The sequence below is a fragment of the Scyliorhinus canicula genome, chromosome 27 (genome assembly GCF_902713615.1).
Source record: "Scyliorhinus canicula chromosome 27, sScyCan1.1, whole genome shotgun sequence".
NCBI lineage: Eukaryota > Metazoa > Chordata > Chondrichthyes > Carcharhiniformes > Scyliorhinidae > Scyliorhinus > Scyliorhinus canicula.
In genome coordinates this window covers 3,389,159-3,460,322 of record NC_052172.1, presented here as the reverse complement: position 1 = coordinate 3,460,322, position 71,164 = coordinate 3,389,159, and the positions used below count along the sequence as shown (strand labels likewise).

Here is a 71,164-nt window from a genome sequence, read left to right as displayed (position 1 = left end):
TCGGCCCCTCGAGCCTGCTTCGCCATTTAAGAAGATCACGGGTGATCCGATAGTAACTTCAAATCTGCATCCTGCCCCGGCAACCTATCACCCCCTTGTTTAGCAAGAACCTATCCAACTCGGCCTTAGAAATATTCAAAGACTCTGCTTCCACCGCCTTTCGAGAAAGTAAGTTCCAGAGACTCGCCACCCTCTGAGAGAAAACATTTCTTCGTTTTAAACAGTGGCCCCGAGTTCTAGATTCTCCGACAAGAGGAAAATTCCTCTCCGCACCCACCCTGTCGATACCCCCTCAGGATCTTGTATGTCTCAATCAAAACATACAGGAGAGAAACAGTTCCCACGAAAGCAGCAGATTCAAGGCAAATGACAAAAGAACCGCAGGCAACAGGAAGAAGATCTCTTAGGCGGCGAATGTTTAGGATCTGGAAGAGCTCCTGAGAGCGTTGGCGGAGGTTGATTCGACAGGTGTTTGATGATAATCTGAAGAATTTGCCAGGGCCCAGGGAAAAGGAAAGGACTGAGCGGCTCTTACAAGGGCCAGCACAGAGCTGAAATGGCCTCCTCCTGTACCTCTATGGTTCTGTAAAACCACAAATCAAATGTAGGGGCTGTTTAGCACACTGGGCTAAATCGCTGGCTTTGAAAGCAGGCCAGCAGCACGGTTCGATTCCTGTAACAGCCTCCCCGAACAGGCGCCGGAATGTGGCGGCTAGGGGCTTTTCACAGTAACTTCATTTGAAGCCTACTCGTGACAATAAGCGATTTTCATTCATTCATTTAATTTGGAGGGGATGTGTGGGGTGGAATGGGGTTGTATTTGCTGACACCTTGTGGCCGATGGGTGTAAATGTCTCCTTTCTTGATCAGGCTGCACGTCCGCTGGGGAACCACAAGAGTGCGTAAAGTTTCACCGGTTACTGATAAATGTCCTCTTTTAGAGGACGAATCCTCCTCGTGTTAAACCACGCTTGGGGTACTGTGCTCAAGTTTTAGACTCGATGTTATGACGGGGATGCAGTGGCAGTATAGAGGGTGCATCATGAGATGTGCAAAGTTGGTTCCAGAAGTGAGAGGCAGGGAGGGAGACTCAGAAACAAAGGGCGAGCGGTGACCAGAGAGAAGTGGGGCTTTGGCAGGGGAAAACGCAGACACAGCATTTTCCCCGAAGCACAAGGCTCACTGACAAACCAAATCGGGAATCCAGGAGAACGGCCTTTGCTGGTTAGAGAGTGTGGAATTCGCTATATCACGGGGAGTGAGCCAGGCGAATATTACTGGAGCAGTTAAGGTAAAACGGGAATAGGTAAGTTAGGGGGGGTGGGGAGCACCCCCTCCCGCGGGCTCCCCGGCGATGCGGGGAGGCGCCAATGGGAAACCCCGGTGACACACGGCCTGGAGAATGGGGAACCCCCGCCCAGTGTCGCCAACCTGATCATCCGAAGACCCGGACATTTTAGAACAATCGCCACATAAAGACAAAATACCGCAGATGGTGGGGAAGTGAAATGAAGACAGAAAGTGCCGGATAAACTCCAGCGGGTCTGGAAGCGTTGCGTGGGGAGAGGAACAAGAGTTAGCGTTCCGGATCTAAACGATCGTTCTTTAACCGGTTCAGCCAGATTTTGGCTGCTTTTGTTTCGCGCGCCAATTTCAGTTGGGTGAAGTAAAATAAAACCCATCTGGACACTATGGAGCGGGACTGCAATGGCTCGGTACGATGCCTGACCAGTTGTCGCTTGTGCGCCAGTCAACACCTGCTTTCTGAGCGACCCTTGACCCCCTCCCTCCCGCCGACCCGGCTTGACCCCAACCAACCCCGGCCCGAACTGCCCAATCCGAAATCCGGCATAGCCCCTGTCCCGGCGCTGCCGGTTTTGGGAGCCTGTACCTGCGCATCCCGTTTAGATGGAGGTTGAGAGGCCGTAGATTTAGAACTGAGATGAGGAGGAACTACTTCTCGTAGAGGGTGGTGAATTTGTGGAACTCGCTGCCCCATAGTGCGGTGGAATTGAGTCATTAAATGGTTTCAAGAGGGAGATAGATATTTCTGATAAACAACGGTTTAAAGGGATACGGGGAACAGGCGGGGTGGTGGATTTGAGACCAGGAAGAGATCAGCCATGATCTGACTGAATGGCTGAGCAGGCTCGAAGGGCTGAATTGCCGATGTCTGCTCCAAATTCCGATGTTCCTATGTTTACTCTTGACCCATCTTGTGTTTCTTTACTTGTCCCATTACCACCCCCTCGTGCCTTCCACCATCAACTCTCTTGCCGTTTCATCTCTCCTGTCTTCTGTACACCTATCCCCCCCCCCCCTCCACTGCTGTCCCTTCCTCCCATTCCCCACTTACCCAGCCCCAGAACATTCAAAAAGAATGGATTCAAAGATGGACGTGAAGATAACTACCTTGCAGGGCTGTGGAAACACTTTCTCTGCACTCGATCTGTCAACACCCTTCATCATTTTGAACGCATGTTAAATCTCCTGACGCTGGTTGGCCGGCCTCCCTCATACCCGCAGGGGCAGCAGGGTAGTAGGGGCAGCAGGGTAGCATGGTGGTTAGCATAAATGCTTCACAGCTCCAGGGTCCCATGTTCGATTCCCGGCTGGGTCACTGTCTGTGTGGAGTCTGCACATCCTCCCCGTGTGTGCGTGGGTTTCCTTCGGGTGCTCCGGTTTCCTCCCACAGTCCAAAGATGTGCGGGTTAGGTGGATTGGCCATGCTAAATTGCCCGTAGTGTCCTTAAAAAGTAAGGTTGTTGGGTTACGGGTATAGGGTGGATACGTGGGTTTGAGTAGGGTGATCATTGCTCGGCACAACATCTGTGCTGTACTGTTCTATGTATCTATATAGAGCCGTAGAAAAGTTACAGCACAGAAGGAGGCCATTCAGCCCATCTTGTCCATGCCAGCTCCAGGACAAGGACACCCATGTGCCCTTTCTAACCCCACCTTCCCACACCAGTCCATAGCCCTGGAGCTTACAGCACTTAAGGTGCAGATCCAGGTACTTTTTAAAGAGTTTAGGGTCTCTGCCTCCATCACCAACTCGAACAACGAATTCCAGACTCTCACTACCCTCCGCGTAAAAAAGTTCTTCCTCATGTCCCTTCTACACCTTCTGCCACTTATCTTCAATCTATGTCCCCTGGTTCTAGAATTCTCCACCACGTGAAACAATTTTATCCTGTCCACTCTATCTCTTCCCCTCATAATATTGTACACCTCAATTAAATCACCCCTCAGTCTTCTTTGTTCCAAGGAAAATAACCCCAACCTTTCCAATCTCTCCTCGGAGACACACTTTTCCGGGCCCTGGCAACATCCTTGTAAACCTCCTCTGCTCTCTCTCCGGAGCAATAACATCCTTCCTGCAATGTGGGGACCAGAACCAAACACAATACTCCTGTTGTGGATTCACCAGTGTTTTATACAATTCCAACATTATATCCTTACTTTTATATTCTATACCTCTGCCAATGAAGGAGAGCATTCCATCTGCTTCCTCAACAACCTTGTCTGTCTGAACTGCTGCCTTTAGGGACCAGTGTACCTGTACACCAAGATCTTTCACTTCATCTACCATCTCAGTATATCACTGAAGTTTTTCATCCCTGATTCTCTTCCCCCCCCCCCCCCCCGACAGAATGGGAGGGTAATCCACAACCGCCCCTACAGGATGGGAGGGTAATCCACAGCCCCCACCCCCACCTACAGAATGGGAGGGTAATCCACAGCCCCCACCCCCACCTACAGAATGGGAGGGTAATCCACAGCCCCCCCCCCGACAGAATGGGAGGGTAATCCACAGCAACCCCCCCCAACAGAATGAGAGGGTAATCCATAACCGCCCCCCCCCTACAGAATGGGAGGGTAATCCACAACTGCCCCTACAGGATGGGAGGGTTACCCACAGTGCCACCTACAGGATGGGAGAGTTTCCCATATCCCCCCCGCCCTACAGGATGGGAAGGTTACCCACAGTGCCACCTACAGGACGGGAAGGTTACCCACAGTGACACCTACAGGATGGGAGGGTTACCCACAGTGCCACCTACAGGATGGGAAGGTTACCCACAGTCCCACCTACAGGATGGGAAGGTTACCCACAGTGCCACTTACAGGATGGGAGGGTTACCCACAGTGCCACCTACAGGATGGGAGGATTACCCACAGTTCCACCTACAGGATGGGAAGGTTACCCACAGTGCCACCTACAGGATGGGAGGGTTACCCACAGTGACACCTACAGGATGGGAAGGTTACCCACAGTCCCACTTACAGGATGGGAGGGTTACCCACAGTGCCACCTACAGGATGGGAGAGTTTCCCATATCCCCCCCGCCCTACAGGATGGGAAGGTTACCCACAGTGCCACCTACAGGATGGGAGGGTTACCCACAGTGACACCTACAGGATGGGAGGGTTACCCACAGTGACACCTACAGGATGGGAAGGTTACCCACAGTGACACCTACAGGATGGGAGGGTTACCCACAGTGCCACCTACAGGATGGGAGGGTTACCCACAGTGCCACCTACAGGATGGGAGGATTACCCACAGTGACACCTACAGGATGGGAGGGTTACCCACAGTGCCACCTACAGGATGGGAGGGTTACCCACAGTGACACCTACAGGATGGGAGGGTTACCCACAGTGACACCTACAGGATGGGAAGGTTACCCACAGTGACACCTACAGGATGGGAGGGTTACCCACAGTGCCACCTACAGGATGGGAGGGTTACCCACAGTCCCACCTACAGGATGGGAGGGTTACCCACAATGCGACCTACAGGATGATAGGGTTAGTCACACCCACCCTCCGTACAGACTGGAAGGGTTACCATCAGTCCCTCCTACATGTTCGGACGGTTACCTTAAGCTCCCCCTACATGTTGGACGAAGGTACTTGGAACTGTACCTTAAGTTGCTGTAAGCTACAGGGCTATGGACCAGGTGCAGGAAGGTGGGATTAGAAAGGGCACCTGGGTGTCCTCGGCTTGGCATGGACGAGATGGGCCGAATGGCCTCCTTCTGTGCTGTAACGTTTCTATCATTCTATCAGGAAGTGGAACAGTTACCTGGACACTTTACTCCAGGAGGCGGTCGCGCCCCTCCCTCAGTCCCCTTCTGACAGGAGAGTGTGACCTGCGGGTGAGGCAGGTGAGGGGATAGAAGTGTCAGAGTGGAGGAGTCACCGCCCTCACAATTGCTCAATAGGTTTGAGAGTCTAGAATCCAGAGCAGATGGAAGTGGGAGCTGGAGGGTGGGTGAGTAAAGAAGATGAGTAAGTTGGTGGGGAGGGGGAGTTAATAGGAATGTAATGGTAGTAGAGGACAGTATAGTCAGGAAGATAGACAAAGTTCTCTGGGATTGAGAGCGTGAGTCCAGGAGGCTACGTTACTGGCCTAGTGTCAGAATCTGGGAACTGGCAGTGGGAGGAGGCAGATCCAGTTGTGGTGGTCCGAGTGGGCACCAACAACATAGAACTCATGCAGGGGTAAACCAGGTGTAAGTTCTAAACCGCGACCAGGGCCGTATTGATGTCAGGCTCACCCCAAACCAGGTGCTGTAACCAGAAAACCGACAGAAGGTGGAAGTGAAATCGCAAGTTACTAACCTCTGGGAGGGACGCAAGCAGGTTGTCCAGCTTTGGGCAGGATTGAAAACAGTTTCGGGTCATCTGGGTGTTGGCCATTGCTAAGAGAACGAAGGTGCTCCTGGGAGCGTCTTTGTTGTTTTATAAGATTTCCCCCATTCCGCGAGGGAGGGGCGTGCTACGATGATGGAGGGAACGAAAACCGTGGAATTATACACGGACTCCAAAAAGTCCAGAGTTTACCTTTTTTTATAAATGGGCACGAAACCGCGAGGGTGGTGGAGATGTAGTTCGTCTCTGACAGGAATGGCCGCAGGGGGGGGGTTTCCAAGTGACAATGGAACATCTCCCTCCCTTTCTATTGAAGGTATTTCTAAAAGCTTCCAAAGACTGAATACCACCTGCGGTAAAGACAAAGGGACACACGGGCCATCTCATCACAAAGACCCTGGGTAATTGCCCAGATGGATAAGTATATTCAAGTTTCCTCTAAACGATACACAGGCTAAAAGCCTACTTGCCTATCTGCCTCCCTGTGTCTGCCCTGTCATTGACTGTCTCCTGCTTTAGTTGATTCTTTCAATTAACCAGATAAACTAAATCAACAACTGTGTGATACATTGAAAATGCGGCTCCTTCAAGGGTTCTGTGAAGAGACACCCATAAGAGAGGCACCCAACAGAGACATAATGGAGACTCCCATAAGAAACCCCATCACAGAGACCCCCCCCCCCACATCAGGTACCAACCCCATAAGAGAGACCCCCATGATAGACCCCTCCTTAACAGAGGCCCCCACAGAGTCCCCCACATAGGGCAGCACGGTAGCATGGTGGTTAGCATAAATGCTTCACAGCTCCAGGGTCCCAGGTTCGATTCCCGGCTGGGTCACTGTCTGTGCGGAGTCTGCACGTTCTCCCCGTGTGTGCGTGGGTCTCCTCCGGGTGCTCCGGTTTCCTCCCACAGTCCAAAGATGTGCGGGTTAGGTGGATTGGCCATGCTAAATTGCCCTTGGTGTCCTAATAAGTAAGGTTAAGGGGGGTGTTATTGGGTTACGGGTATAGGGTGGATACGTGGGTTTGAGTAGGGTGATCATTGCTCGGCACAACATCGAGGGCCGAAGGGCCTGTTCTGTGCTGTACTATGTTCTATAAGTGAGATCACCCTCTTATGTGGGGGAAGTCCCTCTTAAGAGAGATCCTTGTCTGGAAGTCTCCATTAGAGACCCCTGCCTGCAAGACCCCACCCCCCCCCTGCACCATTAGAGAGATCCCCAGCAGGAAGCTGGAAGTTCAGACAAAGACAGTGAAAAAAGAATCACTGCGCTAATACTCACCTGTGTAATATACCCGCTGTGTAATAAACCCCTCAGATCTTTGATCTGCAAGGCTTTCAGTCATTCATTTCTCTGCGAAATTGCTTTAATTAGGCTGTGATTGACAGCTTCCACACACAACCAGCTGACTGGATTGTTTCATCTCATTTCCCTTCACGCTTGAGTGGATCTCAAGCTGCGAAACCAACATATATAAACATTCTAAACTTCCAGCTATGATTTGACCTCTGTGCATTATTCCATTGGCGTGGGGCGCGAACCTCGATGCCGCGGGAGACCGGATCAGCGGAATGGGATCGGCACCGCTGTGACCGAGGCTGGATTCTCCCAGAGTTCCCGATGCCGCCGAGATTCCAGCCTCAGATCTCTCCTCGCTCCCACTGGTTCCACCGGGTCGGAGAATCGCCGGGGTCCGAATTCTACGGCACCAGATAATCGCTGGGGGTGGGAATCGCGCTGTGCCTGTCGGCGCCCCCCCCCCCCCCACCCCCAACCCCTCCCCCCCCCCCGCGATTCTCCGGCCCGTGACGGGACCTGTCATGCTGGTCCCGCCGGCGTGGATCAAACCACCTACCTTATCTGCGGGGACCAGTCGGCAGCCTCCGGGGTCCTTGGGGGGGGGGGGGGCGACCCGGGGGGTGCCCCCATGGTGGCCTGGCCCGTGATCGGGGCCCACTGATCGGCGGGCGGGCCTGTGCCATGGGGGCACTCTTTTCCTTCCGCCTTCGCCATGGTCTTCACCATGGCGGAGGCGGAAGTGGCCCCATCCACTGCGCATGCGCAGTGATGAAGTCAGCAGCCGCTGATGCTCCGGCGCATGCGCGCACTTCCGCCAGCCAGCGAAGTCCCTTCGGCCCCGGCTGGCATGGCGCCAAAGGCTGTTCCCACCAGCCGGCGGGGCGCCAACCACTCCGGCGCTGGCCTAGCCCCTCAATGTTAGGGCTTGACCCCTAAAGGTACGGAGACTGCCGCGCCTTTGGGGCGGCCAAACGCCGGAGTGGTTCACGCCACCCCATCACGCCGGGACCCCCCCGCCCCGCCGGGTAGGGCAGAATCCCGGCCCAGGCCTTCCTTCTCTCACACTCGATCCCAGCTGCCTTCAATTCCTTTGAAGCCCATTGGAAACTCGAGGAACGGCAAATCATCTTTCAATTAGATGCTTTTCGGGGCGCAACCTTGAGTTCAACAACATCAGACCGTAATCGCTGCCCTCGTTCTCAAACCTGTCTCCCAAAACTCTTCCATTTCTGATTAAACTCACCACCTTGAATCGTTAACCCTGTCTCTCTGTCTCTCTCTCCGCAGATGCTGCCTGACCGGCTGAGTATTTCCAGCATTATATGTTTTTATTGCAAAGGGGGAGGGGTTACAGGTATTTTATACAGCACCTTGAAAGTAATAACGTTTTCTGAATTTCCCTGTGTCCAAATATGTAATAAAGCTTGGTCAGCGAGGAATATCTTGAAGGAACAGAGGGAGGTACCGAGATGGAATGGGTTAGGGAGGGTTTTCCAGAGCTTAGACCCATGGCTGCCAGTGGAGCGATTAATTGGCAACGTTCAAAAGGGCCACCCCAGTGGGGTGAAGAGGTCGTGTAGGCTTCATAGAATTTACAGTGCAGAAGGAGGCCATTTGGCCCATCGAGTCTGCACCGGCCCTTACAAAGAGCAACCCACTCAAGCCCATGTATCCCCGCAACCCAGCAACCCCCACTTAACCTTTTTGGACACTAAGGGGCAATTTAGCATGGCCAATCCACCTAACCCGCATATCTTTGGACTGTGGGAGGAAACCAGAGCACCCGGAGGAAACCCACGCACACACGGGGAGGACGTGCAGACTCCGCACAGACAGTGATCCAGTGGGGAATCGAACCTGGGACCCTGGAGCTGTGAAGCAATTGTGCTAACCACTATGCTACCGTGCCATGTGGGATTGAAGGAGATTGCAGAGAGAGAGGGGGGGGAAGGCAATGGAGGGATTTGAAAACAAAGATGAGACTTTTAAAATCAGGAGATTGCTTAAGCCGGACCCAAGCAGAATTTAGAGAGAGTGGAGAAGCTGAGATGGTGGCCTCTGGGGTGTGAGGGTGAAAACTAATTCTGTGTTTCCAGATGATGCTACTGAGGAGAAGATGAGAATTAGGAGCATGATTAGATCCTTGGGGGATACCAGGATACCAGGGGTAAGGGTGTGGGGGTGGGAAGGGTGATCAGATCAGACACGGCCTCAACGACAGGATGGGAGAGCCACCCATTGCTTCCCCCTACAGGATGGGAGGGTTAGCTACAGCCTCCCCCTACAGTGTGGGAGGGTAACTCATTGCTTCCACCACAGGATGGGAGGATTAGTCACAGTCTCCCCCTACAGGATGGGAGGGTTACTCATCACCTCCTCCTACAGGATGGGAGGGTTACTCATCACCTCCTCCTACAGGATGGGAGGGTTACTCATCACCTCCCCCTACAGGATGGGAGAGTTACTCATCACCTCCCCCTACAGGATGGGAGGGTTACTCGTCACCTCCCCCTACAATGTGAGAGGATTACTCATTGCCTCCTCCCACAGAATGGGAGGGTTACTCATTGACTCCCCCTACAGTGTGGGAGGGTAATGCACAGCCTTTCCCTACAGGTTGGAAGATTTACCCAAAGCCTCCCCCAGCAGGATGGAAGGGTGACCAACAGCCCCACCTACAACATGGGATGGTTACCCACAGCTCCATCTACAGTTTGGGAGGGTTACCCACAGCCCCACCTACAACATGGGAGGGCTACTCACAGCCCCACCTACAGCATGGGAAGGTTACCCACAGCTCCACCTACAGCTTGGGAGGGTTACCCACAGCTCCACCTACAGCATGGGAAGGTTACCCACAGCTCCACCTACAGCATGGGAAGGTTACCCACGGCTCCACCTACAGCATGGGAAGGTTACCCACAGCTCCACCTACAGCATTGGAAGGTTACCCACAGCTCCACCTACAGCATTGGAAGGTTACCCACAGCTCCACCTACAGCATTGGAAGGTTACCCACAGCTCCACCTACAGCATGGGAGGGTTACTCACAGCCCGACCTACAGCATGGGAGGGTTACTCACAGCCCCACCTACAGGTTGGGAGAGGTACCACAAGATGGGTGGGTTATTCACACCAGCAGCAACCTGGTCAATTGTTCTGCTTCTATTTTTCATTTTCTGCATCTGCTTTTGTGGCGTTGATTACAATTCAAAGATGTTGTTACGGCGCTTCATGAGTATCCACTGCCTCCCCTGTCGAAGCGCACAGTGGCTTCATTGTCCCCACTCGCCTGGGCTGCAGTCGGGGTCTCCGACACCCCGCTATCCCCCTCCGTCCCACCTCGCTGCATCTGCCGCGGCTGTTACCCCAGTCTCACCCCGCTGTGTCTGTGTGGTCGCTCCCTCTGATACCCCCTCCCCTCCCCCTCCCCTCACTGTAGGCTCGGCTGTTGCTTCTCCTGTCTGTCGTTGGAAGTTTGTGTAATGCAGCTTCCTGTCTGCACAGATCGCGCGGCCACCTCAGCCCCTGCAGCTCTTCCTCCTCGGTGGCCTCAAGGTTTGAGCAATTCCAACCGACATCGGTAGTTCCCCTTATCCATCCATCCCCGCCCTCACGCTCCCAAACCTAGTTGGGCAGTCCATTAGCCATTGTCTTCAGTCTGTTCCATATTCGTCTCTCTCACAGATTCTGCAGCTCGTGTTGTGCTCATTCAAACTTTGATGTCTGATATTCAGCCCATGCCAGTTAACCCACAAATGGTGCTCGCAGCTGAGCCAGTCCGATCAGGCTTCCCCGGGAACTAATGTGCTGCAAAAACAAGAGTGCAACAGGAATGCCGATTGGAGCCCTGGAGTCAATTTCTTTCAGCGTGACAAATCCCTTCTTCCAGCATTAAGAGCAGCAGGGTAGCATGGTGGTTAGCATAAATGCTTCACAGCTCCAGGGTCCCAGGTTCGGTTCCCGGCTGGGTCACTGTCTGTGTGGAGTCTGCACGTCCTCCTCGTGTGTGCGTGGGTTTCCTCCGGGTGCTCCGGTTTCCTCCCACAGTCCAAAGATGTGCGGGTTAGGTGGATTGGCCATGCTAAATTGCCCGCAGTGTCCTTAATAAGTAAGGGTAAGGGGGGGAGGGGTTGTTGGGTTACGGGTATAGGGTGGATACGTGGGTTTGAATAGGGTGATCATTGCTCGGCACAACATCGAGGGCCGAAGGGCCTGTTCTGTGCTGTACTGTTCTATGTTCTATGTTCTATTAAGTGAGCTCAAAGGCTGTGGGGACTCAATAAGATTTGAAATGGAATTGCACATTCTCCCCATGTCTGCGTGGGTTCCCCACAACACAAAACGATGTGCGGGGTAGGTGCATTGGCCATGCTAAATTGCCCCTTAATTGGAAAAAAAATAATTGGGTATTCTAAATTTTAAAAAAAAGATTTGCTGTGGAAATATTCAAATGTAGATCGCTCACATTTCATTGTGAATCATGTTATGATCACTCTTTCCTTTTCCGATTGTAATCCCATTTGGAATAGATCTCGGGGTTGCCCCGAGGCCCCAGGGGGAGCTGTAGCTCAGTGGGCTTTTGAATTACATCTCGAGCCAAGAAACCCAGATCAAATTCCGGGCCGACACTCCAGTGCAGTACTGAAGGAGTGCGGCACTGTCTCAGGTACTATCTTTCGGTCAAACCAAGGCCTCAGTCTGCCCTCTGCAGTTGGCACAAAAGATCCCATGGCACTATTTCAAAGAGGAAGGAGGTAGTTCGAAAATAGTTGTCCTTCCACCAGATCGCTAAAGGGATTGGCTGCTCCATGTGGGAGCTTCCTGTGAGCAGATTGGCTGCCGTGTTTCCGAGATAACAACAGTGACTACACTTCAAAATTACTTCTGAGGCCAGGCTTTGATCGCAGCCAACACTGGAGGGTTGAATCATACAGCGTCGTGTCCACTTGTTGAATTAGATTAGTCCCGCTTCCAACTCTTCCTCCGCAAAGTCAGGGTTTGTCCATTTGAGTATTCATCGAATCCCCTTTTGAATATTATTCCGAAATCTGTTTCCACCGGCCTTTCAAGCATATTCCAGATCGTTACAACTGGTTGCGTTGATTAAAAAAAAACAATTCTCCACTTCTCCACAAACCACCAGTGATTCAGATTACGGCGCACTGGAATGACAGCCTCACCTTCTGGATTTGCGTACATTTGGATTCCATTTCCAAAGAAATCCCAGGAACCGAGATCCAGGTCTTCCCAGCCTTTGTCCGATCACCGGCAGGTTTTTGTCTGTCGGCCCAGGCCGGAGCTGAGAGAGAGACGGAGTGCGCGATTCAGGACGTTGAACCTCTGTCAGAACCGGGAAAGGGCCATCCCATCAAAGGGAACATCTTCAAGGTAGACATTCCTGAAAGAGAAGCGGAACGGGTTAAGCACTAACCGAGAAGTAGAGGATTGGAGATAAGAATAATAATCGCTTTTGGTCACAAGTAGGCTTCAATGAAGTTACTGTGAAAAGCCCCTAGTCGCCGCATTCCGGCGCCTGTTCGGGGAGGCCGGTACGGGAATTGAACCCGCGCTGCTGCCTTGTTCTGCATTACAAACCAAATACTGGACTAAATAGCTGGTTTGTTCTGCATTACAAGCCAGCTATTTAGCCCAGTGTGCTAAACCAGCCCCTAAATGCCAGAAATCTGAAACAAAAATAGAAAATGCTAGCAATAGCCAGCAGGTTGTGGTAACCTCTGCAGATCGATACAGCCCGATAGGTTGCTGAGTATTTCCCTTACTGACTTCACTTCTGTGTCAGTAAATATCTCTTTATACTCTTATGGGTAAACCAATAAAACAACTAAACTAATCAATTTATAGCACCTTAAAGCGGCAGTATCTCTTTATATATGCTCAAGTAACCATCCAAACAATGCCCTCCACCCTATATGTACTGAACTCCATTCGATACAATTAATAAATTCCAATATTTTTACAACTAACAGCACAAGATGGGAAATAGCTAGTCAGCCGGCTGTTTTACCCTCTGCATGAATCACTCTGAGCTCCATTTTTCACCCATCTGAGATTTACAATTCCCTCACACATCGAAGAAAGATAAACTGGAATGTTTTCTTTACAAGGAACAAAGAAAGGTACAGCACAGGAACAGGCCCTTCGGCCCTCCAAGCCTGTGCTGACCATGCTGCCCATCAACCTAAAACCTTCTACACTTCCGGGGTCCGTATCCCTCTATTCCCATCCTATTCATGTATTTGTCAAAACGCCTCTTAAATGACCCTGCTTCTACCACCTCCTCAGGCAGCGAGTTCCAGGCACCCACTACCCTCTGTGTTAAAAACTTATCTCGTACATCTCCTCTAAACATTGCCCCTCGCACCTTAAACTTATGTCCCCCGTCATTGACTCTTCTTCCCTGGGAAAAAGCTTCTGACTATCCACCCTGTCTATGCCCCTACAAATTTTGTAGACCTCTATCAGGTCGCCCCTCAACCTCCGTCGTTCCAGGAAGCAAAGTACTGTACACACCCCTGTCAGCATCAACGGAGCCGAGGTGGAGATGGTTAGCAGTTTCAAATTCCTAGGGGTGCACATCACCAAAAATCTGTCCTGGTCCACTCACGTCGACGCTATCACCAAGAAAGCACAACAGCGCCTATACTTCCTCAGGAAACTAAGGAAATTCGGCATGTCCACATTAACCCTTACCAACTTTTACAGATGCACTATAGAAAGCATCCTATCGGGCTGCATCACAGCCTGGTATTGCAACTGCTCGGCTCAGGACCGCAAGGAACTTCAGAGAGTCGTGAATACCGCCCAGTCCATCACACGAACCTGCCTCCCATCCATTGACTCCATCTACACCTCCCGCTGCCGGGGGAAAGCGGGCAGCATAATCAAGGATCCCTCCCACCCGGCTTACTCACTTTTCCAACTTCTTTCATCGGGCAGGAGGTACAGAAGTCTGAGAACACGCACGAACAGACTCAAAAACAGCTTCTTCCCCACTGTCACCAGACTCCTAAATGACCCTCTTATTGACTGACCTCATTAACACCCTGTATGCTTCATCCGATGCCAATGCTTATGTAGTTACATTGTATATCTTGTGTTGCCCTAATATGTATTCTTATGTATTTTCTTGAATTTTGTTTAATTCCCTTTTCTTCCATGTACTTAATGATCTGTTGAGCTGCTCGCAGAAAAATACTTTTCACTGTACCTCGGTACACGTGACAATAAACCAATCCAATCCAATCCAATCCAGTGAGAACAAACCGAGTTTATCCAACCTCTCCTCATAGCTAATGCCCTCCATACCAGGCAACACCCCGGTAAACCACTTCTGTGCCCTCTCCAAAGCCTCCACATCCTTCTGGTAGTGTGGCAACCAGAATTGAACACTACATTCCAAGTGTGGCCTAACTAAGGTTCTTTCCAGCTGCAGCATGACTTTCCAATTTTTTATACTCAATGCCCCGGCCAATGAAGGCAAGCATGCCGTATGCCTGCTTGACGACCTTCTCCACCTGTGTTGTCCCTTTCAGTGACCTGTGGGCCTGTACACCCAGATCCCTCTGCCTGTCAATACTCTTAAAGGTTTTGCCATTTACTGTATATTTCCCCACATGTATTAGACCTTCCAAAATGCATCACCTCACATTTGTCTGGATTTGGTGAGAAACTAGAGGATGTCGAGGGACAAAGGGAACTGGGCAGCCATGAACATAAAAGGTTGATTCACCGAAACAAAGATTTATCGACCCGGTTAATGGAACTTTGGTCTTTCGGACCAGGGCGCTGGATTCCAAGGGAATGAAGATTAGGCTTCAGATGTTCAGACCCCTGGTCAGATCCCATTTGGAATATCTCATTCAGCTCAGGGCATGGCCCCTCACTTTTTGTATTGAAATGAAAACAGAAGGTTCTGGAAAGATTCAACAGGCCTGGCAGCATCAGGCAGAGAGAGAGAGAGGGAGAGACAGAGTTGATATTTTGAGTCCAGAGCTGAGGAGAGGTGAGGATGTGACGGGTGTTGTGCCATTGAAACAGGAGTAGGCCTCAGGTGGAACTAAGGGGAAGTTCAGGGAGAGGCAGTCGGGAACTCAAACCCACCAAACGTTGCTGAGGCCTGTCCTTCCGGCAGCAGCCACGGCCTCCCCAGTGGCGCTGTTGAGCGCATGAGCTCTGATGGGCCAGCAGCTCTCAGTGGCTGTGACCTTCGATCCCGGGGCTTTGATACCTGGGGAAGACCCTGCCCCTGGCCGTCGCATTGCCTGGTTGCCTTGTGTCTCAGTGGATTTTCCTGAAAAGAGGCCTGTCGCCGACTCTCCAGGCAACAAGATTCCGCCCTTTATCTTTGAGGGGATGTATTTGGCCCGAACCCTCTTTAACTCATCGTTGACTGCGCCCCCCCCCCCCCCCCCCCCCCATTGCTCCAACACCTACTTTTCCTTTACCGTAACCTCACCAATTACCTTAAATTTGATGGCCTCTCAACATCGCATCCCTACAGTGCAGAAGGAGGCCATTCGGCCCATTGAGTCCGCGCTGACCCCCAATGTTTTCCAGCATTTAGCACAACCTCCTTCCTTTTGTGTTCTGAACATTTCTTAATAATTCCGCTGGTGAGTGCGCCCAGAACGAGGGGGGCACTGTTTTAAAATGAAGGGTCTCCCTTTCAGGACAGAGAGGAGGAGAATTGTTCTCTCTCAGAGGCTCGTGCGACTTTGGGACTCCCTGCCACAGGAGGAGGTGGGGGTCGGGGTGGAGGTGGAGACGCTGTGCCTCAAAGGCGGGGTGTCTCTACATTCGGCGTACCTTCCAGGTGTCAGCCCATTCCACGTCCTGAAGTCTGTAATTGCCCCCGTCCATGTTCAATACATCCTCAAATCTGCGGTGCGTGCAGACGAGGTAATTGTGTCTCGTCTGCCCAAATCCAGGTTCATCGAAAATAGCAGCGGTCCCAACACTGACCCCTGGAAATGCTTTTACTGGCCCTACTGTTCACCACAAACCTCTGCTTTCATCCCTGTGACCAATCAGCCATCCAACGCTGATCCTTCACTCCATAGGCTTCAGTTTTACTCGTTGGCCTGTTCTGTGGTACTATAACCAGCCCCTACGCGCAGCACCGTCTTCATCAACCCCCTCCATTACTGCCTTGAAGGGGTATTGAGGGAGGATGTACAAGGGAAATCCTTTACCTGTATCTCAAGCGACCGTTAGATCCCTCCTGCGTCCAAATAAACCGTTGCATGTCTGGTCAGGGTCCCCAGCTGTAAAATTGGATGAACCTGAATCAACCAGTACCATCTTGAGACTCAGACCAAGGAAATCGGCCCCTCAGATTATCGGCAACAAATATGGTGTCACTTGGATGTCCTCAGACCCTCGTATTCCCAACACCTCCCCCCTCCCAGCCATGACCCCCCCCCCCCCCCCCCACCATCCTGCACTCTGCCCTTCTCCTGACGGCCACTCATCTGAGGGCCAATGAGGTATCAGTGGCAGCCCAATCACCAATCACCACCTCCCCCCCCCCCCCCACCCCTGTCTCAGGAGCAGCAGCAGTGAGGCCCGGGTCCAGGCTCGAAGCCTAACCTAGGCCTTCTGCAGTAAGTGGCTGTCGAAAAGACCAACGATGGGCTTAGAGCAGGGGTGGGCAAACTACGGCCCGCCAAAGGTCATTATGCGGCCCACCAAGGTCAAGTCATAAAAAAATTTTTTTAAAATGTTTTTTTAATTTTTTTTATTTAAAAAAAAGGTTAATGGGGGGGGGGGGGGGGGGGGGGGCTGTTGGGTTACTGGTATAGGGTGGATACGTTGACTTGGTAGGGTGATCATTGCTCGGCACAACATCGAGGGCCGAAGGGCCTGTTCTGTGCTGTACTGTTCTATGTTCTATATGAGGCGCCCAGAATCATAACCGGGTGAAGCGCCATTTTTGAAAAGTAGAGATAAAGAGGGCTAAAGGCAGGATGCCGCCGGGGGAAGCGCTGAGGTATATGCCGCACGCTAATTGGTTACAACCGGGACTATTAATTTACTATGCGGCCCTTTAAAATTGTGAATTTCTGAATGTGGCCCTTGCACGGAAAAGTTTGCCCACCCCTGGCTTAGAGAGTTTATTTCTCATCCTTTCCAGGGATGTGGGCCTCGCTAGGCTAGGCCCAGCGTTTGCTGCCCATCCCTCATTGAGAAGGCCGGTGGTGAGCTGCCCTTCTTGAACCACGGCAGTCCCTATGGTGTAGGTACACCCACTGTGCTGTTAGGGAGGGAGTTCCAGGATTAAATTATGGAACCAGGTTGGACTGTCGGCTTTGTATTCCCTTGAAAATAAAGATTCAATTGAGGTGATTTAAAACATGAAAAGGATTTGAAGGGGGGGGGACCTATTCCTCGAGTAGATGAGTCCAAAACTGGGCAGCACGGTAGCATAGTGGTTAGCACAGTTGCTTCTCAGCTCCAGCATCCCAGGTTCGAGTCCCGGCCTTGGGTGACTGTCTGTGCGGGGTCTGCACGTTCTTCCCGTGTGTGCGTGGGTTTCCTTCGGGTGCTCCGGTTTCCTCCCACAGTCCAAAGATGTGCGGGTTAGGTGGATTGGCCATGCTAAATTGTCCTTAGTGTCCAAAAACAATGTTAAGTGGGGGTTACTGGGTTACGGGGATAGGGTAGATACGTGGGCCCCAGTAGGGTGCTCTTTGTAAGGGCTGGTGCAGACTCGATGGGCCGAATAGCCTCCTTCTGTACTGTACATTCTATGATCCTAGGAAAACAAAGGGGTATAATCTTAAAACTGGAGTTAGACCATTCAGAATTGATGCCAGGAAACATTTCTTCACACAAAGAGTAATGGAAACCACAAGCTCGCTTCTCCGGAGATTTCAAGATTCAGATCAGTAGTTTTCTTTGCCGCTTGGGGACTTGGAACCTGGGGATGCAAATGAAGCTAAGATACAGATCATCCGGGACTTAAAGTGAGTGGGGGAATAGACTCGAGGGGCTGAATGGGCTCTTCCTCTTCCTCATTGGTGAACGGAGATGTGTGGGACTTGTGAATAGAGTGGGCGCGCTGAGAGGGAATGAGGAAGGGGAAGTGATGGAGGTTGAAGGGAAGTGTGTGTGATGTGGATCGAGAGAGGAATTGGTGGCTGTGTGATGTTAGAGTGTGGTGTGAGTCATGGATGTGGTGTGAGAAATGGCGGTAATGCGAGACTGAGAGGTTCCGACGTGCTGGTGCAATTGTATCCCTACAGTGCAGAAGGAGGCCATTCGGCCCATCGATTCTGCACCGACCCTCCGAAAGAGCATCCTACCCAGGTCCACTCCCCCCCGCCCTATCCCCATAATTCCATAACCTAACCTGCACATCCCTGGACACGAAGGGGCAATTTAGTATGGCCAATCCACCTAACCTGCACATCTTTGGACTGTGGGAGGAAACCGGAGCACTCGGAGGAAACCCACGCACACACGGGGAGAAGGTGCAAACTCCACACAGACAGGTACCCGAGGCCGGAATCAAACCCGGGTCCCTAACGCTGTGTGGCAACGGTGCTAACCACTGTGTCGCCCATGCCACCTTACAGTGACTATAAGACTATTCGGCTATTTGGACGTTGGAGCGGAAGTAGGCCATTCAGCCCATCGAGTCTGCTCTGCCACTCAGTGAAATCATGACTGATGTGATAATCCTCAACTCCACTTTCCCGCCTTAACCCATAGCTCTTCCTCAGCCTTGAACATACTTAACGACCCGGCCTCTACAGCCCTCTGCCGTAAAGAATTCCACAGATTCACTACCCTCTGAGGGAAGAAATTCCTCCTCATCCCTGTCTGAAATGGGCGCCCCTCCTCACTCCGAGATGACGCCCTCTGGTCCTAGACTCTCCCACAAGTGAAGAATGAGTTGGAGGGGGATTCTACATAGAGTGGCAGGGTTGGTGAAAGGGATTTTGTCACGAGAGAGACAGAGCGATGAAGAACTGGACTTGCCCTTGTTGCTCCTGTGGGATGGTTGAAGCAGGCCCTGGGGGCTTAGCCCTGCCAGCACAGAGTCCACCTAAGCTAAGGCCACTGACCATCCTCACTCAGCCTGTTTGCCACCTCTGTCGGTGGCCTTGATAATGGTCTCTGGCGAGGGGGAGGGGGAAGAGTCACAGCTGCCTCCATCCCTCCCGACCTTCCTCATTGCAAACGTTCAAAGGTGAAAAGGCCCGAGGATGTGAACTCACTTCAAATTGTGCCTTGGAAAATGTGTTGGGAAAGGCGTGCAGCTGGTGGCCGGCAGTCTGATTTCTGGCCCAGTCTGGGGCGGGGGCTGTGCGCCCCCGGGAATTAGACTTTCCAAGATTCCCATCTCCGAAGTGTCCGGTCGTTGGGATTCCCAGGGGCACGGGGTGGTTACAATGGCCAATCTCGTTGACAAACGGCGGGAATATAGAATCCCACCGCCAGAGGAAGGCTCCCCGCCAAGAAACACACGGCTGGGGAACCGGACAATCCAACCCAATCGACCTTCGCGACCCACGCCGGCCGACCTTCGCGACCCACGCCGGCCGATCTTCGCGACCCACGCTGGCCGACCTTCGCGACCCACGCCGGCCGACCTTCGCGACCCACGCCGGCCGATCTTCGCGACCCACGCCGGCCGACCTTCGCGACCCACGCCGGCCGATCTTCGCGACCCACGCCGGCCGACCTTCGCGGCCCACGCCGGTCGACCTTCACGACTCACACCGGCCGATCTTCGCGACCCACGCCGGTCGATCTTCACGACCCACGCCGGCCGACCTTCGTGACCCACCATTTTTTCTTAACTTGTTTGCTGCTGACAAAATGCAGGAAGTGGTTTGGGGCTCCTTTGGCCCTCGTACTCGCTCCTCCAATGGAATCTGTTGGATGAAGGTGAAGCTTTCCAGTGTTGGAAAGTATGGAGTCTCCATCTGACCAAAGTTAAGCTCCACGGTACAATTGTGCCACAGAACATGCGGAAATAAGGCTCTGTCAGCGAGACTGTCTTTTCCCAATCTTAAATGTGACGCCCAGATCCTGACCATTCTCGGAATAAGAGACTTTCACTTCATCAGCATCAAAGTTCAGAAAGCAACCAATCACATCATTCTCCGCGAACTTTTTGCAGCTTTTAACAATGCCGGTGGGAGCGGCATTCAAAAGGGCTGCGAGCGTATTTTAAAAATGCAGCCGCACTGCGCATGCGTGCCTGCTCATCAGTGCGCATACGCAAAACTCTGCGCATGCGCACCGATAAACGGGCACGCATGCGCAGTGCGGCCGCATTTTTTTTATATGCGCGCAGCCTTTTTGAAGGCCGCAGCAGCCGGCATTGTTAGCCGGCTGTTGCACGCGGATTTGCTCCGCGACCCTCCCGCGACCCATGGTTATACCTCACTGGGCCCTCCCTCTCTCTCTCTCTCTGTGTGTCGGTCGGTTCCTGACCGGCCGGCCTTTTATACAACATGGTTATCAGCCCCGCAGTTAGCGGGGGAGCCTCTGCCGGGCCTCTGTGTTCCATTACGGAGGGAGGGAAGCGCCGATTGGAATGGGCCCAATCTGTGTGGGCACTGACCAAAACAAAAGCAGGCCTTCAGAGAAGGCCCCAAAATACCGAGGGGAGAGTTTTAAACCCCCAATGAGTTAAAATGGGACATTTTTGAAGGAAAAAGACAGACGTTTACAAGTCAGACAGGGCCTTAATTTTGACATCTGATCTGATACTGTACTGCAGCACCGGCCTTGCTATTTGTGTTGTGCTGAGGCCTTCAAGTGGGCTTTGAACCCAGAACCTTGTGATTCGAAGAGCAGACTGCCTACCAACTGAGCCTCAGCTGGATCTTTTATGAATAGATCTTTCAAAGAGCCAGTGCAGGCAGGTTTAACAGATTCAGTCAGTTGATAGACATATGGATGAAAATGGAATAGTGTAGGTCAGATAGGCTTCAGATGGCTTCACAGGTCGGCGCAACATCGAGGGCCGAAGGGCCCGTACTGCGCTGTAATGGTCTATGTTCTATGTTCTAAGTCCCTGGGCTCGTCCTTTAACAGATTGCTTGCAAATTGGGTCAGCCTGCCTTCGTTCACACTGTTAGATTTATTTTTGGCTGTTCAGCGTGTACCTTTCAGATTGATGCACAGTTTGTTCCCTGGCACGAGAGGCCTTGTCGAACCTTTGGCCATATGATGTACAGAGCGATTCTGTCTTTCAGCCGGGGTTTCTTGGGTGGACACCAAACCCACTGTTCCGAACAAGGGGGAGGGAAAGGGGAAGGGGAGGGGATTCTCCGCCACCGCGCACACACACCCCCGCGACCCCCCCCTCCCCCCAAGAGCGATGGAAACTGGACCATTGAATATATTCAAGGCTGGGTGAGACAGAGTTTTGATTGACAAAGGGGAATCGAGCTCTATGGGAGAGGGGCGGGGGAGGAGGAAGGGCAGGCAGGAAAGCGGGATCGAGGCCACAAATTAAATCAGCCGTGATCGAGGGTGGCCCGGTGGCACGGCGGTTAGCACTGTTGCCTTGCTGCACCAGGGTCCCAGGTTCGATTCCGGCGTTGGGTCACTGTCTGTGCGGAGTTTGCACTTTCTCCCCGTGTGTGCGTGGGTTTCCTCCGGGTGCTCCGGTTTCCTCCCGCAGTCCAAAGATGTGCAGGTTGGGTGGATGGGCCGTGATAAGTTGCCCTTAGTGTCCAGGTCGGGGGGATGGGCCAAGGTAGCATCGGTCAGCTTTTTTCAAACTTTTTTTCCCGGGACCCATTTTTACCAACCAGCTGACCTTCGTGACCCACGCCGGCCGACCTTTGTGACCCACGCCGGCTGACCTTCATGACCCACGCCGGCCGACCTTTGTGACCCACGCCGGCTGACCTTCACGACCCACGCCAGCCAACCTTTGTGACCCACGCCGGCCGACCTTCACGACCCACGCCAGCTGACCTTCGTGACCCACGCCGGCCGACCTTTGTGACCCACGCCGGCTGACCTTCACGACCCACGCCGGCCGACCTTTGTGACCCACGCCGGCCGACCTTTGTGACCCACGCCGGCTGACCTTCACGACCCACGCCGGCCGACCTTTGTGACCCACGCCGGCCGACCTTCACGACCCACGCCGGCCGATCTTGGCGACCCACCCGCGACCCGCGCAACCCTGAGCTTGAAAAGGACTGGCCTCTTTCGGAGGGTCTGTGCAGATGGGCCGAATGGCCTCCTTCTGCACTGTCAGGATTCCATGAGGGGCCAGATGGAGTACCCCTTTGAGTTGTTGTGCTCTCCCCCATAACCTGCACAACATTTATCCCCTCAGTTAACTTTGCAAATTAAACAAAAAACCCCCACACACGCATATGACCTGGTCATCATCACAGTGCAGTGTGTGGGATCTCACTGTGCGAGCATTAGCTGGCAGGTTGAGACAGTCACTGCACGCCTCGAAAGTGTTGCAAATCGCCTGCCAGGCACTTTGGGCTTTGTCCAGGGCGATGCGGAAAGTTCTGGTACAAATGCAAGTGCTGGTTCCTCCCTTTGACATGAAGGTTTTCGGCTGCAGGGTGGGGGGGTGGGGGGGTGGGGATGACTGGGTGGAGGAGGGGGGGGGGGGCGGGATTGTTGGCAGCCGAGAGTCACGTGATGTCGCTGTCAGCCTTTTGTAACTTGAGCTAGCCGCACACTCACGGGACCGAGAGTTCGTCCTGTGGCAGAAGAGTGTGGGGCAGAAAGACAGAAGGAAAGAGGGAGAGAGAGGCAGGCTGTGAATCAAGCAGGCCTGACTGGGAAAAACACAGGCACACGCACCCGTACACACACTCAACACTCACAGGAAAAACTCCAAGCCACAAGGTTCAGCTTGATCCCGGCATCCGTGAGTAATGGATTTGTTTGCTGTCTCTCTCTCTCTCCCTCTATCTCTCTCTCTCTCTACCCACAGAAGGCTGTGTTGCCGTGGGAATATTTCCGGGATTCTGTAGCCAGGAATTCATTCATTAGTCCCGAAGTTGTGTCCCTTTTCCAGTGCAGGTAGACCCCTCCTATTCCCCCCCCCCCCCCCCCCCAACCCCGCATTGGGCCGATGGTGCCACATCAAAGGACTGATCTTACCAAGTCATTACGGTCTGGAACGTATTGCTGAAGGGGTTGGGAGTCAGATCCCGTAGCAGAGGGGAAAATTTCGATATATAGTTCAAAAACTAATGGGTGGGAGGGGGGGGGGGGGAACTGATTGGGTCAGTATTTCAAAGGGACGACATTGGCAAATGGGCCGAATGGCTTCGTTCGGGGCTGGATTATTACCCTCTGATTCTGGGGGCTGGGTCCCCCCTACAAACCCGTCTGTGACTGGCACTCAAAGCCTTCAATCCGCGCCGGGCAGAGTTAAACTCTCTCTACAGTGAAATGAAATGAAATAAAAATCGCTTATTGTCTGTCACGAGTAGGGCTTCAATGAAGTTACTGTGAAAAGCCCCTAGTCGCCTACATTCCGGCGCCTGTCCGGGGAGGCTGGTACGGGAATCGAACCGTGCTGCTGGCCTGCCTGGGTCTGCTTTAAAAAACAGCGATTTAGCCTGGTGAGCTAAACCAGTGGTGGGCAGTCAGGCGGCCCTCCCCCCATGAGTCTGCCTTGCCTCGGTTCGCACACCAGCGGCAATGTACCAGCCAACGTTTGTCCCCGAGAGCGGGTCAGCGTCTTTGGGAGTGTTGGCCGAAGCACTGGGCGTAGGTTCCACAGCGTGGCGAAGGACGGTCACGCGGGAACTATTACAAATTGGACTGATACAGTTCCGGGCGGTGAAACCACGTCCCAGCAGGCTTTGCAGGAGCGACGGTGGGAGTGAATCCAATCGCAAATCACACACGTCCACCTCAAAGAGGGGGCATCTGCGGGTGGAGTTCTGACTCACAGCGGGGGGGGGGGGGAGAGGGTGATGAATTGGACAGTGTCTCTGCCACCTTGTCAGAGGCCCCGTCACGTGACAACAGTCGGCCACAACCGGCATCGAGCCTTGGCCATCATCATCCCGACTTGGAAATATACCAGCCGTTCCTTCACTGTCCCTGGGTCAAAATCCTGGCACTCCCTCTCTCACAGCACTGCGGGTGTACCTACGCCAAGTGGAGGGCGGCGTCTCGAGAAGGCGGCTCACCACCACCTTCTGACGGGCGATTAGGGATGGGGCAGAAAATGCTGGGCATGGCCCAGCGACGCCCACATCCCATGAAGGAATTTTTAAATAAAGAGCTAACAGCAGTCAGCTCCTCTGAGGAGTTTCCCTTTGAGTTGTGGATGAGATATTAAACCGAGGCCTGATCTATCTTGACGTATGACATCCCATTGCACTCTGTGAAGGAGAGCAGGCAACATTCCCCCCAGTGCCCTGGCCAAGATAGACAGATTTTTAATTGGTTTTAAGGGAAACTAGGATTAAGGTGATAAAGTGGGAAAGTGGAGTTGAGGGTTATCGCATCAGATCGGCCTTGATGTCATTGAATTGCGGAGCAGACTCGATGGGCCGAATAGCCTACTTCCGCTCCTACGTCTTATGGGCCTGAAACATTGGGGCGCCCCGTAAATGTGAAAGGTGCCATGAGAATTCAGGTCAATTTGCCCCCGGCCTATTAATCAGGTCCATTATCTGCAGGGAGGGTGACTGGCGCTCAAACACAGGGAGGGACGGTTAGTGTTGGCCAGCTGAGCAGAGGATATTTGGCGTCCCTGCTAAAGCTCCATTCACTCCCAGCGTCATCCCAGCCGCCAACCAGGCCCGGGAGCTCCCCTGAATCGGCAGACACCTCCAAGACCCCGTCCGAGAGCCAGCACACCTGGCGATAGCTTCTCCAGCCGCCTGCTCGGAGGCCAATGTGCTGAAGGCCCCGTACTTCAGGCCTTTAGAGGGAGGGCAGAAAGAGGCCATTTGGCCTGTCATTTCTGTGCCAGCTCCCCCCCCCCCCCCCCCGCCCCTCCCCTGCCCCTCCCCCTGCCTTTCCCACACAGCTCCTGCAAGTGTTTTGCTGTGCAGATTTATACAAGGAGCATATTGTCAGGGGGAAGCCGTCGGAAACGGAGGGTGCGTTTAATGATGCCCTTGGTGAAATCTCTCTCCGGGTGGGGCGGCAAAGGTTCCCTCCGATCATACTTCAGTGGTTTAGTCAGCTGTGTGATGGAAACTCGCAGCAACTTGTTGGCGGTTTGGAGGGGGGGGGGGGGGTAGAGTTTCTATAAGAGAGCCGATGCGTTTTGCTAAACGTTTGCACAGTCGACTCAAGTTCGCAGTCGACTCAAGTTCCTCTTTTTCAATCGGAACCGCAGCGAGATAATTTACTGATGGTGCGGGCGGGGTGGGGGGGGGGGGGGGGAGTGGAGCAATATCCCTGTCCTCGGAGTGGCGGGGGGGGGGGGGGGGGGGCTGGGGGTGGTGGTGGGGGAAGCGGGGGCTGGTAGCTGCCCCCAGGGTCAATAACACAATAACATGTCCATTTGTCTTGAAGCTGAGGGTGGGAACAGTCCCAGCTGGTAGATGTGTCAGCCCTGGGGTTTGAGCAACTCTTTCAGAGCTGGAGGCGAGTTTCATTTTTAATCGGGTTTACGGCACATATCTCGCCTGAAGTCCCCCGATTGCGATTTCCCAATAAGCTTCCCCTTCCAACGGCACAGGCCACGGACCGAACCCGCCGCTGGCTCCTGCGGGATGGGTGGGGGGGGGGGGGGGGGCACTGTTTCCTGCGATGTTCCATGGGGATGATTGGGAGTGGGGTCACAAAATGGCCGCCGGTGATCACAGGTCGCTTCACGGTAACCATGGTAACGGGAGGGGGGGAGGGAACTGAGAAATATCGAGGGCAGTTACTAGAATAACCATGAAGGAGGAACAATGACTAATAAACACCCAAATTGTGCAAGAGGAAGGAAAATTAAATATGATTTCTATCATCGCCAGTCGTTCCAGTCACTGCCGGGCCTGACACGTCACTGAAGGCCTCAAACCGGCGAACTCCTCTCCCTCCAGAGCTCGCCCACAAAGCCACCAAAGTCAGTCAGACAGACAAAGCCGGCAGCCCCTGTGAACTTCACAGGCCGGATCCAAGACTGGCGGCACAGTGGTTAGCGCTGCTGCCTCACAGCACCAGGGACCTGGGTTCGATTCCGGCTCCGGGTGACCGTCTGTGCAGAGTCTGCACCTTCTCCCCGTGTCTGCCTGGGTTTCCTCTGGGTGCTCCGGTTTCCTCCCACAGTCCAAAGATGCGCAGGTTATGCGGATTGGCCGCGCTAAATTGCCCCTTGGCGTCCAAAGATGTGCAGGTTGGGTAGGGTTACGGGGATAGGGTAGGGGGAGTGGGTGCTCTTTCCGAGGGTCGGTGCAGACTCTAGCGGCCAAATGGCCTCCTCCTGCAGCACAGGGATTCTAAGACCTATTCTTGGCCATCGCAGTGCAGATTCATGAGGGGGTTCTCTGTTTTCTGCTCCAGTCACCTTGTCAGCCCCACACCAGGTTGGGGGGGAGGAAGGGGGGGGACTTCAAACATCAGGGCCACGGGACTAAAGTAGAGTCAGACACGGAAGAGCTTCGCTCCTTCAAACAATCGAGTTGCGGCCTCTCGCACTCTATATACTCGGGAAAGGCGGAATCATTCGGCTGCTAAAAAATGTACAACACTCTCCCATTCAATGTTTCCCCCCTCCCCCAACCCGGGGCATGCTTCCCCCAGTTATTGAGGCCCCTTGGCCTGTGAGAAATCAAGGCCCATGGCCAGACAGAAGATATGGGCAAGTGTGCCACACAATGCCCAGAGATGGTGGTCGCTCAGAAGACTGGGACTAGACTCATGGAGTCATCAGTCCGCCTACATACGTTTGACTTGCAAATGGGACCGAGCTCTGAATTCTTTTGGATTCCATTCAATATGAAATCCAGCTTCCCCATCGTGATCATTCCTTCGTTCTGCTCAAATCACTCCGTTCTCAGTTTTCAGCCAGGGATTGATCACTGAGAGGGAAGGGCTGCACTGTCAGGGGTGCTGCCCCACGGGTGAGCTACTGAAACAAGGCCTCTTTTGGGCGATTCCATGGCTGATATTTCGAAGGAGAACTGGCGAGGTCTGACCCGATTACTGTCTGCTATTTTTCCCCTCGACTAAAGTCAGATGAAAACGGAAGACCCCAGAAATGCTCAGGAGGTCAGGCTGCATTCGTGGAGAGAGAGAGAGAGAGAGAGAGATAGAAACAGAATCAACCCTTCATGTCTTTGACCTTAGACCAGATCTGGGAAAGGTTTGAGATGCGATGGGTTTTGAGCAAGGGGGATGGGTGGGACAAGGACAAAAGGAAGGCCTGTGATAGGGTGGAAGAGGGGAGAGGTTGAATGACGGAAGAGTTGGCCTCTCCAGGGACAAAGGGAATGGGGACGGGGCAAGGAGAGAAATGAAGGGACTGCTTTGCGGGTCACCTCCGTTCAGTCCAGGAACACGACCGCGGATCCTCCACTTGGGGCTGACATCTCTGCCCTCGGCCTGCTGAGAAGAGGTGCTGTCTGAATGAACTAAACAGAAACAAAGAAAGAGAAGGAAACAAAATGGAGGATAGAGTTTCTGGCCTGAAATTGTTGAACTCAATGTTGAGTCCTGAAGGCTGCAGAGTGGCTCGTTGGAAGATGGGTTGCTGTGTCCGCAGCTCACGTTCAGCCTGACTGGAAGAGGGCAGTAGGCCGAGGGCAGGGATGCCAGCGCGGGGGCAAAGGAGGAGAATTAAAATGGCCGCCCTCTGGACGTTCGAGGCCGTGCTTGTGGACCGAGCAGAGTTTTATTGCTCTGTTTGACATACAGTCACAGCTATGTGCCGCTCCATTGTACAATCATAAATATGGGGCGGGATTTTCCATTGGCTGACGCCGGGATCGGGAAACGCGATTGGGCGGAGAATCGGTTTTGACGCCAAACCCCCCCCCCCCCCCCCCGGCCAGGTGCCCTCTGGCCCCAGCCGACCCATCAGCGGGATGGGTGCGCTCCAGCTCACCCAGTGTCATCCTGTTGGCTGGGATGACTGTATGTGGGGGGTGGGGTGGTGGGGGTGGTGGTGGTGGGGGGGGGGGGGGGGGGGGGGGTGGTGTAATGTGTAATGTGCCAGGAATAGGGGAGAGAAACATGAAGCTCCAACTGATACATCAGAAGGTAACTCGACAGAGCGAGAGTGCTCAATGAGTTGGGGAACAGGTTTATGGGTGTGTATTCAGGCTGCAGGGTGTCTGTGCAATGGTGTGTGAGCTTGTCAGTCTCCAGAGTGTCAATCGCGGACCCGGCGAATACTGCACCGTGGCGTCGGTGCTAGCACCTCCCCGGTCGCTGAATCGCTCCAGGTGCGGCACCAGTTTTGCTGTCGTGGAAGTCCGCGAATCCTGCCCCAGCGTCAACACTTAGTCTCAGGAACGGACAATCCCAGTGCCCAGTTTAGTTGCCATTGCACCATCTCAGCCCTCCCCCACTCAAAGTAGAGACCCTTTGCTTCTGTCAGTTCAAAGTCAGCAAGAACTAGTGTGGAAGAGTGGGATTCTCTCTCAAGCGCCCACCCATTTTCCCTTTTCGAATCATTAATCACCTTCCCTGCCAGGGTCTCCGCTGTGTGAAAATATTCTTCCTCACATTCTCCCTGGATCTTTCATCCATAACCTTAAATCTGTGCCCATTGTACTATCAGCCAGTGGCCTTGCCACCTTATCAAAACCTGCCATTATCTCGGACACCTCTATTAGGTCTCCCCTCAACCTCCTACCAAGGTGAGGAAGCCAAGCTGATCTGACAATGGAAATTGGACAGTCGCTCGAGAGAATTAAAGCTGCGGGGGGGGGGGGGGGGGGGGGGGGGAAGGAGGGGGGTGGGCGGGGGATTGGTCAATTGCATGCAGTTTGGCAGCCACGGCCCTTGGAAGTAAAGGGCCCGCAGAGACACAGTTTGGGAGACGGAGGCAGGGGAACGTTTGGGAGGCGCAACGGGTTCAGGTCTTCACTCCTATACAAATTAATCGGATCAGCGGTCCCCCGCTGAGTCAATGAGAGGTTCATCGCTGTCCTAACTCCACAATGTTCCTGTCTGCAGGTGTACGGCTGGGTTCCCAGCCAGGCTCGGGGGAGAGAAACATGAAGCTCCAACTGATACATCAGAAGGTAACTCGACAGAGCGAGAGTGCTCAATGAGTTGGGGAACAGGTTTATGGGTGTGTATTCAGACTGTAGGGTGTCTGTGCAATGGTGTCTGAGTTAGTGTGTGTCAATGACTGAGTGAATGAGTGTGAGTGACTGAGTGAATGAGTGTGAATGACTGAATGAGTGTTTGTGCATCTCTGTGTGAGTGTGTGTGTGTGTGTTTAGGTTTTATGATGTGGAGATGCCGGCGTTGGACTGGGGTGAGCACAGTAAGAAGTCTTACAACACCAGGTTAAAGTCCAACATGTTTGTTTCACCTCAGGTTCCACACCTGAGGAAGGAGCAGTGCTCCGAAAGCTAGTGTTTGAAACAAACGTGTTGGACTTTAACCTGGTGACTTCTTACTTTATATTTTATGTCTGTGTGTGTGTGAGAGTGGGTCAGTGGGTGACTCATGAGTGTGTGTATGTGGCTGATTGTGTGTATGTGTGAAAGTAAGTTTGAATGTTTGAGTGTGTGAGTGAGTTTGAGTGTGTGTGAGTGTGTGTGTGAGGGGATGAGTGTATGTGTGAAAGTGAGTGTATGAGTTTGAGTGTGTGAGTGTCCGAGGTGGCCTGGCCCGCGATTGGGACCCACCGATCAGCGGGCCGGCCTCTGTGGCTGGGGGACTCCTGTCCTACGCACCGGCCCCTGCAGCCCTGCGCCATGTTGCGTCGGGGCCGGTGCGTTGTCGGAGGCCACTGCGCATGTCCTCGTTGGCACCGGCGCAACTGCGCATGCACAGATCCCGCGGCGCACAATTTGCGCCGGGATCTGCAGCTGGAGAGACGCGAACAGCTCCAGCGCCGTGCCAGCCCCCTGGAGGGGCCAGAATTAGTCGTGGGAGCGGCCCGTTCACGCCGTCGTAAAACGCGATGGCGTTTAGGACGTCGTGGACACTCTGCCGAGGGAATGGAGAATCCTGCCCGGTAATTGTGAGTTTGAGCGTGTGAGAGTTGATGAGTGTGTGAGTTTGACTGTGTGTGTATATGTGTGAAAGTGAGTGTAAGTGTGAGTTTGTGTGTGTCTGAGCTTGAGTGTGTGTCAGTTTGAGTGCACATGTGGGTGTGTGTGTGAGTGTAAGTGTATGTGTGAAAGTGAGTGTGTCTGAGTGTAAGTGTGTGTGTGAAAGTGAGCGTGTGTGTGTGAGTGTAAGTGTGTGAGTGTATGTGAGTTTGTGTGTGTGTGAGTTTGAGGGTGTGTGAGTTTGAGGGTGTATCTGAGTTTGAGGGCGTGTGTGAGATTGAGGGTGTGAGATTGAGGGTGTGAGATTGAGGGTGTGAGATTGAGGGTGTGAGATTGAGGGTGTGAGATTGAGGTTGAGTTTGAGGGTGTGAGTTTGAGGGTGTGAGTTTGTGGGTGTGTTTGAGGGTGTGAGTTTGAGGGTGTGAGTTTGAGGGTGTGAGTTTGAGGGTGTGAGTTTGAGGGTGTGAGTTTGAGGGTGTGAGTTTGTGGGTGTGAGTCTGAGGGTGTGAGTTTGAGGGTGTGAGTTTGAGGGTGTGAGTTTGAGGGTGTGAGTTTGAGGGTGTGAGTTTGAGGGTGTGAGTTTGAGGGTGTGAGTTTGAGGGTGTGAGTTTGAGGGTGTGAGTTTGAGGGTGTGAGTCTGAGGGTGTGTGAGTCTGAGGGTGTGTGAGTCTGAGGGTGTGTGAGTCTGAGGGTGTGTGAGTCTGAGGGTGTGTGAGTCTGAGGGTGTGTGAGTCTGAGGGTGTGTGAGTCTGAGGGGGTGTGAGTCTGAGGGGGTGTGAGTCTGAGGGGGTGTGTGTCTGAGGGGGTGTGTGTCTGAGGGGGTGTGTGTCTGAGGGGGTGTGTGTCTGAGGGGGTGTGTGTCTGAGGGGGTGTGTGTCTGAGGGGGTGTGTGTCTGAGGGGGTGTGTGTCTGAGGGGGTGTGTGTCTGAGGGGGTGTGTGTCTGAGGGGGTGTGTGTCTGAGGGGGTGTGTGTCTGAGGGGGTGTGTGTCTGAGGGGGTGTGTGTCTGAGGGGGTGTGTGTCTGAGGGGGTGTGTGTCTGAGGGGGTGTGTGTCTGAGGGGGTGTGTGTCTGAGGGGGTGTGTGTCTGAGGGGGTGTGTGTCTGAGGGGGTGTGTGTCTGAGGGGGTGTGTGTCTGAGGGGGTGTGTGTCTGAGGGGGTGTGTGTCTGAGGGGGTGTGTGTCTGAGGGGGTGTGTGTCTGAGGGGGTGTGTGTCTGAGGGGGTGTGTGTCTGAGGGGGTGTGTGTCTGAGGGGGTGTGTGTCTGAGGGGGTGTGTGTCTGAGGGGGTGTGTGTCTGAGGGGGTGTGTGTCTGAGGGGGTGTGTGTCTGAGGGGGTGTGTGTCTGAGTGTGTGAGTAATGTCTCACAGTTCCAGCTCACCTCAGGAGTGAGTCACTCAGACATTCGACCTTTGTAGGCGTTGTTGTGTTATGCTCTTGACGTAGCTTAGGCTGCTTCCTTGACGTGCACACTGACAAAAGAAGGTTCAGACTTGGAGATAGCTTTAACACATTTATTAAACTGTTAACAATTCTCCTACTTGGATTCGACTCTCCCGTTAATCCTGCTATAGCTACTCAGACTGACGAACCAGTCTGCTACAATCTAGGTGGTGGGTGTGATGTGTTTCAAATCAACCCTGTGTACTCACTAAGTGTCTCCACTGGAAAGAGGAAGATCATGTGTGCTGTGTCCTTTTATATGGGTTGGTGTAATGCCCCCCTGTGGTAGTGTCACCTCTGTGTGTATTGTGAATGCCCATTGGTCGTGTCCTATCTTACTGGCCTATTGGCTGAATGTCTGTGTGTCATGTCTCTGGTGCTCCCTCTAGTGTCTATCTAGTCTATGTGTATTTACATTAACCCCTTGTGTATTTACAGTGATGCACATCACCACAGGCGTCACAGTCCAGTTTGACCCTGGATCAAGGTGCGGAGGAGTTCATCTTCCTGCCTTGACTCGCCTTCAATGTGACCCCCCCTCCCTCATCTACCCCACCCCCACCACCCCAACCCCAGTGGCACTGAGGCTAACTAATTTCCTTCCCACCGGCCAAACACTTTGCGTGAGTTTGGGGTGGAAATGTGGGTTGGGTTCCCTGCGACTACGGTTCAGGGCTCAGTGACCTGCTCCAGTAGCGCAAGGTCAAGATTCATTTCATTTCCTGTTTCTGAAGCTTGATTCGATTCAGGTGGTAATTCCCAGGTCAGGCTGAGGTGAGAGGCTGACCCTACACTCAGAGGGATGTGAAAGTCTAAAACTCTCAGCTGCAGGGAGCTCAATCATTGAATATATTCCAGGCTGAAGCTGACCGATCCGGTGGACCCAGGGGAATGAAGGGATTGGTTCGATTCCCGGCTTGGGTCACTGTCTGTGCGGAGTCTGCACGTTCTCCCCATGTCTGCGTGAGTTTCCTCCGGGTGCTCCGGTGTGTGTGTGTGTGTGTAATGATCACTACAGGAGCTTCAACTGCAATGGCTTCGACAGTCAAACAGCACGCTCATGCTCAGTATCTGGACTCACTCATAAAGAATGGTCAACTGATCGGGGGTCCCCGCCCTGGGGGATTGTTGCACTGCCATTCTGCCATTTAACAGGCGTATTTTCTCTCTCGTTCCCAGGTGAAGGCTCCGCAACAGTTTACCGATGGCAAAGGGAATCGTAGCTCGTGGAGTTCCGGGTTGCAGAAGGTAAGGATTGCATGTTGGCTGTGTGTCTCATCTGGAACATGGAGGGTTTATTCAGGGTGTGGGAGGGGGTGGGGGTGGGAGGGCTATCCATTGGGGTTGACGTCTTATTGGCCTTCATTGCAAGAGGACTTGAGTACGAGAGCTGGAATGTCTCACTGCAGTTATACAGGGCCCTTGGAGAGATCACGCCTGGAGTACTGTGGGCAGTTTTGGTCTCCTTATCTGACGAAGGATATACTTTCCATCGAGTGAGTTCAGCAAAGGTTCACCAGACTGAATTCTGGGACGGCGGGATTGTCGCATGAGGAGAGATTGGGTCAACTGGGCCTGTATTCGTTGGTATTCAGAAGCACGAGAGAGGAATCTAATTGAAGAGTATAAAATTGTGACAGGGCCAAAATTGACTGGATGCTTCCTCTGGCTGGAGGGATTGGAAGAAAGGGGGACACGGTCTCAGGACACAGGGGCGGCCTATTAGGACTGAGAAGAGGAGAAACCACTTCAGTCAGAGGATGGTGAGCCTGTGGAACTCTCCAACACAGAAGGCTGTGGGGGTCAAGTCACTGAATGGATTTAAGAAGGAAATAGATAGATTCCTAGATTCTAAAAGGGTCAAGGGGTATGGAGAGTGTGGCCTTGGGATAGAGGATCAACGATATTGAAAGGCCAAGCAGGTTTGATGGGCCGAATGGCCTACTCTCGCTCCGGTTCTCTACGAATTGGCCTCAGAATGCTGGTTATCGCCATGCCAACAAGCAATATCGGGGCCTGAAAAGGGTTAAATGACGAGGACAGATCTGCACAAAGGAGATTTGTATTCCCTCAAGCAGAGCAGACTGAGGGATGATTCACTTAATGTGGTTGATGTAATTAAAGCGAGCCTGATTTTATAATGAGGGAGCTGGGCCATTCAGGAGAAGCAATCTGAGTGGGGAAACCTGCAGCTCTCCCCGCGGGAAGGCAGCTGATCCCGAGCAGTCAGTCTGAGAGTTTTGAAAACACAGATTGTTATTGGGTATTAATAGTCAGAGACGGTCAGATAATGGGGCCGTGCCAGAGAATCCCCACGACCGGCGCGAATCACGCCACGTTGCCCCAACGCTGGCACGCCATTCTCCGCAGAGCGGAGAATCGGCGCCATTGGTGCGTGGTTGGGGCATCGCCGTTTGGGGGCCGGTCTACGGGGCCGGTCCACCGATTCTCGGCCCAGGATGGGCGGCTGTCGTAAAAAACACCGAGTCCTGCCGGCGCCGTCCACATCTTCTCTCAGTCGGCGGGAACTCGGCGCGGAAGGGTCGGGATGGGGGGGTCCAACCCCGGGGGGGAGCCTCCGTTGTGGCCTGGCCCGCAATCGGGGGCCACCGATCGGCGGGCCGGCCTCTCTGGCTGGGGGTCTCCTTTCTTCCGCGCCGACCCCTGTAGTTCTGCGCCATGTTGCATCAGGGTGGGCGTGTTGAAGGAAGCCGCTGCGCATGCGCGGATCCCGCGGCGTCCAGTTGATGCCGGGATCAGCAGCTGGAGCGGCGTGAACCGCTCCAATGCCGTGCTGGCCCCCTGTAGGGGCCAGAATTGCTGATCCTGAGGCCGTGTGGACGCCGTCGAGAAATGTGACGGCACTTCCGACGGCGTCAACACTTAGCCTCAGGATCACACAATCCCGCCCATGGTACCCATCAGCCATGAACAATAGGATGGTGGAGCTGACTCGAGGGGAGGGGCTGAATGGTCTGCTCCTGTTGCTAAGTTCCTCATCTTTCTTACACTGCATCTTGCAATTGTTACCCAACGTATTAATCAAGGGTTTTGGTGAGGAGGTGATGCTTTACTCTGGCCATGGAGTCTCATCACTGGGCCTGCACTGAGATTAGCCGAGATCCTGAAACCCTGCTGCTCCTCCATCTCCTCCTCCAGATCTATCGAGACGCGGCCTTGGTGCTGATGGTGATCATCGTCCTCATCGTCCTGATGATGGTGCAGTTACTGCTCTCCCCCTACGCTCACCAAATGGACAAGAAGGCCCGGACCCCCGGTGGGTCAATAGGAGCTGCCGACGATCTGGAGATGGGCTGGGCCGACTCGTGCAGGTACCGGGGCTGGGGAGAGGGGGGGGGGGGGGGTCGGCGACACGGGCACCAGGTCCTCCTGTGGGAACCTGGGGGAATAACAGTCTCTGCAACACCCCCTGTAAGTACGTAGGTGAAGAACAGGTACTGCAGCACCCCCTGTAGGTATTTGGGTGAATAACAGGCGCTGCAGCACCCCCTGTAGGTATTTGGGTGAATAACAGGCGCTGCAGCGCCCCCTATAGGTACATGGGTGAACAGCAGGCTATAGAGCCTCCCCCCCCCGTAGGTACCTGGGTGAATAACAGACTGTAGAGCCCCCCCCCCCTCCCCCCTGCCCCCGTAGGTACCTCGGTGAATGGCAGACTCTTTCATGCCCCCTGTAGGTACCTGGGTTAAATAGCAGACTCTGCAATGCCTGCGGGGATTAAAAGGCTCTGCAGTGCCGCCTGATGGTTCCTGGGGGAATAGCAGCCACTGCAATGCCCCCTGCAGGTTATTGGGAGAATAGCAGTCACTGCAATGCCCCCTGCAGGTTATTGGGAGAATAGCAGTCACTGCAATGCCCCCTGCAGGTTATTGGGAGAATACCAGTCACTGCAATGCCCCCTGCAGGTTATTGGGAGAATAACAGGCTCTGCAATGCCCCCTGCAGGTTCCTGGCAGAATAGCAGGCCCTGCAGTGACCCCTGCAGGTTCCTGGGTGAATAGCAGGCCCTGCAGTACCCCCTGCAGGTTCCTGGGGGAATAGCAGGCTCTGCAGTACCCCCTACAGGTTCCTAGGGGAATAGCAGACTCTGCAGTACCCCCTACAGGTTCCTGGGGGAATAGCAGGCTCTGAAGTACCCCCTACAGGTTCCTGGGAGAATAGCAGACTCTGCACTACCCCCTACAGGTTCCTGGGAGAAAGGCAAGCTCTGCAGTACCCCCTACAGGTTCCTGGGTGAATAGCAGTCACTGCAGTATCCCCTGCCGGTTCCTGGGTGAATAGCAGTCACTGCAATGTCCCCTGCCGGTTCCTGGGTGAATAGCAGTCACTGCAGTACCCCCTGCAGGTTCCTGGGTGAATAGCAGACTCTGTAGGGCCCCCTGTAGGTATCCAACAAGGCAAGCCAAAGGACTGTAATCCTTCCTGTAGGTATCTGGGGTGTTTGGAACATCCCCTGAAAGGAGTTGTGGGATTGTCTGCAGGTACCTGGGGGGGCGGGGTGGTGGATAAAACCAGACCTCCTGATAAGATAGAGCTGCCTGTCTAATGTCCGAGCTGTGAAGCCCTGTGAACTAAATCCGTCTTACATTCCTTCTTCTCCTCCCAGTCTGGTCCTCGTTGAGAGTATTCCAGAAGGGATGCACTTTGATTCCAATTCCACCGTGAACCCATCCATCTTTGACGGCTGGATGAAGTTGCTGAGCGTGGCGGAACACAGCGTTGACATTGCCTCCTTCTATTGGACAATGCAAAACAATGACACACACACCTCCGAACCTACAGCCAACCAGGTACGGCCCAGTTCAATATCAGTCACACTGGAGGCAGCTCAGAGAAGGTTCTCCACAGGCTGGTTCCGAAAGGTTCACCTGATGAGGAAAGGTTGAGCAAGTTGGGCCTGTACCCAATGGTGTTTAGAAGGGATCGGAAGTGATCTTATTGAAACATTCAAGGGTCTGAGGGTGTTTAGTGGGGAGGTAAGGCAATAGCGTTCCCTTTCATGAGGGGAGCCCAGAACTGGGGTGGGGGGGGGGGGGCACAGTTTAAAAATAAGGGGGTCTCTCATTTAAGGTGGCGACGAGGAGGAATTTGCCATCTTAGAAGGTGGCTAGTCTTTGAAATTTTCTTCTCCAAGTGGTCAATGGGGCTGGTTTAGCTCACTGGGCTAAATCGCTGGCTTTTAAAGCAGACCAAGGCGGGCCAGCAGCACGGTTCGATTCCCGTACCAGCCTCCACGAACAGGCGCCGGAATGTGGCAACTAGGGGCTTTTCACAGTAACTTCATTGAAGCCTACTTGTGATTTTCATTTCATTTTCATTTTCATTTCATGAAGTGTATTCCAGGTTGAGTTAAACAGATTTTTGATTGATAAGGGAGTTACGCGAGACCGGGAAGAAAGTGGAGTTGTGGTCACGACCAGATTAGCCACGATTTTATTGAATGACGGAGCAGGATCGAGGGGCCGAATGGCCTCCTCCTGCTCCTATTCCTCATGATCGCTTATCAATATTTAAATTATACTCAATACCCATCTCCTCTATACTGAGACACCTGAGTAGCAACGGGTAGCCAGGTTGGGCACTACAGTACCACAATACCTCACAGAAAATGGCATCATGCAACAGGACCCTTTAACAAGCAGTAGTTTCTGTGCAGAAATCAGCGGAAGAAAGATAAGTTAATATGAAGTGGACATTGTTGTTTGCAGATTTATGAGGATTAAGAATAGAGTCTAACAATGGATTGACAAATATATTAATGACTATTAAACAGAGCATGCAAAGCTATAGAGGAATATAGATTAGTGGAAATTATGGATCGTATGCGATGGTGAAAGGTAATTAAGGATAATATGCAAGGCTGGTACGGTGGTTAGCACTGCTGCTTCACAGGCACCCAGGTTCGATTCCGGCCTTGGGCGACTGTCTATGTGGAGTTTGCACTTTCTCCCCGTGACTGCGTGGGGTTTCCTCCCACAGTCCAAAGATGTGCAGGTTAGGTGGATTGGCCGTGCTAAATTGCCCCTTAGTGTCCAAAGATGTGCAGGTTAGGTGGATTGGCCGTGCTAAATTGCCCCTTAGTGTCCAAAGATGTGCAGGTTAGAATGGATTGGCCATGCTAAATTGCCCCTTAGTGTCCAAAGATGTGCAGGTTAGGTGGATTGGCCGTGCTAAATTGCCCCTTAGTGTCCAAAGATGTGCAGGTTAGGTGGATTGGCCGTGCTAAATTGCCCCTTAGTGTCCAAAGATGTGCAGGTTAGAATGGATTGGCCATGCTAAATTGCCCCTTAGTGTCCAAAGATGTGCAGGTTAGGTGGATTGGCCATGCTAAATTGCCCCTTAGTGTCCAAAGATGTGCAGGTTAGGTGGATTGGCCACACCAAAATTTCACCTCAGTGTCCAAAGATTAGGGGCGCGATTCTCCGCCCCCCCACGCCGGGTGGGAGAATAGTGGGAGGGCCTCCCGACATTTTTCACGCCCTCCCGCTATTCTCTCCCCCACACCCGACCCATGCAACGAATCGCCGCTCGCCGTTTTTTACGGCGAGCGGTGATTCTCCGAGGCCGAGCGGCCGGGCCTTCACGCCCGTTTCAACACGGCAGCAAACACACCTGCTCGCTGCCGTCATGAAACGGGCGCCAGATGCCCGTTTGGGGCATCTAGAGGCCCGATTGGCACGGGGGCACCACGACTGTGCTTGGGAGGGGACAGGCCCGCGATCGGTGCCCACCGATAGTCGGGCCAGCGTCCAAAGCAGACGCACTTTTTCCCCTCCGCCGCCTGGCAAGATCAAGCCGCCACGTCTTGGCTGAGGAGAAAGACGCCAACTGCGCATGCGCGGGTTGGCGTTGTCCAATCTGCGCATGCGCGGCTGACGACATTGGCCGCGTCAACCGCCGTGACGCTTGACGTGCAGCCTTGACGACCGTCGACGCACGGGGCCGCGCTCCTAGCCCCGCCCGGGGAGGAGAATCGGCCCCGGAAGTGGCCGTGAAGGCTGCCGTGGGTCACGGCCTATCCCACGGCAGCCTTTAAATGCGGAGAATCTCGCCCTAGGTTTCGGGGATAGGGTGGATGAGTGGGCCAAGATGGAGTCCTCTTTTGGATGGGCCGAATGGCCTCCTCCTTTACTGTAGGGGTTCTATGGTATGGAGAAATATAGATGTATGAAAATTAAGAAAAATAAATATAATGTGGATGGGGAGAAAGGCTATTTTTGGAGATTATTCACAGTATGTATAGGTGGCCTGAGAGTAATGCCAGAAGCTGGGGTTAATTCCAGCACAGCAGCTGGGGTAGTTTAAATTCCACCCCCGCCAATCTTCGACAGGCAACTCACAAGCAGCTCCTCCAGGACAATCAGGGGGCCTAGCCGCTGAAGGCCACATCCCAAAGGTGATTGTAAACAATAAAAATGGGCCCACTGTTGACTCTCCCCATTCAACAGGCCAGAAGGGGTCACCTAGCAGCTTTGCACGTTTAATTCGGTCTGTTGTGTGTCCGTCTGATGTCTATTTTCCTCAGCCTTTGCTGCACTTTGGGTCCTGACGTGTAGCCTGTCTCCTCAGGGTGAGAAGGTTTTTCAGGAACTCAAGTTGGCCTCGGGAAAGCTAACCCTGCGCATCGCTGTCAGCAAACCTTCGAGGTCCCAGAGCCTGAAGGACCTGCATATTCTGGAAGAGAGCGGTAAGTTTACCAGTGCCTCGAAACCCTGACGATAGACATAGAACAGTACAGCACAGAACAGGCCCTCGATGTTGTGCCGAGCAATGATCACCCCACTCAAGCCAACGTATCCACCCTATACCAGCAACCCCCCACCATTAACCTTATTTTTTAGGACACTAAGGGCAATTTATCACGGCCAATCCACCTAACCCGCACACCTTTGGACTGTGGGAGGAAACCGGAGCACCCGGAGGAAACCCACGCACACACGGGGAGGACGAGCAGACTCCACACAGACAGTGACCCAAGCCGGAATCGAACCTGGGACCCTGGAGCTGTGAAGCATTTATGCTAACCACCATGCTACCGTGCTGCCCCTTCCGGAAGGTTCGGTGCCACTAAGCCCGTGGGTCTGTGATGCATTGCAATGAATTTTCGATGCGCGATGGGGAATATCTTCAGGGCCGAGCCAGGGTGTGAGTTTAATTGGGTTGTTCCCTCGATCATCCGACACAAACGTGATGGGCCGAATGGTCTTTTTATTGGGCTGTGGTGTTTAATAACTCAGGCACCCAAGAAGGCTTCCTGTTGGCGTCGGCTGCGAGTTAATGGGGAGCGGTCTGACCTCGGGGCCAGAATTGGCCTGGAGTCTCCAGGATTTGAAGGTCAATCTCCGGGACTCCGCTGTGTGCGACCCCGGAGAGAAAAAAAAATCATTGGGACATTAAAAATATGTAGTTTCTAAAATAAATCCATCGAGAGCTCCTCTTTACCAGATATAGAAGTATTGACCTTCTATAGAAGTATAGAAGTATGGTCAAACGCCATGCAATTGGGTAATGAGTCTGTGCGGAGTCTGCACAGCCTCCCCGTGTGTGCGTGGGTTTCCTCCGGGTGCTCCGGTTTCCTCCCACAGTCCAAAGATGTGCGGGTTAGGTGGATTGGCCATGATAAATTGCCCTTAGTGTCCAAAATTGCCCTTAGTGTTGGGTGGGGTTACTGGGTTATGGGGATGGGGTGGAGGTGTTGACCTTGGGTAGGGTGCTCTTTCCAAGAGCCAGTGCAGACCCGATGGGCTGAATGGCCTCCTTCTGCACTGTAAATGCTATGAAATTCTATTGAGTCTTTTTGTTTTCCGACTGGCATGGGAATGCTGGATGTGACGAGGATGGACGTGGGGGGAGGAGGGGGCAGGTCATGTGATAGAACCTCCAGGAATACAATTGATCTCAGTTGGTAACCTTCGTGTGGATCCCACTAAACTGATTCTTGGGGAAAAAAACAGAGATTAGGAGCAGGAGGAGGCCACTTGGTCCTTCGGGCCTGCACCGCCATTCATTAGTATCATGGCTGATCATCCAACTCAATAATCTGCCTTCCCCCCCCCCCCCCCCCATATCCTTTGATCCCTTCAGCCCCAAGAGCTACATCTAACTTCTTACAATGTTTTGGCCTCAACTGCTTTCTGGGGTAGTGAATTCCACACCACTCTCTGGGTGAAGAAATTTCTCTTCATCTCCGTCCTAAGTGGTCTACCCCGTATCCTCAGACTGTGCCCCCTGGTTCTGGACACCGCCCACCATCGGGAACATCCTCCTGCATCTACCCTGTCCAGTCCTGTTAGAATTTTATAGGTTTCTATGGGATCCCCTCTCATTCTTCTGAACTCCAGCGAATACAATCCTAACCGATACAATCTCTCCTCATGCATCAGTCCTGCCATCCCAGGAATCAGCCTGGTAAACCATCGCTGCTCTCCCTCCAGAGCAAGAACATCCTTCCTCAGATAAGGTCACCAAAACTGCCCACAATACTCCAGGTGTGGCCTCACCAAGGCCCTGTATGATTGCAGCAAGACATTCCTGCTCCTGTACTCGAATCCTCTCGCAATGAAGGCCAACATCGAGCAGCACAGTGGTTAGCTCTGCTGCTTCACGGCTCCAGGGTCCCAGGTTCGATTCCGGCTTGGGTCACTGTCTGTGCGGAGTCTGCACGTCCTCCCCGTGTGTGCGTGGGTTTCCTCCGGTTGCTCCGGTTTCCTCCCACAGTCCAAAGATGTGCAGGTTAGGTGGATTGGGCAGGCTAAATTGCCCGTAGTGTCCAAAATTGCCCTTAGTGTTGGGTGGGGTTACTGGGTAATGGGGATAGGGTGGAGGGGTGCCCTTTCAAAAGAGCCGGTGCAGACTCGATGGGCTGAATGGCCTCCTTCGGCACTGTAAATTCTATGATTCTAACATACCATTTGCCTTCTTTGCCGCCTGCATGCTTACCTTCAGCGACTGGTGCACAAGGTTGCACATTCCCCACTCTCAATCTATAGCCATTCAGGTGTGAAGTGATGGAGGGATTGCCCTATGAGGAAATATTGAATATTAAATAGCCTGGGCCTTTAGTCTCTGGGGTTGAGAAGAGTGGGAGGTGATTACACTGACACACTAGGATGGTTCCCTGGCCCGGGGGGGGGGGGAGTTGAGAACCGGGGGACACGGTCTCTGAATGAGGGACCGGCCATTTAGGACCGAGACGAGGGGGGATTTCTTCAGCCGGAGGGTGGTGAATCTTTGGAATTCTCTACCACAGAGGGCTGTGGATTCTCAATCATTATGTTCAAGACAGAGAGATTTCTACACGGTAAAATGGGGGGTCCGTTTAGCTCAGTTGGCTGGGCAGCTGGTTCGTGACGCGGAAGGAGGCCAGATTCCCATACCCCCCCCCCCTCCCCCCTCAAAGCCTCTGGTCACCTTGGGCGACGGTGACTTTACATCTTAAAAATGTCAAGATATACAGGGCAGGAAAACAATGTTGAAATTGAAGATCTCATTGAAAGGCGGAACAGGCTCGATGGGCCGAGTGGTCTACCCCGCTCTTATTGCAACGGTGTCTGCGCCTCAGAGGCCATCAGTTGTCTGTGAACCCCTTTGGGAATCGGAGGTTCTGAAAGGCGCCATAGAAATGCAAATCCTTCGCCCGATGTCCCAAGTCAACACAAGTGTTATGGGCCAGGGTTTAGAGAACCCCAAAGTGTATCATGGAGTTCACCAGACCCATAACTTTGAATAGATTGTGGTATGGGGAGCACACGGCCCACTCTACAGGCGTGGTACGGCAGAAATGGAAAAGTATTTTTTCAAGCAAAACAATGTTTATTCTATGAACTCAAGTTAACCTTTTTTAAACATACAGTGAACATCTTAACAACCATTAATTCAAATACAACCCCCAGAGAATACAACACTAAGTAATCCTTAATAACTTCCCAAACAACATCCAGAAGACAAAAGAAACACCTTTTAACAGAAGCACATCAGGTTTACATTCACTACTGAGAACATTTATAATTCTGAATTCACCAAATGATCAAGGGATAGTCTTTTCATGGCAGAGAGATCAACAGTACACCTGCTCTGTCTGGCTTCAGCTCCAACACTGAAAACAAAACCAAAACACACCCTGCAGCAAACAGCCTAAAACAAAAGTAAAAAGCTGACATCACTTATAAACACCCATTTCTTAAAGGTACTCTCACATGACACAAGACATGCTGTATTGAGCCCTGCATTTTTTTTTTGCATTGACAGGAGCGAAGACCAGTGTCGTGGACATGCGCAGGCTGACTGACGGGGTTCTACACACAAAATTCTGGATCGTGGACAGGAAGCACGTGTACATTGGAAGTGCCAACATGGATTGGAGATCACTGACCCAGGTACTGAGGGGAAGCTGGGACAGACAAAGCCAAAACCTTGTCAATAAGTCAAGTTCCAGCACTTTTGCCTAAGATTCAAACACCTAGAACATTCCGAGAGAACATCAGGACAACGAGACTCAGGGTCAAGTACCGAGGTAGACATTAGACAGGGTAGATTCAGAAAGAATGTTCCCGATGGTGGTGCAGTCCAAGACTAGGGGTCATAGTTTGAGGAGAAATTTCTTGACCCAGGCAGTGGTGAATCTGTGGAATTCGACATCACAATGTAGTTGAGGCCAAAACGTTGTCTAATTTCAAGAAGGAATTGAATATCGGTCTTGGGGATAAAGGGATAGGGGTGGAAGGTGGGATCAGGGAATTGAACTTGATGATCAGCCATGATCATAATGAATGGCAGAGCAGGCTGGAAGGGCCGAATGGCCTCCTCCTGTTTCTACGTGTGGCACCCTCGGGTTTCTAGACCGAGAGGTTTTGGGCTCCGGACCCCTCCAGAGCCCAAGGTCCTGGCTGGAGCTTCAGCGCAGTGCTGTGGGAGTGCTGCAATGCCAGAGGTGCCACCATTCGGATCAGGCTAAGGCCCAGCGGCCCGGTTGGTTGGATGTAACAATTGCCACAACTTTGAAGAAGAGCAGGGGCTTTGCTGCAGAAGAAGTTCAAAATCTGTCCTTCAACCAAGATCTCCAAAAAGAAAATTATTGTTTTCTGTCTGTGAATTATCTGTACTTTCATTTATTGTCACACGTACCGAAATTCAGTGAAAAGTATTTTTCTGCGGCCGAGGGAACGGACACAGTACGTACATAGTCGACAAAAAGAATAATCAACAGAGAACATTGACAAATGATACAGTGATTGGTTACAGTGCGGAACAAGGAGCCAAACAAAGCAAATACATGAGCAAGAGCATCATAGGGCGTCGTGAAGTGTTCTTACAGGGATCAGATCAGTCCGAGGGGGAGTCGTTGAGGAGTTCAGTAGCTGTGGGGAAGAAGCTGTCCCTATGTCTGGATGGGCGGGTCTTCAGACTTCTGTACCTTCTGCCTGATGGAAGGGTCTGGAAGAGGGCAAAGCCATTCTGGGTGGGAGGGGTCTCTGACAATGCTGTCTGCCTTCCTGAGGCAGCGGGAGGTGTCGACAGAATCAGTGTGAGGGGTGGCAAGCATTTGAAAGACATTTAAACTGCTCTGTGATTTGCTTGGTGGAATCCTGTTGATGTGGAAGGTGCTAGGCAAATGCAGGCTCTTTCCAACAGGGGCTTTGTTTCCTGAACACGCAGGGCTGGGGGAGGGGACGTGGGGGTTGGGGTGGGTTGGGAATCGCAGTCTCCTCTGGGATTCATCACCCTAAACATATTGCTCCCTTCCGGCAGGTGAAGGAGCTTGGCACCGTCATCTACAACTGTAGCTCCCTGGCTGAGGATCTGGGCAAGATCTTCGAAGAATACTGGACCATAGGTGGACCCAACAGCAGCATCCCATCGCCCTGGCCCAGTAATTACTCCACATCCTTCAACGAACAATCCCCCATGGAACTGGACCTCGACGGGACTCCAGCCAGCGTCTATTTCTCAGTAAGCTTCGCAAAAAATGTTGGCTGATGCCAACCGCAGGGAGGGTGCGGGCGTGGTGGTGGTTGGTTCCTTCAGTTGGTTCGTCACCCGCGTCCCTCAGCGTTCGGCCTTCTCAGTTAGCGGTGGACGCCACCCGGTCGAACCTGAGGACCTCCACCCAGGGTGCATCACTCGCAGCGCCGGCCCTAGGGTTGCTGGCGCCCCGGGCAAGCTGAACTTCAGCGCCCTTCGGGGGGGGGGGGGGGGGGCCGAGGGGGGGGGGGGGCGGGGCCAGACGGAGGGGGGGCGGACGGGGGGAGGGGGGGCGGGCAGAGGGGGGGACGGGGACGGGGGCGGAGGGGGCCGCCCTGGGGGAGGGCGGCCACCGCGCATGCGCTGGTTGGCACCGGCCCAACTGCGCATGCGCGGGACCCGAGCCTCTGGCGCCCCCTCGCACATGGCGCCCCGGGCGACTGCCCGAGTTGCCGGTACCTTGGGCCGGCCCTGATCACTCGCCTCAGTGCTTTCTCCTAACACTAAGAACACCAGAAAAAGAGCAGGGGTAGGCCATTCGGCCCTTCGAGAATGCTCAATAGGATCATGGCCTATCTCAGGCTTCAACTCCTCCATAAACCAGAAATCTGCCTCATCCCAACCTTCAATGCGTTCAACAGTGGAGCACCCACAATCCTCTGGGGCCGGTAACTCCAAAGATTCACAACCCTTGGATTGTTCTAGATGCCGATCTCCTTATCCTGAGAACGTGCCCCCCGTGTTTTAGACTCCAGCGGGAACAATCTCTCAGCGCCACCCTCTCAAACCTCTTCAGAGTTTTATTGAGATTGGCCCTCATTATTCAAACTCCAGGGAAGATAAACCCCATTCACTCAGTCTCCTGTCACAGGACAACCTCCCCTCACCCCGGCGACCAGTTTAGTGAACCTTCTCTGCACCGTCTCCAATGTGAGTATATCCTCCCTTCAACGTGGAGACCAAACAGATGTGGGGGAGGGGCTGGATTTTCAGGCCGCCCTTGCCAGCAGGAGCTTCTGTATCCTCCAATCATCACCTCCCGCCGCCAAGAAATACACCACGGGGGAGGGGTGTGTGGTAAATCCCCCCCTCTCCCCCCCCCCCCCCCCCCCCCCGCCCCGTGGTCTTGCCTAAACCCTGTATAACTCTCACAACATCTCCTTATTACCGTACAACAAGCCACTTGCTATCAAGGCCAACATGTCATTTGCCTTTCCATTGCTTGCTATGTGCTAACTTCCTGTGCTCCTTGTACAATCACATTATGGGGAGGCAGTGGTGTAGTGGTATTGTCGCTGGACCAGAGATCCAGGGTGATGCTCTGGGGACCTGGGTTCAAATCCCACCAAGGGTAGATAGTGAAATTTGAATTCTATCAAAATCTGGAATTACATGTTGAATGGCCATGAAACAATCGGCGATTGTCGTAAAAACCCATCTGGTTCATTAATGTCCTTTAAGGAAGGAAATCTGCCGGCCTTACCCGGTCTGGCCTACATGTGACTCCAAATCCATAGCAATGTGGTTGACTCTTAACTGGCCCCTTCGAGGGCAATTAGGGACGGGCAATAAATGCTGGCACTGCCCACGACACCCACAATGAAAAAAAGAAAACGGTCTCTCTGAACATTGGCACTTACAACCTTTTATAAAATTCTGCTTTCCTATTCTAAGGTCTAAATATCCCAGTCCTGCATGCCGTGGGAATCATTGTGAGGAGGGACAGTAAATAATAGAACAATTAGAATCCGCACAGTGCAGGCGGAGGCCATTTGGCCCATCGAGTCTGCACCGACCCCACAAAAGAGCGCCCTACCCAGGTCCACTCCCCCGCCCTATCCCTATAACCCAGTAACCCGCACATCTTTGGGCTGTGGGAGGAAACCGGAGCACCCGGAGGAAACCCACGCAGACACTGGGAGAACATATAGAACAGTACAGCACAGAACAGGCCCTTCGGCCCTCAATGTTGTGCCGAGCCATGATCACCCTACTCAAACCCACGTATCCACCCTATACCTGTAACCCAACAACCCCCCCCCTTAACCTTACTTTTATTAGGACACTACGGGCAATTTAGCATGGCCAATCCACCTAACCCGCACATCTTTGGACTGTGGGAGGAAACCGGAGCACCCGGAGGAAACCCACGCACACAGGGGGAGGACGTGCAGACTCCGCACAGACAGTGACCCAAGCCGGGAATCGAACCTGGGACCCTGGAGCTGTGAAGCATTTATGCTAACCACCATGCTACCCTGCTACCCCTCTCCGCCGACTCCGCGCAGACAGTGACCCGAGGCCGGAATTGAACCTGGGTCCCTGGCGCCATGAGGCAGCAGTGCCGCCCATTGCTATTAGAAATCCCTGCAGACTGTTGACACGATGGAATCTACTGCATCCACCCAAAAAAACGAAATTGCTAGACACAGAACTCTCCATATCACAACTTCCTTTAATAAAGACACTGCCCAATTTAAAACTCGAAACCTGTCTGCTCTTGCTATCAACTCCTTATAAATGAGCTCAGCAATTTATGATTTTTGAGGAAGAAAATGGAAAGAATCCTTATGATCTTGAAAACAGTGATACAATCACTGGCAAATTCCAAAACAGCTCTAAAGATTAGCATTTTGAATAAACCACTCTACAGGCTTCTTGGATGGTGAATGAGAGGGCGAGCCTTTGAGGTGATTGGCAAACAAAGCCATGGCCACAAGAGGAAAAACGGTTTTCCCTCGTCGAGTGATCGGGGTCTGGAATGCAAAGAACAAAGAACGATACAGCACAGGAACAGGCCCTTCGGCCCTCCAAGTCTGTACCGGTCATGATACCACCCTTGGGGCAGCACGGTGGGGCAGTGGGTTAGCCCTGTTGCCTCACGGCGCTGAGGTCCCAGGTTCTATCCCGGCTCTGGGTCACTGTCTGTGTGGAGTTTGCACATTCTCCCCGTGTTTGCGTGGGTTTCGCCCCCACAACCCAACAATGTGCTGGCTAGGTGGATTGGCCACGCTAAATTGCCCCTTAATTGGAAAAAATGAATTTTGTACTCTAAATTTTTAAAAAATGCCACCCGTGGCCAAAACCCTCAGCACTTCCTCGTGCCGTATCCCTCTATACCAGGGGTGGGCAAACTACGGCCTGCGGGCCGCATGCGGCCCGCCAAAGGTCTTTATGCGGCCCACCAAGATCAAGTCATCAAAAAAAAAAATTTTTTTTTTTGATAATAATTTTTTCTTTATAAGGTTAATGGGGGGGGGGGGGGCTGTTGGGTTACTGGTATAGGGTGGATACGTTGACTTGAGTAGGGTGATCATTGCTCAGCACAACATCGAGGGCCGAAGGGCCTGTTCTGTTCTCTGTTCTAGAACATAGAACAGTACAGCACAGAACAGGCCCTTCGGCCCTCGATGCTGTGCTGAGCAATGATCACCCTACTCAAACCCACGTATCCACCCTATACCCGTAACCCAATAAACCCCCCCTTAGCCTTACTTTTTTAGGACACTACGGGCAATTTAGCAAGGCCAATCCACCTAACCCGCACATCTTTGGACTGTGGGAGGAAACCAGAGCACCCGGAGGAAACCCACGCACACACGGGGAGGACGTGCAGACTCCACACAGACAGTGACTCAGCCGGGAATTGAACCTGGGACCCTGGAGCTGTGAAGCATTTATGCTAACCACCATGCTACCGTGCTTCTATGTTCTATATGAGGCGCCCAGAATCATAACCGGGTGAAGCGCCATTTTTGAAAAGTAGAGAAAAAGAGGGCTAAAGGCAGGATGCCTCCGGGGGAAGCGCTGAGGTATATGCCGCACGCTAATTGGTTACAACCGGGACTATTAATTAATATACTATGCGGCCCTTTAAAATTGTGAATTTCTGAATGTGGCCCTTGCACGGAAAAGTTTGCCCACCCCTGCTCTATACCCATCCTATCCATGTGTTTGTCAAGATGCCTTTTGAACGCCGTTAATGTATCTGCTTCCATAACCTCCCCTGGCAACGCATTCCAGGCACTCACCACCCTCTGTGTAAATAACCTGCCTCGCACATCTCCTCTAAACTTGGCCCCACGGACCTTAAACCTATGCCCCCCGGTGACTGACCCCCTCCCCACTGGGAAAGAGTGCCTGTCCCATCCACTCTATCCATGCCCCTCATAATCTTGTAGACCTCCATCAGGTTGCCCCTCAACCTCTGCCACTCGAATGTAAACAATCCGAGTCTATTCAGCCTCTCTGCATAGCTAACACCCTCCAGGCCAGGCAACATCCTGGTAAACCTCCTCTGCATCCTCTCCAAAGCCTCCACATCCTTCTGGTAGTGTGGCGACCAGAATTGTGCTCAAATTCCAAGGTGCGGCCTTACAACTGTAGCATGACTTGTCATATTTTATACTCGATGCCCCGTCCAATGAAGGCAAGCATTCCGTCTGCTTTCTTGACTACCTTGTCCACGTGTGTTGCCACTTTCAAAGATCTGTGGACCTGCGCGCCCAGATCTCTCTGACTTTCTATGTTTAACGTGCTGCCTGTGAGTGTGGTGGAGGATTAATCGTGGCTTTCAGAGGGGGAAATGGATAAGCCCTTCCTGTTCCTGTGGTAGATGATGATCGGCCGAATTGGTTATCTGAAGCTGTCTGGTACCCTGGGCAGGATCATTCTATTCCTATCTACTGTCCCGCCTGACAGTGTTGGACAGTTTGACTGATGGCAGATTGGGCTTGAGTTACCGTTGACCTCTTGACCCCCTTTGGCTTTCAGAGCTCCCCCCTCTCATTGTGTTCGGAGGGACGAACGGACGACCTCACCTCCATCCTCAGCATCATCGATAACGCGGATAAGTTTGTTTACGTGGCGGTCATGAATTATATTCCAGTGACAGTCTTCTCTCATCCCCAAAGGTAAAAGGACCATCCTATATGTGTGCGTGTCCAGGTCCACCTCGCTCCCTCTTTCCCCCTCTCTCGCTTTCTGGGATAGGTTTTCTCCATTGAGGTGGGAAGCTCCAGTTGGGATATTTCTTCCGGAGACACGGATGGGGGAGGGGGCCGGGGGGGGGGGGGGGGGGTGTTTGGGGGAGGGGGGGGAGGTGTTTGGAGGTGGACCCATGCCAAGGCAGGCTATTTATAAAGCCTGCCTCCATTCTCATGGGCTTCATCACCAATTGTTTTTTTATACTTGAGGCCCTCTAGCCCTCACCCCTCCTCAACCGTCTCCCTATACTCCTTGCATGCCCCTTCCTGCCCCTTCCATGCCTCCGTGCTCTGCGTGCCACTTTCACAGCCCCCTCTGCTTGCTCCATGCTCGCTCACCCAGTGTGCCCTAGACCAAAGGAGTCACAAAGTGACAATATTATGCATTCGCAAATATCCATTCGGAAACCTGCTTTGAAAAAGCAGCCAATCTTATAAAAGTGTCAATCAGACAGAGGCTTTATAGTATCAATAACAGAAGCTTTACCTTAATTCACAACTCAAACATACAGACATTGAAAACAAAATTTATTAAAACCTCTTAAAGATGTTAGTCAATCGAAGCATACACTCCATTTCCGCTTGTGGAAACAGACCCCTGCTGAGTATAATTCGTCAACAAGTCTTGGAGCTCAGCCAAGCATTCAAGATGAGGCCATCTTGTGAATTGTGTGAACAGAATAACTCGCTCAATGTCTCTGTCAATGCTCCCTTTCTGTTTTCCCCTCTAACCACCTGTCTCTCTCCTTGTTTGTCTGTCTGTCATTATGTCTCTGTCCTTTTTTTCCTTCGTTTTTCTCTCTCTCGCATACTCTTTCTGTTTTAATAATTAAGTGTGAAAGTTAAGTTCCTAACATCTGTCTTCCACTAGTTTGAACTTTGTCCTGCTCTTGCAGTATCATTTAAAGTATCGTCCAGATTTTCCCATTCCCATGTCTGGAAGATCTGGAGTTCCAGTCTCCAGCTCATCTCCTCTCCCTGAGCCAGTTTGCAGCCGGGTTTGAGCACTGTACCTCTGAGGCCAGAATGCCCCCGCTGAGGTACAATTGTTCGCCAGGTTAGCCATGAACCACAACCAATCAGAAATCCACATCTGGCTAAATACACTTTGATGGGTAAATAATAAGTGGGAGCGAGACAGTCTTTGGTGACTTTACCTCAATACTCGCAGAGCGTCTGCAGGTGAACCTAAACCTTTTTGTGGTCTTGGTAACATTTTCAACAACGCCCAGTTTATTTATTTATTTATTAAAGCCTCATAAATATGTTAGTCAATCAAATCAAACACTCCATTTCCGCTTGTGAAAACAGACCCCTGCTGAGCTAATTCATCAGCGAGTCTTGGAGTTCAGCCAAGCATTCATGATCCTTGTCACAAGGGGGCTGTTTAGCACAGGGTTAAATCGCTGGCTTTGAAAGCAGACCAAGGCAGGCCAACAGCACAGTTCAATTCCTGTACCAGCCTCCCCGAACAGGCGCCGGAATGTGGCGACTAGTGGCTTTTCACAGCAACATCATTTGAAGCCTACTTGTGACAATAAGTGATTTTCATATCCTTTCTGAAGTGCGGTGCCCAGATCTGGATGTGGTACTGTAGCTGAGGCTGAACTAGTGTTTTTTTTAAAATAAACTTAGAGTACTCAATTCGTTTTTCTCCAATTAAGGGGCAATTTAGCGTGGCCAATCCACCTACCCTGCGCATCTTTGGGTTGTGGGGGTGAGACCCAGCCAGACATGGGGAGAATGTGCAAACTCCACACGGACAGTGACCTGGGGTTGGGATCGAACCTGGGACCTCGGCGTCGTGAGGCAGCAGTGCTAACCACTGTGCCACCGTGCCGTTCCAATGTAATTCTTGAATGCCAACAAAAACAAAACGGCAATAAAGCAGAATAATAACGTTCAGTATATAATTATTAATGTTTTCTATAATAGATCAATGTATAATATATTGTGTAAATATGAAATTCTGTTCTAAAAATACTTTGGAAAAGTGTTGTTACATTATGTAGTCACCAGCCTATTATTTAGATTTAGATTTAGATTGAGTGTCACGTATATCGAGGTACATTGAAAAGTATTGTTCTGCGTTCAGTCCAGACAGATCATTCCATACATGAAAAATATAGGACATATGATAAATACACAATATAAATACATAGACATAGACAAGAGGTGAAGCATTATTTCAGTTGAGCCATTCCATCTCACTCACCTAAGTCAGGAGGCAGCAGATTCACAGGTTGAGGGTCCTGAGGTGGCTATTGTTGGAGACCAGGAGGTTCTGCAGTGCCAGGGTTTCACCCAGCCAGGGTTGGGTTCTGCCAGGCCACAACGCGGCTGTGGGTGCATGTCACAATCGGGGCTGGGTGAAGCAGCCAGAGGCCCAGAAAGCCAGGCTGAGAGATGAGCAGGGCAAGGGGCAGGACTGGACGCAGGGTCCTGGTGCAGGGTGGCGTCACCGAGGATTACATAGAGTTTACAGTGCAGAAGGAGGCCATTCGGCCCATCGGGCCTGCACCGGCTCTTGGAAAGAGCACCCTACCCAAGGTCAACATCTCCACCCTATGCCCATAACACAGTAACCCCACCCAACACTAAGTGCAATTTTGGACACTAAGGGCAATTTATCATGGCCAATCCACCTAACCTGCACATCTTTGGACTGTGGGAGGAAACCGGAGCACCCGGAGGAAACCCACGCACACACAGGGGAGGATGTGCAGACTCCGCACAGACAGTAACCCAAGCCGGAATCGAACCTGGGACCATGGAGCTGTGAAGCGATTGTGCTATCCACAATGCTACCGTGCTGCCCAGGAGGGAGAGCTCACAACCCCATTCACTGGTTCTGCGACCCCCGATTGGGGTCATCCACTAAATTATGATTTCCTCTGACTGCCTGGGGGAGAAGGTCCATGACCAGCTCCACACACTCTCCGTAATCTCACCCATAGCCTGCGTCTACATATCGCCTGGCCCATAGGAACAGGAGGAGGCCACTCAACCCCTCCAGCCTGTCCCGCCATTCAATGAGATCATAGCTGATTTGTGGCCTAACTCTATATACCTGCCCCTGACCCTTATCCCTTAATACCTTTGCTTAGCAAACATCTATCTATCTCGGATTTAGAATTAACTGTTCGAGCTTCAACTGCTGTCTGTGGGAGACAGACCTCTACCAGCCTTTGAGTGAAGAAGTTCTTCCCGACATCGCTCCTGAACGGTCTGGCCCGAATTTTTAGACTATGCATCCGAGTTTTAGAATCTCCAACCAGTTTATCTTTATCTACTCTGTCTTTCCCTGTTATTATCTTGAATATTTCGATCAGATCACCCTTTTACCTTCTAAATTCTGGTGAAAACAGGTCTAATTTGAGTGATTTGTCCTCGTAACTCAACCCCCTGTATTCCAGGTTTCGTTTTAGTAAACCTACGATGCGCTCCCTCCAAGGCCACTATATCCTTCCTAAAGTGTGGTGCCCAGAACTACTCACAGTGACTCCAGGTGGGGCCTAACCAGGGATTTGTGAAGCTACAGCCATCTCTTCACATGTGACATGATACTGAAGCCCTGATTGGCCCCCAGGGTGAACACGAAAGACCTAACCAAGTGTCTTCCCAGGTGTCCTGGCCAATGGCAATCCATCAGAATTACCTCATTGGGGCGGCACGGTGGCCCAGTGGGTTGGCTCTGCTGCCTCACGGCGGCGAGGACCCGGGTTCGATCCCCGCCTGGGGTCACTGTCCGTGTGGAGTTTGCACATTCTCCCCGTGTCTGCGTGGGTTTCGCCCCCACAACCCAAAGATGTGCAGGTTAGGTGGATTGGCCATGCTAAATTGCCCCTTAATTGGGAAGAAAAAAAGAATGACCTCATTAAGAAACAGGTGACCTGGTCCTTAATATGTCACTTTTTTATGGGATCTTGCTGGGCACCGTGTCCCTCCAGCAGCTTAGCAACGACATGTCAAAACAGCGCTCCCTCGGATGTGAAATGCGCCACAGAAATGCAGGTTCCTTCTTGAAATGAAAATGGCTTATTGTCACGAGTAGGCTTCAATGAAGTTACTGTGAAAAGCCCCTAGTCGCCACATTCCGGCGCCTGTCCGGGGAGGCTGGTACGGGAATCGAACCGTGCGGCTGCCCTGCCTTGGTCTGCTTTAAAAGCCAGCGATTTAGCCCAGTGAGCTAAACCAGCCCCTGATTTTTCAGGCGCGGCAGGTCAATCTCATCCAATGGATCTCAGGAGGATGATGGGAATGGGACTTAGGGGGCGGGGCAAGGTTGCAGGACGCATCTACATGGATGGGGGTTCCCCGGCGTTGGCCCATTGGCAAAGTCGACGCTGGCTCATGATGATTTTAACTTTCACCGTTTAGGTACTGGCCAGAGATTGACAGACACTTGCGGAAGGTAGCGTTTGAGAAGAGGGTGAAGGTGAAACTCCTCATCAGCTGTTGGCCGCACTCCAACCCCTCCATGTTCCCGTTCCTCCGCTCGCTGGCAGCTCTGAACGGGTCGGCGTCGCTAAATGTGGAAGTGGTGAGTGAGTGGCCATCTCGAAGGGCAGGCGTAGGGCGAAACTGATGGGATCCTTGGCTGAGAATCCCTTCCTTGCAAAGGCGTGTTTCTGGATATTCCTCTTAATCTACTACTCAAAGGCAATGTCACAGGAGAGGCCATTCAGTCCCTCGAGCCTGTCCTGCCAGTCAATTAAGAACAAGGAAAAGTACAGCACAGGAACAGGCCCTTCGGCCCTCCAAGCCTGTGCCGATCATGATGCCCTAACTTTAAAAACAATGATCTGCCCTTACTCGGTCCGTGTCACTCTATTTCCCGGCCCAAGTGTTATCGAGCCAAAGCTTTACAATTCTTTCTGATAAATGAATCCTACTGCTAGGTTTTTTTCTTCTCTAAACGATACGTAACCCTCTTATCGGAGGTCTTGAGGCACGATGGGTAGCACCCTTCCCCAAGCCAGAAGCAGCAGGTTCCAGTTCCTTGATGGGCCAAGGAAGGCATCAATGTGCAAAGTCCTCCCAACGCACGCCAATAGCGGTAAGAATGGGAGGGAGTCCTGGTCAGTCACGAGAGCGAAAGAATGTTGGAGCCTTGGCCATCACTATCCGCAGCTCCAGACGGGGGAGGCGCTGGCGTAGTGGTATTGTCATTGGGCCAATAATTCCGGAGAGCCAGGTTAATCTCCTGGGGACTTGGGTTCGATTCCCACCGTGGCAGATGGTGAAATCTGGAATTAAAAGTCTAATGGCGGCCATTGTCGATTGTCGTAAAAACCCATCTGGTTCACTAATGTCCTTTAGTGAAGGAAATCCGCCGTCCTTACCCGGTCTGGCCCACACGTGACTCCAGAGCCACAGCCAATAACCTCGGAAATGACCGAGGAACCCAGTCAGTTCAAGGGCAATTAGGGATGGGCAATAAATGCTGACCCAGCCAGCGATGCCATTCGTTATCTATTCTTTTGGGGATGTGGGCATCTTTGACAATGTTGCCCATTTCTAATTGCCCTTGAACTGAGTAGTGTTCTCAGTCATTTCAGAGGACAGTTATGAGTCAGAGAGCAAAGAAAAGTACAGCACAGGAACAGGCCCTTCGGCCCTCCAAGCCTGTGCTGACCACGTTGCCCGTCTAAACTAAAACCATCTGCACATCCCTGGTCCGTATCCCTCTATTCCCATCCTATTCATGTATTGTCAAGATGCCCCTTAAACATCACTATCGTCCCTGCTTCCACCACCTCCTCCGGCAGCGAGTTCCAGGCACCCACTACCCTCTGTGTAGAAAAACTTCCCTCGCACATCTCCTCTAAACCTTGCCCCTCGCACCTTAAATCGATGGCCCTGGGAAAAAGCTTCTGATTATCCACTCTGTCCACGCCCCTCATCATTTTGTATAATAATAATCTTTATCAGTGTCACAAGTCGGCTTACATTAACACTGCAATGAAGTTACTGTGAAAATCCCCTAGTCACCACATTCCAGCACCTGTTCGGGTACACTGAGGGAGAATTCAGAATGTCCAATTCACCGAACAGCACGTCTTTCGGGATTTGCGAGGAGGAAACCGGAGCACCAGGAAGAAACCCACGCAGACACGGGGAGAACGTGCAGACTCCGCACAGACAGAGACCCAAGCCGGGAATCGAACCCGGGTCCCTGGCACTGTGAAGCAACAGTGCTAACCAATGTGCCACCGTGCCACCCGAGACTTCCATCAGGTCGCCCCTCAACCTCCGTCGTTCCAGTGAGAACAAACCGAGTGTATCCAACCTCTCCTCATAGCCAATGCCCTCCAATAACAGGCCACATCCTGGTTAAACCTCTTCTGGACCCTCTGCTGAGCCTCCACTTCCTTCTGGTAGTGTGGCGACCAGAATTGAGCACTGTATTCCAAGTCAACCACATTTCTGCGGGTCTGGTGTAACATGTAGGCCAGACCAGGTAAGGCTGGCAGATTCCCTTCACTAGAGGGAACATTAGTGAACCAGATGGGTTTTTAAAACAATCGATAGTTGTCACGCTCGCCATTACTGAGACTAACTTTCAATTCCAGATTTTTTTAATTGAATTTAAATTCCACCAGTTGCCGTGGTGGGATTCGAACCCATGTCGCCCAGGACAATAGCCCCGGGCCTCTGGATTACTAGCCCAGTGACATAAATACTGCATCACCACCTTTCGGGATTTGTGGGAGGAAACCGGAGCACCCGGAAGAAACCCGCGCAGTCACGGGGGGAAGAACGTGCAGACTCCGCACAGACAGGGACCCGAGCCGGGAATCGAACCTGGGACCCTGGCGCTGTGAAGCAGCACCCCAGCAACACCCCTTCTAATTTGGTTCTGATCCTGATGTACCTGTGATGTACCCTGTCCGGGATCAATGCACCCATTCTGAGGAGCGGTGCTCAGAATGGACGGCAGTGCTCCAGACTGAGTCGCAACCAGAGTTTTATTCATCCGTGACATAGCTTACACCTGTTTGGAGGTGGTGGCATAGTGGTATTGTCACTGGGCTAGCAATCCAGAGACCCAGGGTAATAGTCTGGGGTCCTGGGTTCGAATCCCACCCCGGCAGATGGTGCAATTTGAATTCAATAAAAATCTGACGATGGCCGATGAAACTGTTGTCGATTGCCGTAAGAATCCCTCTGGTTCAGTAACGTCCTTTAGGGACGGAAATCCGCCGTCGTTACCCAGTCTGGCCGACCGACATGTGACTCCAGACCCACACAGCGATGAGGTTGACTGTTAACTGCTCCCTCTAAAATTGAGTGTGACACTCAATTAGGGATGGGCAACAAATGCTGGCCCAGCCAGCGACGCCCACATCCCAAGAACGAGTAGAAATAGTATTCGAGACCCTTTGTCTGACATTCCGATGGCCTTTCAAGTGATTGCTTGTACAGTCAAACTGATTTTCAGTGTTTTCCCCACTTGGATCCCTAAGACTCTCTGGGCCTTTGCCGTCCCGATCTTCTTGTCAGAGTGGGCTTCACCCCCCCACAAACCCCCTTAAACATTGCTAATCAATGCAGTGATACAATAATCCTTAACTGCTATCTTTACTTCCAATCAAACAACAAAACCAACTCTGGTCCCAATCCACTTTGAAATACAGTTAGCACTCAGGAACACTTGCAGACAAAGGTGTTTTGAATATTCCGTTTTGAGGAAAGATTTTTTCGGACGGCTTCAAGAAAGAGACGTGACCCCCCTGCCAGAACAATTTAGAATCTGTGGCTATATTACTTCAGAAACTTTCTCAGCTCACCTTCCAGCCAAAAACTAACCCTGAAAAACCCCTGACTACCTCAACCCCTGGCTCCTCCCATTAACTACATCATCTCACTAAACTGAACACAATGTCTCTGATTAACAGCTCCACGTTGTCCCTTTTTAAAATAAATTTCGAGTACCCAATTTTTTCCCCATTAAGGGCAATTTTAGCGTGGCCAATCCATCCACCCTGCACATCTTTGAGTTGTGGGCGTGAAACTCACGCAGATGTGGATAGTGACCCGGGGCTGGGATCAAACCTGGTTCCTCGGCACCATAAGGCAGCAGTGCTAACCATTGCATCACTGTGCTGCCCAACAGGGATCCCTCTTAATATAAATAAAAATCCATTAACCCAAACTTTTACGATGCTTTAATTACACTTTTGGTTAGAAAAAGCCTCACTGTCTTGCAAACTAGGATTCTTTAAAAACATGTCATATACGCACTAACCCAGGTGTTTAACCCTTCCTGCATTCAATAGATATAATACAATACACCTGAAATCCCTAAATCCACCTCACTTAGCAACACATTGGATCTCCTGTTTAACCCATCAAGGGAGCCATCACCAGCATTTCCAGCGGGGCGGTGCATTGCTGTCGAAACGCGCAGTAACCTTCCCCGTTTCATCCTTGCAGAAAATCTTCGTGGTCCATTCGACGCATAAGCAAAAAAAGATCCCGTACGCACGGGTCAATCACAACAAGTACATGGTGACGGACAAAGTGGCCTACATTGGTGAGTGGACATACAGCCCATCTGATTCTGCGCATGAATTGATTGCAAAGTGCTGGTGAAAGGGCTCAGTGTAGATCGGTGTTTGATGGTCAGCATAAACACGATGGGCCAAAGGGCCTGTTTCTGTGCTGTATGACTCTAATAGTGAATCTATGATCAGAAGACTAGTGGTTATAGGAAAGAGATGCTATATCCTAGACTCTTACTGTCCTGATACAAACACGGAATTTTCTCTTGATGTGGTTTCTATGGACTTCCAGAAGGCATTCGGCAAGGTTCCACATAAGAGACTGCGAGCTCAAATGAAAGTTTGTTGAGAGCAATTTGTTCGGCTGGTTAAGAGATTAGCCAGAAGGAGGCAGTCAGTAGGGATGATGGGTGTGTGGCGATACTCAGATGGCACGGTGGCACAGCGGTTAGCATTGCTGCCTCACAGAGCCAGGTACCCGGGTTCGATTCCCGGCTTGGGTCACTGTCTGTGCGGAGTCTGCACGCTCTCCCCCGTGTCTGCGTGGGTTTCCTCCGGGTGCTCCGGTTTCCTCCCACAAGCCCCGCAAGACGTGCAGTTGAGATGGATTGGCCTTAACGCATTGAATAAGAGGGACGATGGCAAATGACTCAGACGTGGGTGTGCCGGGCACGATTTCTAAATTTGAGTATTTCCCAAAACGTGCATGATTGTGAACTGTGAGGAGGGTCGCCAATTAGCCTTAAGCGAGCGTGGACAGGCTGGTGGAACGGACGGGTAAGGAGGCAGAAGAGATTTAAATGCAGAGAAGTGTGAAGTGATTCATGGTGATGGGAGGAGTGAAGAGAGGCAGAATAAAATAAAACGTGCAATTCGAGTCGGGTGCAGGGGTAGATGGACCTGCATATGTGTGTGTACAAATCATTGGAAATGGCAGGAGAGTTTGAGAAACTGGTTAATTAAACATGCGGGCTTTATAAATACTGCACAGAAACAAGCGGTTCATATTGACTAAAGCCCTGCAGATGCTGAAAATCAGTTCATGTTAAACTTGTTTAAAACACTGCTTCTGGGCTCAGGGTGGCGTAGTGGTTAGCACTGCTGCCTCACGGCGGCGAGGACCAGGGTTCGATCCTGGCAACGGGTCACGGTCTGTGTGGAGTTTGCACATTCTCCCCGTGTCTGCGTGGGTCTCACCCCCACAACCCAAAGCTGTGCAGGGTAGGTGGATTGGCCACGCTAAAATTGGCCCTTAATTGGAAAAGAAAAGAATTGGGCACTCTTAAATTTATAAAAAAATAATAAAATTCTGGTTCAGCCTCAGCTAGAGTATCGCATCCAGTTCTGGGAAGCGTACTTCAGGAAGGATGCAGGAAGGGTTCAAGGATGGATCGGGGAGGTTGAGAGTGCGGTCTTTTGGAGAAGAGAAGGTTGACAGGAGATCACGGAGGGTCTGCACAGAGTAGAGAGGGGAGAAACCGTTCCCCATTGGTGGAAGGGTCGAGAACGAGAGGACACAGTTTAGAAGTAATTGGGGAAAGAAGCAATCGCGACACCGGGAGAAACCTTACCCCTCCAGGGAGCGGTTCGGAGTGCGCTGGCTGGGGGTGTGGTGGAGGCAGTGACACCCCATGGCTTTCGAAAGATCACTGAAGCAAAACTGTGATAACCCTCATGAGCCCCTGTGGGGCTCGTTGTGTAGGGGTTCCCATAGTAACAGCTGAGGCCAGTCCAGCTGGGACTTGGAATGGAGCCTTTTGAATACCGCCCCAGACCCTGACTGGGAGTATCCATTAGTCCCGGGCTGGGATACCAGTGTTGTACACCGCAGGTGTGGCCTGACGTTTGACTTAAAATAAGTTTGGTTCAACCTTTATCTTCGGGCATCCAGGATTACTACATAAACAGTTTGTAAGGACAAAAGTCACAGGACTGGGTCAGTCTTTCACAAAGCCAGCCAGAGGTCAACTGTGCTGGAACAAAACACTGATTCAGGAGGTTCAAAAACAAACAAACAGAGAAAACAGGGAACTATAGAGCTTAGAACTATAATTACAGGACGGGGTTAGATACAGAGTAAAGCTCCCTCTACACTGTCCCCATCAAACACTCCCAGGACAGGTACAGCACGGGGTTAGATACAGAGTAAAGCTCCCTCTACACTGTCCCCATCAAACACTCCCAGGACAGGTACAGCACGGGGTTAGATACAGAGTAAAGCTCCCTCTACACTGTCCCCATCAAACACTCCCAGGACAGGTACAGCACGGGGTTAGATACAGAGTAAAGCCCCCTCTACACTGTCCCCATCAAACACTCCCAGGACAGGTACAGCACGGGGTTAGATACAGAGTAAAGCTCCCTCCACACTGTCCCCATCAAACACTCCCAGCACAGGTACAACACGGGGTTAGATACAGAGTAAAGCTCCCTCTACACTGTCCCCATCAAACACTCCCAGGACAGGTACAGCACGGGGTTAGATACAGAGTAAAGCCCCCTCTACACTGTCCCCATCAAACACTCCCAGGACAGGTACAGCACGGGGTTAGATACAGAGTAAACTCCCTCGACAATGGTCCAGCGCTGTCTCTCTGCTGGAGGATGCAGGCCAGGATTCTCCCCTTTCAACCACCCCATGTCCCTCAGATGATGCCGGAGCCCTGCTTCGTCCTGAAACACTGGGAGTGCTGTGTAAGTGAGGGAAGCACTGGTGATGTGTGCTGGAAACAGGAGAGGCTGGCACGAGTGTGGGATCGTTACTCACCGAGACGTGGAGTGTGCAGGAACAGGAACCTCAAACGTCCGTTAAAAGATCACAGCTCACTGCTCCCCTCCACCCCCTCCTCCATCCCTGGCTGCCCCCGATCTGGCTCTTGGTCCTCCTTGGTGAACCAACCAACACTGGCAGGAAGGCTGGCACGCAACCAACCCCCTCATCGCCCGCACGTACTCCGGACACAACACCGCAGATAAAGCAAAGCTCTGAAGTTGTTACAGTTAATATTACGGCTCGCGTACGTACACCTCTCCCTGATAGTCAGGCGGCTCCAAGGCTCGATTAAACTTGGTTTTTTTTTTGTGTGTGTTTCAGGAACGTCCAACTGGTCTGGTGACTACTTTGAGGACACAGCGGGCGTGGGCCTGGTGATAAACCAGAGCAGTTCGAGCTGGCGTTCCGAGGGCCCGACTGTGCAGGAACAACTACAGAGCGTGTTTGAGCGAGACTGGTCGTCTCGTTACAGCAAGGTGCTGAATAGCGGGGACAAACTGAGTAGAAACTGTAAACTTATCTAACCGGCCAGAGGCGATATCACTCATTCTAAGGTCTGAAACTAAATCAACTCGAGGACCAAGACCCCAACAAAACACTGAAACTGATCGGCAATCCTAAACGATCTTGAATCTCATTCATTCGAGTCCATCATGGTGCCCTATTCACCAGGACGTGAAAGCGGAGGAAGTGATCACTGATTTAATTCCATTGGGAGCTTTCCTAATCATCTGGCATAAATTCGGAAATAGATCCACAGAATTCCAAGACTTTGTTACATTTCTCCAGGACTTCTGCAGATTATCCAAGGAACTCTTGCGGAAATTCAACCTCGATAGAAACCTGTACTCCAATGATGCTGCCTCAGGCATGATACACCTGATTTATCACCGTCGCCTCCATCACACTCCCGACTACTCACAGATCAGAATATGGGGCCAGGTCTACAGTCCCTAAGGGGGACATGTCCCTAACATGTCCTGGGACCGAGTCAGTCTCAGTCCAGGTCAGCCCAGTGGGTTTTGGACCATTGCATCAAATTGGCCTTTATTCAGCAATCAGACACTCATCGAGCACAGGTCAGCAACGAGAAGGTCGTGTTAGCCAGTGTTGACCAAGTCTCAGATTGCATCGTGATGTAAGCAAAAAGCAAGGGAGCTTTACTCTGTATCTAACCCCGTGCTGTACCTGTCCTGGGAGTGTTTGATGGGGACAGTGTAGAGGGAGCTTTACTCTGTATCTAACCCCGTGCTGTACCTGTCCTGGGAGTGTTTGATGGGGACAGTGTAGAGGGAGCTTTACTCTGTATCTAACCCCGTGCTGTACCTGTCCTGGGAGTGTTTGATAGGGACAGTGTAGAGAGAGCTTTACTCTGTATCTAACCCTGTGCTGCACCTATGCTGGGAGTGTTTGATGGGGACAGTGTAGAGGGAGCTTTACTCTGTATCTAACCCCGTGCTGTACCTGTCCTGGGAGTGTTTGATGGGGACAGTGTAGAGAGAGCTTTACTCTGTATCTAACCCCGTGCTGTACCTGTCCTAGGAATGTTTGATGGGGACAGTGTAGAGGGAGCTTTACTCTGTATCTCACCCCGTGCTGTATCTGTCCTGGGAGTATTTGATGGGGACAGTGTAGAGGGAGCTTCACTCTGTATCTAACCCCGTGCTGTACCTGTCCTGGGAGTATTTGATGGGGACAGTGTAGAGGGAGCTTCACTCTGTATCTAACCACATGCTGTACCTGTCCTGGGAGTGTTTGATGGGGACAGTGTAGAGGGAGCTTTACTCTGTGTCTAACCCCGTGCTGTACCTGTCCTGGGAGTGTTTGATGGGGACAGTGTAGAGGGAGCTTTACTCTGTATCTAACCCCGTGCTGTACCTGTCCTGAGAGTGTTTGACTATTTACACAGTTCCAATTTTAACAATGACATCCCTCCAGTAAAACAAAAGGAAATCATCGTGCAGTCCGGAAATTATAATTTTATTTTTACCAATTCCACCCCCTCCTCCCCACCCCCCACCAAATCGGCTGCTGTGTGGGGAGAGCGACAGAGGACAGGAATCTGATGTTCTGTATTCACAATCCACATTATGCTACCTCGTTCTGTACACCTCCTCTTGTCAGTTTTGAAATAAAATCTATTTTATGTCTAAAGGACTCGGCCATTTTCTCAGACTTCATCTGAGAGGCTATTTCCAAAGTTTCATCAGAAAGTCGGCTGTTCACTAATTATTCAATGGTACAAGGTGGCAGAACTAACATTGTTAAACCGAACAACCCAAAGTGCAGAAACGGAGCCTCGGCCCAGAGTACAGGAGCAGGACTGAGGCCCAAAGTGCAGAAACGGAGCCTCGGCCCAGAGTACAGGAGCAGGGCCAAGACCCAAAGTGCAGAAACTGAGCCTAGGCTCAGAGTGTAGAAGCAGGGCTGAGGCCCAGGGTACAAGAGCAGGGTCAAGGCCCAGAAAGCAGAAACTGAACCGAGGCCTAGAGTGCAGAGCCTAGGCCCAGAGTGCAGGAGTAGGCCCGAGGCCCAGAATTCAGGAGTAGGCCCAAGGCCCAAAGTACAGGAGCAAGGTCAAGATCCAGATGCAGTCGGCCCGAGGCCCAGAATTGAAATGAATGAAAATGAAATGAAATGAAAATCGCTTATTGTCACGAGTAGGCTTCAATGAAGTTACTGTGAAAAGCCCCTAGTCGCCACATTCCGGCGCCTGTCCGGGGAGGCTGGTACGGGAATCGAACCGTGCTGCTGGCCTGCCTTGGTCTGCTTTCAAAGCCAGCGATTTAGCTCAGTGAGCTAAACCAGCCCCAGTGAATTCAGGACCAGGTCCGAGGTCCAGAGTGAAGGAACAGGCCCAAGGCCCCGTGTACTGGAGAGCTGAGACCAAAGAGCAGAAGCAGGGTCTAGGCCCAGAATGTAGGGAGTGGGCCAAGGCCGAAAGTGCAGGAGCACGGCTGAGGGCCAGAGTGTAGGAGCCAGGCTGACACCCAGAATGCATGTATTGGGTCAAGGCTCAGAATGCAGGAAGAGGCCCAAGGCCCAGAGTACAGGGGCAGGCAAGATGCTGCAGTACATCTTGTAGCTAGCACACACGGCTGCCACTGTGCACAATGTTCAGGCTTGGGCTGATAAGTGACACGTAACGTTTGCGCCACACAACTACCAGGACCATCTCCAACAAGAGAGAATCCGACCATCTCCCTTTGACATTCAATGGCATTACCACTGCACAGTCCCCCAATATCAACACCCTGGGAGGTGCCATTGACTAGAAACTGAGTTGGACCAGTCACATCGATACTCTGACTGCAAGAGCAGGTCAGAGGTTAGGAAATCTGTGGAGGCCAAGTCACCATCTACAAGGTGCAAGTCAGGAGAATGATAGGATATTCTCCAGTTGCCTGGATGAGCGCAGCTCCAACAACACTCAAGAAGCTCAACACTATCCAGGACAAAGCAAACTCTTTTGCTTGCCACCCCAGCCACTACTTTCAACACTCAATCCCTCAACCACCGACAAACACCAGCAGCCGTGTTTACCATCAACAAGATGCACTGCAGGAACTCACTAAGGTTCCTTCGAGACCTCTGCCATCTAGAAGGACAAGAGCAGCAGATGCCCGGGAACCCCACCACCTGGAGGTTCCCCTCCAAGCCACTCACCATCCTGACTTGGAAATATATCGGCCATTCCTTCACTGTCGCTGGGGCAAGATCCTGGAACTCCCTCCCTAACAGCACGGCAGGTGTACTTACACCTCAGGGACTGCCGCGGTTCAAGAAGGCAGCTCACCACCACCTTCTGAAGGGGCAATTAGGGATGGGGAATAAATGCTGGCCCAGCCACATGCCATGAAAGAATGGTTTAAAAAGACCCTCATCAAAGGGCGACCCTCTCATGTCAGGAACACGGGGTAAGACGGAATCTATTGCCCATCTCTAGTTGCCCTGGGCAGGTGGGCCTTCTTCTTGAGCCAATGCCACCCTGTGGCACTAGTGTTCCCTCAGTTGTGTTCGGGATTTGCAGGATTTTTACCCAGTGCTTTGTGCTTGGGAGGCGGGAATGTTAAGGTGACAATGTCCCCACCAGTTTTCCCAAAGTTACCCTTGGCAGCCGAGGGATCGGGCTGTGCTGTAGAAGTAATCTTCATGAGATGCTGCAGGGCGTTTGATAGATTGTGCCCACTGCAGCCAATGTGAGCCAGTTGCGGAGGATAAGCACACAGAACTCCGGTGGTGGTGCCATTAACTAAGCAGATGTTTCAGCGCTGGGAGATGCTCTTTATGGCAATGCCCATCAGCTGAATGCTGAGTGTTCAGTCCCATTCGTAGAAACTCGGGGCAGGAGTAGGCCATTTGGCCCTTCGAGCCTGCTCTGCCATTCAATACGGTCAAGGCTGATCCTCGATCTCCATGCCATATTCCCGCTTTCTTCCCATACCCCTTGACCCCATGAAAATCGATAAGATTATTCATCTCTTTATGAATACAGTGAATGGTACAACCCTCAGGAGTATTGACAGTCAGAGAGATCTAGGTGTACAGGTCCACAGGTCACTAAAAAGGGCGACACAGGTGGAGAAGGTAGTCCGGAAGGCTTATGGCATGCTTGCCTTTATTGGCCGGGGCATTGAGTATAAGAATTGGCAAGTCATGTTGCAGCTGTATAGAACCTTAGTTAGGCCACACTTGGAGTACAGTGTTGAATTCTGATCGCCAGACTACCAGAAGGATGTGGAGGCTTTAGAGAGGGTGCAGAAGAGATTTACCAGGATGTTGCCTGGAATGGAGGGCATTAGCTATGAGGAGCGGTTGAATAAACTTGGTTTGTTCTCACTGGAACGATGGAGGTTGAGGGGCGACCTGATAGACGTCTACAAAATTATGAGGGGCATAGACAGAGTGGATAGCCAGAGACTTTTTCCCAGGGTAGAGGGGTCAATTACTAGGGGGCATAGGTTTAAGGTGCGAGGAGCAAGATTTAGAGGAGTTGTATGAGGCAAGTTTTTTACACAGAGGGTAGTGGGTGCCTGGAACTCGCTGCCGGAGGAGGCGGTGGAAGCAGGGACGATAGTGACGTTTAAGGGGCATCTTGACAAATACATGAATAGGATGGGAATAGAGGGATACGGACCCCGGAAGTGTAGAAGATTGTAGTTTAGACGGGCAACATGGTCGGCGCAGGCTTGGAGGGCCGAAGGGCCTGTTCCTGTGCTGTACTTTTCTTTGTTCTTTGTTCTTTGAATACATTTAGTGACTTGGCCTCCACAGCCTTCTGTGGTAGAGAATTCCACAGGTTCACTGCTCTCTGAGTGAAGAAATCTCTCCTCCTTTCAGTCCTGAATGGTCCACCTTGTATCATGAGGCTGTGTCCCCGGGTTCTCCATTCCCCAGTCAGGGGAAACATCCTCCCTGTATCCAGTCCGACCAGCCCTGCTAGAATTTTAGACGTATCAATAAGATCTCCTTTCATCCTCCGAAACTCTAGTGGATACAGGCCCAGTCGAACCAATCTCTCCTCATAGGAACATAAGGCCATACGAACTAGGGCCAGGAGTGGGTAATTCAGCCCCTCGATTATACTCCGCCATTCAATACGATCATGACTGATCTCCTCGGCCACAACTCTACCCTCCTGCCCGTTCTCCATAACCCTTCAACCCATTACTAATGCAAAATCTGACTACCTATAGGACAGTCCCATCAACCTTGGGATCAGCTTTGACAAAGAGTCATCCAGACTCGAAACGTTCTCTCTCCGTAGACGCTGCCAGACCTGCTGAGATTGTCCAGCATTTCCTGCTTTTGTTTCAGATTGCAGCATCCGCAGTAATTTGCTTTTATCACGGTATCAGCCTCGTGAACCTCCGCTGCACTCCCTCTATGGCAAGTATATCCTTTCTTCGGTAGGGAAACGAAAACTGTACGCAGTACTGCAGTCCAAGGAAGTGCAGGTTAGGCGGATTAGCCACGCTAAAATTTCCCCTTAGTGTACAAGAGTTGGCAGGTCATGTTACATAGAACATAGAACAGTACAGCACAGAACAGGCCCTTCGGCCCTCGATGTTGTGCCGAGCAATGATCACCCTACTTAAACCCACGTAACCCATATACCCGTAACCCAACTCCCCCCCCATTAACCTTACACTACGGGAAATTTAGCATGGCCAATCCACCTAACCCGCACATCTTTGGACTGTGGGAGGAAACCGGAGCACCCGGAGGAAACCCACGCACACACAGGGAGGACGTGCAGACTCCACACAGACAGTGACCCAGCCGGGAACCGAACCTGGGACCCTGGAGCTGTGAAGCATTGATGCTAACCACCATGCTACCGTGAGGCCTATACAGTTGTATAGGACTTTGGTTTCGCCACATTTGGAATACTGCGTGCAGTTCTGGTCGCCACATTACCAGAAGGATGTGGATGCCTTGGAGAGGGTGCAGAGGAGGTTCACCAGGATGTTGCCTGGTATGGAGGGTGCTAGCTATGAAGAAAGGTTGAGTAGATTAGGATTGTTTTCGTTGGAAAGACGAAGGTTGAGGGGGGACCTGATTGAGGTATACAAAATTATGAGAGGTATGGACAGGGTGGATAGCAACAAGCTTTTTCCAAGAGTGGGGGTGTCAGTTACAAGGGGTCACGATTTCAAGGTGAGAGGGGGAAAGTTTAAGGGAGACGTGCGTGGAAAGTTTTTTACGCAGAGGGTGGTGGGTGCCTGGAGCGCTTTACCAGCGGAGGTGGTAGGGGCGGGCACGATAGCATCATTTAAGATGCATCTAGACAGATATATGAACGGGCGGCAACAGAGGGAAGTAGACCTTGGAAAATAGGAGACAGGTTTAGATAAAGGATCTGGATCAGCGCAGGATGGGAGGGCCGAAGGGCCTGTTCCTGTGCTGTAATTTTCTTTGTTCTCTTTGTTCTTGTCCAAAGATACGGGTACTCTTTCGGAGGGTCAGTGCTGACTCGATGGGCCGAATGGCCTCCTTCTGCATTATAGGGATTCTATAGGTGTGGGCTCAACAAGGTCCTGTAACAGGAAAATTGCCATAGTTCCAAGTGACCATAGGCTGCTTTCCCCTTTGAGGGGGGAGAGATGGCTGGTGGTGAGGATCGGGCAAGGGGCGAGGTTGAGAAGACGGAACCTTCATGAATAACCTCAGCCGGTACGGGAATTGAACCCGCGCTGTTGGCCTCGTTCTACATCACGAACCAGCTGTCCAGCCGCCTGAGCTAAACCGGCCATTTGGCCCATCAGAACCATGCCAGCTCTCTGCAGAATAATCCAGTCCGTCCCATTGCCCTGCTCTATCCCTGAAACCCAGCAAGTCAGCCTTCCTCAAAAGCCCATGCATTTCTTCACTGAAATCATTGATCGTCTCCACTTTCACCAACCTCCTGGATAGCCCATTCCAGGCCATTGCCACTCGCTGCACATCAAAGGTTCTTCCTCACATCCGTGCCCCCTCCTCCCCATCTCTTGACCGAAACCTTAAATCTGTCTCCCCTGGTCCTTGAACCTTCAACTAACGGGAACGGATTCTTTGTCTCCCTTCAGAAAGCCAAAATAACCTTGCTCACCTCTCTCAAATCTCCCCTCAATCTCCTCTGTACCGAAGGAGGACAACCCAAACTTCTCCATCCCTAACCTAGTCGCTAAAATCCTTAATTCCTGGAACAATTTGGGAAGTCTCCTCTGCACGCTCTCGAGGACCCTCCCACCCATCCTAAAGTCTGGTGACCAGAACTCGATGCCACTGTCCGTTTCATCTGGGTCCTCAATTAATAATAATATTAGAACTTTATTGTCCATGCAAAGCGAAAATCTATCTTTGGTTTCACCTCCAGTATAACATATAACCAATCATCTCAGCTCCAGGACATCAGTGCAGGAGTTCCTCAGGGTAGTGTCCTAGGTCCAACCATCTTCAGCCGCTTCATCAATGGCCTCCCTTCCATCATAAGGTCAGAAGTGGGGATGTTCGCTGATAAATGCACAACGTTCAGCACCATTCGCGACTCCTCAGACACTGAAGCCGTCCATGTCCAAATACAGCAAGACCTGGACAATATCCAGGCTTGGGCTGACAAGTGGCAAGTTACATTCTCACCACACAAGTGCCAGGCAATGACTATCTCCTGCAAGAGAGGATCTAACCATTACCCCTTGGCATTCAATGGCATAACCATCGCTGAATCCCCCATAATCAATATCTTGACAGTTACCATTGATCAGAAACTGAACTGGACTAGCTACATTAATACCGTGGCAACCAGGGCAGGTCAAAGGCTAGGAATCCTCCGGTGAGTAATTCACCTCCTGAACCCCAAAACCTGTCCAGCATCGACAAAGCACAAGTCAGGAGTGTGATGGAATACTCTCCACTTGCCTGGATGAGTGCAGCTCCAACAACACTCAAGAAGCTCAACACCATCCAAGACAACGTAGTCCAATTGATTGCTCCCCTTCCACAAACATTCAAACCCACCACCACCAATGAACAGTGGCAGCCGTGTGTACCATCTACAAGATGCACTGCATGAAAATGGAATAGTGTAGGTCAGATAGGCTTCAGATGGCTTCACAGGTCGGCGCAGCATCGAGGGCCGAAGGGCCCGTACTGCGCTGTAATGTTCTATGTCCTATGTAACTGACCAAGGTTCCTCAGACAGCACCTTCCAAACAAAAGGTCACTACCATCCAGAAAGACAAGAGCAGCAGATACCTGGGAACCCCACCACCTGGAGACGCCCCTCCAAGTCACCCTGACTTGGAATATATCCCCGTTCCTTCACTGCAGCTGGATCAAAATCCTGGAACTCCCTCCCTAACAGCACAGTGGGTGTACCTACACCTCAGGGACTGCAGCGGTTCAAGAAGGCAGCTCACCACCACCTTCTGAAGGGCAACTAGGGGTGGGCAATAAATACTGGCCTAACCAGCGACGCCCACATCTATAAATGAATATTTCAAAATGTCATTGGTTTAAAACAGCGATGTGAAAAAGATAGCACAATATGCTCTGCCATTAAGGAACTTACTACAGTTGAATACATAAAATAACGACAAACAACGGGTTGAGTTTATGTTACATTATTTAGTAAGCGTAGGCACTGGGAACCAAAGACGTCTTTAATTGATTTTTCCTCTCAATAGGCATTCGAAAGGGTCGGCTAGTAGCGAGCATTTCAAATTGAGGATATAAAGAGTGGAAGGGGTCACCAATAATGGTCTGAGCTTTCCTCACAGCTATGTTATTAAATAGGTTATCAAACCGTGTTGACAATCCTGGCCAGCTTACTTCCGGTTAAAGAAAATAACACAAACATTGTCCCTGACAGCAGAAACCGAATGTGGTCGGTATTTTAAAATGGCCGACAGATAGCCGATGGAGTAAATGATTGGTTGCCAGGACAAAAGAAGAAGGTGGGAGAGCCGACTTGGAATAGGTATGTCAGGCTGACAATATGTTGGAGGTCTCAAAGGTGAGTCAGCTTGAAAAGAATCTCTCAAGATTTGCTCTGGTTAGCTTTTGGCGGTGTCACACTGTGTGTGTGTATGTGTGTGTGTGTGTGTATATGTGTGTGTGTATATGTGTATGTGTGTGTGTGTATATGTGTGTGTGTGTGTGTGTGTGTGTACATGTGTGTGTGTGTGTGTGTGTGTGTGTGTGTGTGTGTACATGTGTGTGTGTGTGTGTGTACATGTGTGTGTGTGTGTGTACATGTGTGTGTATATGTGTGTGTGTGTGTGTGTGTATGTGTGTGTGTGTATGTGTGTGTGTGTATATGCGTGTGTGTGTATGTGTGTGTGGATTGCTAAACTAACAAGTTATTTATTGGATTGCTAAACTAACAAGTTATTTATTTTTAGTTTTCAGTAGTTGGGAAGTTAGTTCAGTGGGAATGGAGGCTAGGGCAGTTGAATGTTCCTCCTGCAGACTGTGGGAGGAAAGGGTCACCTCTAGTGTCCCTTCTGACTACATCTGCGGGAAGTGCACCCAACTCCAGCTCCTCGAGAGCCGCGTTAGGGACCTGGAGCTGGAGCTGGATGAACTTCGGATCATTCGGGAGGCGGAGGAGGTTATTGAGAGGAGTTATAGGGAGGTAGTCACACCTCAGGTAAAAGAAGAAGGTAGATGGGTTACCATCAGGGGAGGGAGAGGGAACCGGCAGGTAGTGCAGGGATCCCCTGTGGTCGTTCCCCTCTATAACAAGTAAACCGTTTTGGATACTGTTGCGGGGGACGACTTACCAGGGGTAAGCAATAGGGCACAGGTCTCTGGCACAGAGTCTGTCCCTGTTGCTCAGAAGGGAAGGGAGAAGAGGAACAGAGCACTTG

At 51.9% G+C, this 71,164-nt stretch overlaps 1 protein-coding gene across 2 annotated transcripts; it reads left to right on the top strand.

Annotated features, from left to right (window-relative positions):
- The first annotated feature begins 22,644 nt into the window (after positions 1 to 22,644).
- On the top strand, positions 22,645 to 62,076 carry LOC119957787 (5'-3' exonuclease PLD3-like). 2 transcript variants are annotated; one of them, XM_038785873.1, is made up of 12 exons: positions 22,645 to 22,856; positions 29,075 to 29,142; positions 32,746 to 32,814; positions 34,726 to 34,898; positions 36,194 to 36,377; positions 39,157 to 39,274; positions 42,835 to 42,962; positions 44,335 to 44,535; positions 49,321 to 49,460; positions 53,913 to 54,075; positions 57,972 to 58,071; positions 61,134 to 62,076. In XM_038785873.1, exons 2-12 carry the CDS (start codon positions 29,116 to 29,118, stop codon positions 61,334 to 61,336), a joined length of 1,506 nt encoding a protein of 501 aa, XP_038641801.1. In that variant the 5' UTR covers positions 22,645 to 22,856; positions 29,075 to 29,115; the 3' UTR covers positions 61,337 to 62,076. The 2 variants fall into 2 exon arrangements, with proteins under 2 accessions (XP_038641801.1, XP_038641800.1); XM_038785872.1 differs by lacking the exon at positions 22,645 to 22,856 and adding an exon at positions 25,732 to 25,781.
- Positions 62,077 to 71,164: the final 9,088 nt, after the last annotated feature.

Excerpts from the sequence above, each read along its gene's own strand:
- LOC119957787 (XM_038785872.1), top strand. The coding sequence starts at position 25,751 with ATGGCCGCCGGTGATCACAGGTCGCTTCACG. Across the intron at positions 39,275-42,834 it reads GCATATTCTGGAAGAGAGCG|GAGCGAAGACCAGTGTCGTG; the intron begins GTAAGTTTACCA and ends TTGCATTGACAG. Across the intron at positions 49,461-53,912 it reads GTCTTCTCTCATCCCCAAAG|GTACTGGCCAGAGATTGACA; the intron begins GTAAAAGGACCA and ends TTCACCGTTTAG.